The sequence below is a fragment of the Mya arenaria genome, chromosome 6 (assembly GCF_026914265.1).
Source record: "Mya arenaria isolate MELC-2E11 chromosome 6, ASM2691426v1".
Taxonomy (NCBI): domain Eukaryota; kingdom Metazoa; phylum Mollusca; class Bivalvia; order Myida; family Myidae; genus Mya; species Mya arenaria.
This window is the reverse complement of record NC_069127.1, coordinates 68,952,051-69,018,938: the sequence shown is the minus strand read 5'-3', so window position 1 is coordinate 69,018,938 and position 66,888 is coordinate 68,952,051. Positions and strand designations below refer to the sequence as shown.

At 33.8% G+C, this 66,888-nt stretch overlaps 4 protein-coding genes and 1 long non-coding RNA gene across 8 annotated transcripts in view; 2 read left to right on the top strand and 3 right to left on the bottom strand.

Moving 5' to 3' along the window:
- Window positions 1–4,431, bottom strand: part of LOC128236906 (uncharacterized) — a 6,638-nt gene extending 2,207 nt beyond the window's left edge. The window contains exons 1-3 of the mRNA XM_052952038.1: window positions 4,283–4,431; window positions 1,153–1,694; window positions 1–73 (exon numbers count right to left, since the gene is read on the bottom strand). The exon at window positions 1–73 is cut by the window's left edge and continues 86 nt beyond it. Of these exons, the coding sequence (XP_052807998.1) occupies window positions 1–73; window positions 1,153–1,694; window positions 4,283–4,415 (748 nt within the window). The 5' untranslated portion in view covers window positions 4,416–4,431. The remainder of the gene's footprint in view (window positions 74–1,152; window positions 1,695–4,282) is intronic.
- Window positions 4,432–4,509: 78 nt separating this feature from the next.
- Window positions 4,510–10,931, bottom strand: LOC128236907 (uncharacterized). The gene is made up of 2 exons (XM_052952039.1): window positions 10,447–10,931; window positions 4,510–5,671 (listed from the first exon to the last, which is right to left on the bottom strand). Exons 1-2 carry the CDS (start codon window positions 10,688–10,690, stop codon window positions 5,412–5,414), a joined length of 504 nt encoding a protein of 167 aa, XP_052807999.1. The 5' UTR covers window positions 10,691–10,931; the 3' UTR covers window positions 4,510–5,411.
- A 210-nt stretch (window positions 10,932–11,141) lies between these two features.
- Window positions 11,142–22,035, bottom strand: LOC128236822 (uncharacterized). 4 transcript variants are annotated; one of them, XR_008261446.1, is made up of 4 exons: window positions 18,024–22,035; window positions 16,492–16,564; window positions 15,518–15,657; window positions 11,142–11,950 (listed from the first exon to the last, which is right to left on the bottom strand). It is a non-coding gene; the product is annotated as an uncharacterized LOC128236822 (long non-coding RNA). The 4 variants fall into 4 exon arrangements; XR_008261444.1 differs by having other exon boundaries at window positions 15,555–15,657; XR_008261447.1 differs by lacking the exon at window positions 16,492–16,564.
- A 16,252-nt stretch (window positions 22,036–38,287) lies between these two features.
- Window positions 38,288–51,129, top strand: LOC128238002 (uncharacterized). The gene is made up of 7 exons (XM_052953574.1): window positions 38,288–38,372; window positions 44,021–44,140; window positions 45,573–45,692; window positions 45,924–46,154; window positions 46,357–46,398; window positions 48,947–49,036; window positions 50,963–51,129. The coding sequence occupies exons 1-7, from the start codon at window positions 38,297–38,299 to the stop codon at window positions 51,127–51,129; spliced, it is 846 nt and encodes a 281-aa protein (XP_052809534.1). The 5' UTR covers window positions 38,288–38,296.
- Window positions 51,130–55,942: 4,813 nt separating this feature from the next.
- On the top strand, window positions 55,943–58,414 carry LOC128238001 (bile salt-activated lipase-like). The gene is made up of 3 exons (XM_052953573.1): window positions 55,943–56,427; window positions 56,686–57,721; window positions 58,121–58,414. Exons 1-2 carry the CDS (start codon window positions 56,212–56,214, stop codon window positions 57,199–57,201), a joined length of 732 nt encoding a protein of 243 aa, XP_052809533.1. The 5' UTR covers window positions 55,943–56,211; the 3' UTR covers window positions 57,202–57,721; window positions 58,121–58,414.
- Window positions 58,415–66,888: the final 8,474 nt, after the last annotated feature.

Below are 66,888 nucleotides of genomic sequence, written 5' to 3'. Positions count from 1 at the left end.
AGAAGGACGCTAAGTAATCATCTGTCACCATCAGATCTGGGGAATGGCGGATACTACGAACAATATTCCGAGCCTGAAATTGGAATTTACGCGAGTTTAACATTCATGTGGACGTTCTATTTTAGGATATGTTTTTTTTTTTTTTTTCAGCGTGCATTTATTTTTCATTTTTATCACTATAATATACCGATATAGGAGTGCCACTTTAAATTAAGATTTAAAATGTAAGAATCGAATCTTAAATTTACTATGTTTAGGAAAAAAACATTTCAACGTTTTGAAGTCAAAAAATGTTGAATAGTGGGTGTGTTAAACTCAGCCTAAAACAACTACTGAATGCTTAGTCAATCGGAATACACAAACAACTTTGCGGTAAAATGTTGCTCTTCCATCATTTTAATGTTATTTGATATATTTATTTTAAAACATTTACGAAGTGGTCATGTTTGTGCTATGGGACTATAAGATATTTGAAAGTTTTTATTGCCATCATGTCCAAGCAAAAGTGACATATCGATATGATTTCTAAAACATAAGACATATAAAGGAAAATAACTTCGGATAAGGGTCACAAGGTTTTTGTTATTTAAATGGGTAAAAATATATTGCAAATAACTATTTTGAGCCTGTCACTCTATTTTTTTAATATGTTTTATACAAACTACTGGTTTTGCAAGGGAATGTTTTGGTATTTTAATTGTGAACAAGTCCCTATTGCAAATAACATTTTTTTAAATTTATATGACTTTGTTTTCACAAAATTTGATAAGCATTGTTTATAATATCAAAGTATATTTGGTAAACATGGATCAAAACAGTTTGAAAGATTGAGTTAATTGACCTTGTCATCGCGGCAATGTGAACGTTGTTTGTTAAGCTAATTAAAAAACTCTCATCGGAAAGTTTAAAATGCATGTGGTAGAATTAAAAACTTTTTTTTTGATTCCAGGTTGACAAAATACATGGGCGCGTATTATTCTAAGTAATTAGACCAGAACATATGTAAAAATAATTTTTGGTAAACACTTAACAAATTGTAATCACTTGAACGTGCAACGTAAAATGTAATCGAATCGGTTTTAACATAAATCAAATATATCTGTTGTATATATTTGTGTTCATGAAGACTTAGTATATGTGTATGTATATTACCTCCAATAAAGCGTTAGGTTGGTTGGCAATATTGAACGACAGACTACGTTGGCTCTCTGTACAGTTGATCATAAAGTTTATGATCCCATTGAAGTCTGTATCGTCAAACGAGGATACATCCTGGTAGCCGTCCAATGGCATGAAACACTTGGCAACCTGCCAATGGTTTGTACACCACTGATCGGCCTTGGTGTTTTTCCAAGATGGTTTTCCGTATCTGTGAAAAAAGCCTATTTCTTTCCAAAAGGCATCGCATATCTGTGAGGGGCAAGGTCGGAATTGCTTCTGTGCAGAGTTATGGTATTTGCAATTTCGAAAATGTGAGCACAGTCCTTTTGTAGGACAATATAGAAGGTTCTCCGTCAGACAAAGGTTGCATGATGTTCCAGGTGACAGTTTCCGGGCATTGGTTATTGAAGAATAAATCTTTTGATGAACGCGAAACGAATCTCCTTCTACGAGGCTCCGTAGACCGTTCTTGGTTGTCCTAGTGGCGAGGAAACATTTCAGCCAGTTAATGTCCTTCGTCTCAACCAGATTGCCTGAATTTGAAGCATTTTGTGGGCCACACGTAATAACGATACTGAATATCATGAATATAAAATATGAATATAAATATTTTCTGTTCTGACTTGAAGCAATCAGGTGTCGATAATGAAGCATTGCAATTGTTTAGGCATTGAGAATGTGACCAAATTCCGGTCACAAATTGGATAGAGAAGCCCACAGAGCAATCACTGATCCTTTTATAATTATATATTAATTATTCATCAATAACATGGTTTTTAGCATAAACATGCTAAATTCCGCAGTTCAATAACTTGATAAAGACATGCATGTGTGTGTAAAAGATTCGTATTGATCTCCCTTGACATTTCCAATACTAGGATAAAAAACACTCGATTGGAAAAACATCAAACTATTATAACGAACGGAAAAACCAAAGATTTACAAACGAAATTCAACTAGATCACCAAAATAACTGAACTAGGGCGTTTAAATCAAGGGAAATAAGTTGTGTACTATTTGTATGTGTATGTCAAATATGTTTTATAAATTACCATTGTAAACAAACTGCCTTATAAGTGCGAGCAAAACAAGCCATGTTGTTTATACTCAATAAGACAAATTTTCAACTTAAACTAATGTGGTGCATCTTTTTCATAGAAAAAGTTATAAATGTACACCATTCGCATTCTTACATGACACTCAATAGTTACATATATTTCTTCATATGAGACGTGTATTGCAGCTTTGGCTTTAGCATTATGGAGAACACATCAGAATTATTTCATGCATTTTACATAGTTCTAAATACGCAGCATATTTGCGTTATAATGCAAATGAAAGACCATATTAATATATGATACCGTACACAAATATGTCAATCGGCCTTTAAACAGTACAATGTTCAAAATACTGCTTAGCGGGCCAAAATTTACTCGAATTTTTTTATCAATAGTACACCAGTATTTGATAGGAAGGACAGTGACACTAAAACCTTTAGCTGTCAAGTGTTGGGTCGAAATTTAAGGGATTTTTGTTCAGAACTACGTTCGACGTTAAGAATACTTGTGTTATTTTTAATAGCAAAGCTATCGTTCGGTTAAACCGTAGCACTTTTAAAACCTGAAATCCGCTTAGGGTAGCATGTCAGGAATCCTATGCCAGGAAGAAAAGGTTTAGTCAGTTAAAATACAATCATGTTGAAGAATTGTAAACAGAAAAGAAGTAGCCCAATACAAAATTGCTTTCATTGAGAACAAATAACGTCAAATACCTCAGTGAAAATTACTCCAAGATGTTATTATTATAAAACAGGCAAATAATACGAAGCCATTTAAAAAATTAATCTGCATGTATTATTCATTAGATATGCTGCATTATTGTTAGCCGAAAATTAAAATTGTGTTTATGATTCCTGTCGTAATAAACATGATGCAGACAATTGTATAGTTCAACAACAATGTCTGAATGAGCAACAACTTCTTTGATCGGAAATATAAATAAAGTGTAATTGGTAGACATAGGTACCAGAACATGGTGAAGAAGATGTGTTTGCTTATAGCTAATTTAGAGCCGTTTTTTGTAATTTTCGTTTTCTTATTGTAATGTTTTAACTCCTTCGTACATGTTCCATTTTAATACTATTTTTTATTGTTTTTAAGCACTATACTTAGGTTTAACTCTATGCTGATTACATTTAATTGGATAAAACGGTTTGAGGACTTTGTAATAAGCCGGAACTTTATTAAGTGAAAAATATATTAACATTGACTGATATAAAACAACTTCTTGCTGCATTTAATTCAGTTATTAAAAGAGGGATGAAGAATAATATTGTATAAAAATGTGTACCATTATCCAGTACTGTTGCATTTTTGTTAGTTAATAGAGATATTTTACTGATTGAGATTCGAGCCCGCGACATCCCTACCTCTTACCTAAAAGATCATCCCGCTACCTATTACATCTATCTGTTAATCTTGCAAGTTCGATATAAATGTCCATTGAAATTATATGATGTGTCATCGTTCAACAAAGGCTTGTTATTGTAAAACAAATACTTTACAAAATCCACGGCGCATATTTCGTTGTTGGACTATTCTACCTTAATTTTAATCATCAATTTAGTTATTAGATTACTAAAGTTTTGGACACTTCATATATGTAATTATTAATCTAAATATCTTTTCCTTCCAAATTATTTCGTGTATATTTAAGTCGACCAAGATTTAGATGGATTAACAGGTTAAATCGGCATTATGTAATATTAAGCTCTTTAACTTTGAAAAGTATGCCTATCAATGATTATCCACAACTGATTGCTTCAACTCAACTGGGAAGTGTGACATACCATTTACTGCAGTTTACGAACACAAGCATTTGCATGAAATATTACAGACAAAGTGTTTTACCTCGGATAAACAGTGTCGATTATGGTTGAACACAACACAACCCAAAACTTAAGGCTCTTTGTCACAGTTATTTCACGTTATATGAAACAAGCAATTGAATGTGCAGTAGTTAACAGCTTTTAACGATTTATTCCAGCTTAATACAGACGAATTCCAGTCAGACTCTAAATATGTAAATAAATTATAAGTGTAAGAGACATAATGAATATTACCGTTAACTATATATCCTTCCAGTTTGGAAAAAGGATCAGCAACAATACGCTCTAACAAATTGGAAAACTTGTCAAAGGTCAAATGTGTCAACGGCCGTTTTGCTTTGGGCATTCTAGCTTTAACCTGCAACATAAGGTAAAGCAAACGTATTTTATAAACGAAGACAACAACGCTTTCTGTAAGTTTCCAGTTTGGCCAAAAGATCAGCAACAATACACGAAGACAGGCTTTCTGTGAAGTCATCTAGCGAAGCAAACCTGTGTTACACAATAGAAAGCATTAATACATATGTTACTATATATAGTAACACATTTGTACAGGGATTTCGCGATTATTTGCATGACTCAGCGATTAACAGTTTTGCGGCCCGGGCCGATTATCGATTTTCATTTTGCGGTCCGCTGAACGATCGCACGTGAATTCAATGTTCGCTTAAGATGAATTTTGGCGACTGTGAAATAATTTCTTGACTAAATAATCAAAATTGATTGATCTGCTTGAACATATTTATTGTTAAAATCTTAAAGGGAGGCAAACGCGAACGCAGTTTAGGAAGATATGCTAGTGTTTGATAACCAGGGTGGTGTTTTTCATTCTGCGTTGACATTCAAAAAACAAAACAAAGGGAGCGGCAAAATTGGAATTAGTTGAAATATTGCATGATCTATTTTCTTTAAAGGTAGAAAACGGAAACAATTTAACACTTAAGTGATTCATTACTTATTAATTAAATGTTTGTTTTTTTAAACCATATCTAAGAGTAGACTTAAAACCCCACATTAAACATGAACTAATAATAGTTAACAGTACATTTTACACAATCATAGTAAACATTAAGGTATTCTTATGAGAAATTAAGAAACTAAAATATATGACACATTAGTTGGTGACATTTCCAAACTTGCAGGTCTTTGTTTCTTCTGATTATGTTGCTTGAATTCTATGGATGATTGTAGTTGATTCACAGCTTTATTTTAGATGTTTTAACACTTATGACCATTTACACAAACACTTCAACTGGATAACACACACACTCATCAAACTTTGCTTGAACTTTTACACTTTAGTATAATCTTGCGATTTTCACATCACCTTGATTAGCTTTTTCCCTACACCACTAATAAGCATTCAATTATCACTCTCATCTGCTGGCACTGACTGATTCTCGGAAACTTTCTCAAGATTGACACTTGCATCATTTGATTTATTAGCACGAACTACACTAGGATCACTGGGAACATCACGTTGAACATGCTGAAATTCAGCCGCTGTCGGTTTCAGATGCTGTCGATTTCTACGTAGCATCTTGCATACGTGGACATAATTCGTCAGTTTTAGACTGTTTGATGTATTTTCTGAGCAGTAGGTGTAGTCCAGTGCCCCTGTGGCTGGAAATGCAAATAAAGATGAAAAATTGATGATAATAGCATTGCATATTTATGTTGTTTGATATCTGCTGTGTGTGGAATAATAGTATAGAAAAATCCAACGGTGCATATGAGACTTTTGGGAAAAATGTTGAAAAGTGTAAACGAAAATAAAATGTTCTGGTTTTATCAAGTTTAATCAATACAAATACAAGAAAAATTGCATTCAAAAGATATTATACAGCTCTTTAACATACCTAATGTTTAGATACGTTTTATAAAATTCGATTTTTTTGGTTATGTAAAACATAGGTAAACAAAAACATAAATTTCTGGGATTTGTTTCTATCATAATTAGACCTAGCAATAAAAGTATTAGAAAAACTATATTTAAAAGATATCATAAATCACCTATAATTTTTAGACACATTATCTATTGTAAAATAGCATGTTTGGGTAATTTGATGAAAAATGCAAACAAAAGTATGATTTTCAGGGAATTTGTATATATGAAATATATATATATATATATATATATGTATACCGCATCATAACATACCTTATATATAAAAACATCAACTATTGAGAAATCTGCTAAATATCATGATAAATAAGCATTGAAACATCAGATTATCTGTAGCTTATTATCGTGTACATGTACAGCAAATGAATATTGCAATAAAACATTCCTTAAGTACAGAAATGCTGATGACTGGAACATTTCACTGTTAGAGTAACACGTGAGAGAAATTAATAGAAGTAAAAAGTTCTTAAATATGCCATTATTGAAATAAAATCTACAAAATGACATAAACACGTTTTTATTAATATTATTTTTATATCGAAACGCCTTCACCAGGAGATATATAAACACGCATATACAGGAAGTGACGTGAACGTCATACACTATCTTATAACGGCACTTCGTTTAGCAGCAACACCAATATAAATGGTTGATATAAACTGAAATATGATATAGACACAACAAATGGAAGGAAAGGTATTATAGGTGGCACATATACAGTAGCCTATTAAAACATGTGTGATCATGTGTGATAAAACATAACAATACGCAAATGTGTGACAAATATGTGATTCTATTAAATAGGATATAGCAATTTATTATGAACAGTCGAATTAATAAACTTCTATGTTACATTTTATCATGAGTAGTTGAGCAGATGCTAATGAGGAGACTGAATATGTTGGAGGTTTGACAAAGGGCCGGGCTATGAATGAGATTAAAGTTATGTCTGGATTCCGAAGCAATGCAGAGATTACGTAGTGGAATGTATTCTACGAGTGAAACATCACATGGATACCACAATAGCAATAGTTTTATGAAAAACTACAAACAACCCAAATATGAGAAATAAAAGACACAACAATTGTTGCACTGTACTTGCAAAAAAACAGTCAATTCAAATATGAAGCATGTACGAAGAACATAACCAGGGGTATTGCATCATTTGAGAGTTATGCTGATAAAGCAAAACAGTGGTAGTTGAAATTGGTGGCAAAACTGTGTACTCATTCACGTTTAGAAAGAAAGATGCCGTTGTGAATGATGTTGTTAATGACAAGGCTGTGGTTAAAAGCTATGGTTAAGTATTATGTGCTAAATACCACATTTTGCGGGTGTTTTTACAAGTTCAGGATTTGAAAGGACATACTATTTTGAAACCGCTAGAATGGGATTGGGAACTAGTGAGTAACAAACACCATCCAGTTGCAACTAAAAAAGCACAAGCTGATGTTCAAATTATGAAAGTTGTACGATACACTTGTCCAACTGGATGCCATACGTCAGTAACATGCAGCTGCGGGAAAGTTGGATTTGATTGTTTTCGCATGCAAGAGTCAGCTGTGAAAACGCCATCAGCGTTGAAACGTTGTGCATATCTTAAGCTACTCAAAACACAGTTTCATGCATATATTACAAAATATAATATGTTTAAGTCTCTTTTTTTGAAAAAATAGAATGTAAAAATTCAATTTTAGTATAAAGAATGAAATATCAAAACGTGATATATTTGGGGAGTTTTTTTATTATTTTGTGGTTAAATTCCGGAAATCAGCATTTTTGTTTAAACTTTCTGAATTGTTTGCCTGTAAACCAGATTTATTGTTTGATCTGATAATATATTGTTTAAAATGTTATTTTTCACGATATGTAGCTCGTGTCATTTCTGTGACAAAATTGTTTAATTTTTTATTCAGGTAAAGACAAATACTAGATTACGCAAACCCTAATTTTCTTTTTTCTTAATTTCTTTAGTAATATTTTTATTACATTCAGACAAATAAGCTGTTTCTATACTTTTTAAGTAATGTATTTTGCAATATAACATACATTAGAAAAATGATCGTGAAATGGTTTTATGTAAATTGAACAGGAAATTGACTGATTCTAAAACAATCCCATATTTTGTTACGTGTTATCCAAAAACAATTTTCGTTTCATACAATTCAATGCTTCAATACTTTTGGTTATACTGTAATAAAACATATATTAAAAAGTAATTCAGGTAATTGTATTGCAAACATTTGACAATGTTATTGGCAAATCCCAAAAATGTCCATTATATTTTTTTTTTTTTTTTGTTTTCTTCTTTAACAGTTTACATTTCAAAATAACATTTCACACACTTCGTGGTTTCTATACCTTAGGTTTGTTATAATGTAGTAAAATATAGATTAAATACAGTAAATCTGGTAATTTTGTTAATTTGACAAAGTCATATGCAATTTCCAAAAAATCTCATTTTTATCTAATTGTTGATAAGTATTAGCCCCCAAAAATATAATAATAAAAGAATTAAAAAAATAATTAATATAGTAATTTGATTTTAAAATTTGACACAATTATTGGCAAATTCCAGAAAATCTCATTTGTATTTTTTTCTTTTCAACATTTTACCCCCAAAAGCAAATTTTGCACCATGTGATTCTAAACTTTTAGTATATTTATTGTGGTTCCTAATTTTTGTGCATTGTTTCCCTTATTTTTATAATTTCTGGACAATATGCTGAAATACATATTGTGCCCAAAGTCACACAACAGACAGCAATATACTAGTTTTACATATAACCAAGTATGTGCAATACCCGTGTCACTTTATATCCTTCTAGTTCCTTGCGTCGCCTATCATACATTTGACTTTTGCTATTTTGAGAGATATGTCGAAGTTGAAGTTTGTGTGCAGCTGTTTTATAAGGCTTTGATAATAACTGCCTTTTTTAGTTTTGGCATTCATCTGAAGAATTGCAACACCAGGTAATGCAAATAGAATTAATGGTACAAAGGCTATCATTTAAAACATCTTAGAAAATATACCGTTTCAACTATTATACCCTTATACTTCTGTGCGTAACCTATCAATAATCTGACCCTCGTTTATTTGTAGAGATTGGTCGACGTCTAAATCTGTCTGCAGCGTCAAATACCTCAGTGAAAATTACTCCATGATGTTATTATTATAAAACAGGCAAATAATACGAAGCCATTTAAAAAATTGATCTGCATGTATTATTCATTAGATATGCTGCATTATTTTTAGCCGAAAATTAAAATTGTGTTTATGATTCCTGTCGTAATAAACATGATGCAGACAATTGTATAGTTCAACAACAATGTCTGAATGAGCAACAACTTCTTTGATCGGAAATATAAATATAGTGTAATTGGTAGACATAGGTACCAGAACATGGTGAAGAAGATGTGTTTGCTTATAGCTAATTTAGAGCCGTTTTTTGTAATTTTCGTGTTCTTATTGTAATGTTTTAACTCCTTCGTACATGTTCCATTTTAATACTATTTTTTATGTTTTTTTAAGCGCTATACTTAGGTTTAACTCTATGCTGATTACATTTAATTGGATAAAACGGTTTGAGGACTTTGTAATAAGCCGGAACTTTACTAAGTGAAAAATATATTAACATTGACTGATATAAAACAACTTCTTGCTGCATTTAATTCAGTTATTAAAAGAGGGATGAAGAATAATATTGTATAAAAATGTGTACCATTATCCAGTACTGTTGCATTTTTGTTAGTTAATAGAGATATTTTACTGATTGAGATTCGAGCCCGCGACATCCCTACCTCTTACCTAAAAGATCATCCCGCTACCTATTACATCTATCTGTTAATCTTGCAAGTTCGATATAAATGTCCATTGAAATTATATGATGTGTCATCGTTCACCAAAGGCTTGTTATTGTAAAACAAATACTTTACAAAATCCACGGCGCATATTTCGTTGTTGGACTATTCTACCTTAATTTTAATCATCAATTTAGTTATTAGATTACTAAAGTTTTGGACACTTCATATATGTAATTATTAATCTAAATATCTTTTCCTTCCAAATTATTTCGTGTATATTTAAGTCGACCAAGATTTAGATGGATTAACAGGTTAAATCGGCAATATGTAATATTAAGCTCTTTAACTTTGAAAAGTATGCCTATCAATGATTATCCACAACTGATTGCTTCAACTCAACTGGGAAGTGTGACATACCATTTACTGCAGTTTACGAACACAAGCATTTGCATGAAATATTACATACAAAGTGTTTTACCTCGGATAAACAGTGTCGATTATGGTTGAACACAACACAACCCAAAACTTAAGGCTCTTTGTCACAGTTATTTCACGTTATATGAAACAAGCAATTGAATGTGCATGTTAACAACTTTTAACGATTTATTCCAGCTTAATTCAGACGAATTCCAGTCAGACTCTAAATATGTAAATAAATTATAAGTGTAAGAGACATAATGGATATTACCGTTAACTATATATCCTTCCAGTTTGGAAAAAGGATCAGCAACAATACGCTCTAACAAATTGGAAAACTTGTCAAAGGTCAAATGTGTCAACGGCCGTTTTGCTTTGGGCATTCTAGCTTTAACCTGCAACATAAGGTAAAGCAAACGTATTTTATAAACGAAGACAACAACGCTTTCTGTAAGTTTCCAGTTTGGCCAAAAGATCAGCAACAATACACGAAGACAGGCTTTCTGTGAAGTCATCTAGCGAAGCAAAACCTGTGTTACACAATAGAAAGCATTAATACATATGTAACTATATAAAGTAACACATTTGTACAGGGATTTCGCGATTATTTGCATGACTCAGCGATTATCAGTTTTGCGGCCCGGGCCGATTATCGATTATCATTTTGCGGCCCGTAACACGTTCGCACGTGAATTGAATTTTCGCTTAAGATGAATTTTGGCGACTATAAAATAATTTCTTGACTAATTAATCAAAATTGATTGATCAGTGTAGACTTACAAATAAGAAAAACATAAATATGTATTAAAGAGGTTAATACACGGCGTAGCCGGGCCATTGAGTGAAAATTGGCCCTCGTGCTCATAATGTCCCTCGACTACGTCTCGGACCATTATGAGTCACTCGGGCCAATTATCACACAACAGCCCGGCTACGCCGTGTATTAACCTCTAAATATACCCCAGGTTAAATATAATCAAATCTGTGCCATCTCCCTTCTTTAAATGTTCACAGTACTATCTCAAATAAAGTTTAAACATATTGCATGATCTATTTTCTTTAAAGGTAGAAAACAGAAACAATTTAACACTTAAGTAATTCATTACTTATTAATTAAATGTTATTTTTTTTAAAGCATATCTAAGAGTCGACTTAAAACCCCATATTTAACATGAACTAATAATAGTTAACAGTACATTTTACACAATCATAGTAAACATTAAGGTATTCTTATGAGAAATTAAGAAACTAAAATATATGACACATTAGTTGGTGACAGTTCCAAACTTGTAGGTCTTTGTTTCTTCTGATTATGTTGCTTGAATTCTATGGATGATTGTAGTTGATTCACAGCTTTCTTTTAGATATTTTAACACTTATGACCATTTACACAAACACTTCAACTGGATAACACACACACTCATCAAACTTTGCTTGAACTTTTACACTTTAGCATAATCTTGTGATTTTCACATCACCTTGATTAGCTTTTTCCCTACAACACTAATAAGCTTTTAACTTATCACTCTCATCTGCTGGAACTGGCTGATTCTCGGAAACATTCTCAAGATTGACACTTGCATCATTTGATTTATTAGCACTAACTACACTAGGATCACTGGGAACATCATGTTGAACATGCTGAAATTCAGCCGCTGTCGGTTTCAGATGCTGTCGATTTCTACGTAGCATCTTGCATACGTGGACATAATTCGTCAGTTTTAGACTGTTTGATGTATTTTCTGAGCAGTAGGTGTAGTCCAGTGCCCCTGTGGCTGGAAATGCAAATAAAGATGAAAAATTGATGATAATAGCATTGCATATTTATGTTGTTTGATATCTGCTGTGTGTGGAATAATAGTATAGAAAAATCCAACGGTGCATATGAGACTTTTGGGAAAAATGTTGAAAAGTGTAAACGGAAATAAAATGTTCTGGTTTTATCAAGTTTAATCAATACAAATACAAGAAAAATTGCATTCAAAGATATTATACAGCTCTTTAACATACTTAATGTTTAGATACATTTTATAAAATTCGATTTTTTTAGTAATGTAAAACATAGGTAAACAAAAACATAAATTTCTGGGATTTGTTTCTATCATAATTAGACCTAGCAATAAAAGTATTAGAAAAACTATATTTAAAAGATATCATAAATCACCTATAATGTTTAGACACATTATCTATTGTAAAATAGCATGTTTGGGTAATTTGATGAAAAATGCAAACAAAAGTATGATTTTCAGGGAATTTGTATATATGAAATATATATATATATATATATATATATATATATATATATATATATATATGTATACCGCATCATAACATACCTTATGTATAAACACATCAACTATTGAGAAATGTGACGAAGAGGTAATAATATTGAAAGAAAAAATAAACAAATTAATGTGAGATTTTCTGGTGTTTGCCAAAACGTTGACAAGATTTAGCTGAAAAGATACGTAATTAACTTTAATTAACATACTTATACACTAAATGTCTCTCCAACAGACCTAATGGGCAGAATGTAATACTTATAATGAGTATAAAGGGAATTTAGATGAAAGTAAAGATTGTTGGAATCTGCTAAATATCATGATAAATAAGCATTGAAACGTCAGATTATCTGTAGCTTATTATCGTGTACATGTACAGCAAATGAATATTGCAATAAAACATTCCTTAAGTACAGAAATGCTGATGAATGGAACATTTCACTGTTAGAGTAACACGTAAGAGATATTAACAGAAGTAAAAAGTTCTTAAATATGCCTTTATTGAAATAAAATCTACAAAATGACATAAACACGTTTTTATTAGTATTATTTTTATATCGAAACGCCTTCACCAGGAGATAAATAAACACGCATATACAGGAAGTGACGTGAACGTCATACACTATCTTATAACGGCACTTCGTTTAGCAGCAACACCAATATAAATGGTTGATATAAACTGAAATATGATATAGACACAACAAATGGAAGGAAAGGTATTATAGGTGGCACATATACAGTAGCCTATTAAAACATGTGTGATCATGTGTGATAAAACATAACAATACGCAAATGTGTGACAAATATGTGATTCTATTAAATAGGATATAGCAATTTATTATGAACAGTCGAATTAATAAACTTCTATGTTACATTTTATCATGAGTAGTTGAGCAGATGCTAATGAGGAGACTGAATATGTTGGAGGTTTGACAAAGGGCCGGGCTATGAATGAGATTTAAAGTTATGTCTGGATTCTGAAGCAATGCAGAGATTACGTAGTGGAATGTATTCTACGAGTGAAACATCACATGGATACCACAATAGCAATAGTTTTATGAAAAACTACAAACAACCCAAATATGAGAAATAAAAGACACAGCAATTGTTGCACTGTACTTGCAAAAAACAGTCAATTCAAATTTGAAGCATGTACGAAGAACATAACCGGGGTATTGCATCATTTGGGAGTTATGTTGATAAAGCAAAACAGTGGTAGTTAAAATTGTTGGCAAATCTGTGTACTCATTCACGTTTAGAAAGAAAGATGCCGTTGTGAATGATGTTGTTAATGACAAGGCTGTGGTTAAAAGCTATGATTAAGTATTATGTGCTAAATACCACATTTTGCGGGTGTTTTTACAAGTTCAGGATTTGAAAGGACATACTATTTTGAACCCGCTAGAATGAGATTGGGAACTAGTGAGTAACAAACACCATCCAGTTGCAACTAAAAAAGCACCAGCTGATGTTCAAATTATGAAAGTTATACGATGCACTTGCCCAACTGGATGCCATACAGTAACATGCAGCTGCGGGAAAGTTGGATTTGATTGTTTTCGCATGCAAGAGTCAGCTGTGAAAACGCCATCAGCGTTGAAACGTTGTGCATATCTTAAGCTACTCAAAACACAGTTTCATGCATATATTACAAAATATAAAATGTTTAAGTCTCTTTTTTTGAAAACATAGAATGTAAAAATTCAATTTTAGTATAAAGAATGAAATATCAAAACGTGATATATTTGGGGAGTTTTTTTTTTATTATTTTGTGGTTAAATTCCGGAAATCAGCATTTTTGTTTAAACTTTCCGAATTGTTTGCCTGAAAACCAGATTTATTGTTTGATCTGATAATATATTGTTTAAAATGTTATTTTTCACGATATGTAGCCCGTGTCATTTCTGTGACAAAATTGTTTAATTTTTTATCCAGGTAAAGACAAATACTAGATTACGCAAACCCTAATTTTCTTTTTTCTTAATTTCTTTAGTAATATTTTTATTACATTCAGACAAATAAGCTGTTTCTATACTTTTTAAGTAATGTATTTTGCAATATAACATACATTAGAAAAATGATCGTGAAATGGTTTTATGTAAATTGAACAGGAAATTGACTGATTCTAAAACAATCCCATATTTTGTTACGTGTTATCCAAAAACAAATTTCGTTTCATACAATTCAATGCTTCAATACTTTTGGTATGTTATACTGTAATAAAACATATATTAAAAAGTAATTCAGGTAATTGTATTGCAAACATTTGACAATGTTATTGGCAAATCCCAAAAATGTCCATTATATTTTATTGTTTTTGTTTTCTTCTTTAACAGTTTACATTTCAAAATAACATTTCACACACTACGTGGGTTCTATACCTTAGGTTTGTTATAATGTAGTAAAATATAGATAAAATACAGTAAATCTGGTAATTTTGTTAATTTGACAAAGTCATATGCACCAAAAAATCACATTTTTATTTTATTGTTGATAAGTTTTAGCCCCCAAAAATATAATAATAAAAGAATTAAAAAAATAATTAATATAGTAATTTGATTTTAAAATTTGACACAATTATTGGCAAATTCCAGAAAATCTCATTTGTATTTTTTTCTTTTCAACATTTTACCCCAAAAAGCAAATTTTGCACCTTGTGATTCTAAACTTTTAGTATATTTATTGTGGTTCCTAATTTTTGTGCATTGTTTCCCTTATTTTTATAATTTCTGGACAATATGCATATTGTGCCCAAAGTCACACAACAGACAGCAATATACTAGTTTTACATATAACCAAGTATGTGCAATACCCGTGTGACTTTATATACTTCTAGTTCCTTGCGTCGTCTATCATACATTTGACCTTTGCTATTTTCAGAAATATGTCGAAGTTGAAGTTTGTGTGCAGCTGTTTTAATAAAGGCTTTGATAATAACTGCCTTTTTTAGTTTTGGCATTCATCTGAAGAATTGCAACACCAGGTAATGCAAATAGAATTAATGGTACACAGGCTATCATTTAAAACATCTTAGCAAATATACCGTTTCAACTATAATACCCTTATACTTCTGTGCGTAGCCAATCAATCATCTGACCCTCGGTTATTTGTAGAGATTGGTCGACGTCTAAATCTGTCTGCAGCAATTTGTGTAAGGCCTAAGTCATTAAAGTCGGTTCCTTTGCAATCTTTGCTTTGAACTGAAAAATTGACAGGATTAGGTAATGCAAAACTATTTATTTAAAGCGGTCCAAATCCTTAAGTTTATCTTCTACATTAATTCTCTGAAAAAAGTGTATCATAAAGTTTTAATTCATATGAGGCGGATGATCCAAGTGTGCCCATGCTAAAATAAATATTTTGGTCAAATACATCGTCTAGAGTAATTATTATTCTACGTTAAAAACCGCTGGTTGTTTTCTTAATATTTCTACAACAGATATTTCTTAATCTTGTTAATGAAGCCTTCAAGCTTGGTTTGAAATTGAACTTACAGTGTTTTATCTTTTTTTGTAGATGTATTATAATCAAGAATAGCATTAGGTTAACAAAATATATTTGATGTTTTTCGATGAGGTATTGAGTTTTATCAGTGAAATAACAACAGTGAAAATATCAGTTTGATATTTTGAATGAAAACTAAAACACGTCACTTTTGAACCAGAAATTGTTGCTAAACAAAATTATTTAAAATAAAAAGAAGTTTGTTCAATCTAAATATAATAAAAACGGGATAACCACGGTAATTTTTTAACTAGAAAAATGTTTATCCATTTTTTTCTAACGTTTTCTTAAACTCTGAAGCTGAAAGTTCGAACATTTACTTTCATACAAATACAAATAAGACACGAAAACAAATGCTCGAACATAAATAGAATGGTATATCATCGTTCAAATATCGTTTTGACCTGTTTGTGGGTACAATACATAATACGAGCTTCCTGAATCCACACAACAATTAACAGTTTAACTTACGTTTTACGCCACCCACGCCTCAAAATTGTCAACAACCTAGCGTGGTTTTCACTCTTTACCTTGATAACAACCTGTCTTGAAACGAATCAGACTTGCCACTGACAGTGAGGAATGACTGAAAACACATGTATCCTGAAACAAACTCTTAAAGTAATTTTTTTTTATTTCATCCAATAGTAAGCCACAATTGTTTCGCATACACGTTCGACCTCAAAATCTCATTCAATAAATGGCAGCGTAGAAATTTGGTCATGTATTGATGTCCTGTTTAATTTCAACATTAACTGGTATTATATGGAACAAAGACACATTAAAAAAAAATCGTTGATTCATAAAATGTTTGCAGTAAAAAACGAGTGAATTATAAACTATAAAACAAGAGCTGTCACAGTATGTGACGAATGCCCCCGAATGTGACATTGACCTTTGAACAAGGTCAGTACATAAAAAGTTAAAGATCAAACAAATACGTATGGCAAGTTATTTTAAATTGCCTCTGAACATAAAAAAATACTACCCATACTTGACAACCTACATTCTTATGTCCTTATATTCAGCATTCCATTGTGAATAAACACAAAGTGTATCTTTCACCTTAGAGGTAGGGACATGGGTCTTGCACGTGACACGTCGTCTTGGTATGTCAAACACATGTGGCAAGTTATTTTAAAATCTTTCCATACAAGAAAAAGTTACAGCCCGGACACGACAACCTATACTCTATGTCATTATATGCAGCATTCCATTGTGAATAAACACTAAGTATGACCTTGACCTAAGAGGTAGGGACACGAGTCTTGCACGCGACACGTCGTCTTGGTATGCTGAACACATGTGGCAAGTTATTTTAAAATCTGTCCATACAAGGGAAAGTTACAGCCCGGACAAGACAACCTATACTCTATGTCCTTATATGCAGCATTCCATTGGGAATAAACATCTAAGTGTGACCTTGACCTTAGAGGTAGGGACACGGTTCTTGCACGCGACACGTCGTCTTGGTATGCCGAACACATGTGGCAAGTTATTTTAAAATCTGTCCATAATATTCTGAGTTATTGAGTCGGACAGACGGACGGACGGACGGACGGACGGTGCGATTTTAATATGCCCACCTTCGGGGGCATAAAAGATATCAGAGAACTTTTTATCCACGAACCGGAAATATTAAATTGTCAGAAACGTCAAAAGTTATAAGTATGCGTGTGGGGCGTTCAACGTCTGGCGGCGTAGAAAACACACTTTTCAAAAAGGGGGTATTAAGAAAGCTACGTCATTAGTTATTATTATGGGTGAGGGGCGTTCAACAGGTAGCGGCGTAGAAAACACATTTTTTAAAAATGGGTATTTAGTAAAAAAAACAAACTAATAAACTCCAAAAGTAAACACAAAAGAAACAGAATATTTGTTGACTTTAGTGTACGATCGTATTTATTTTTTATCGTGATCATAGAAAACTTTATTTTCTGTGAAATAAAATAGATCTTACACTGAAATCAACATGAAGCCTCTGTGTATTCATAATAATAAAGAAGTAAGAAAAATAAATGGATTGAATAACAATACAGTTTGAATAAGTACAACTTCTAACCTTTGTTACATTTTTAGTGGCTTGCTTTGCGAAGATATCATGTATGAGTTACCGTGGGTCCTCAAGAATGGTAATCATCTTGTCCTCGCAGTCGTTTGTTGTCTGTCTGTCCAGCTCATAGTGGGCGTCATGAAAAATAAAGTTATAATTATGCGTGAGATGCGGGTAGCCGCGCAGAAAACACACTTTTCAAAAAGGGAGTTATTAGAAAGGTACGTCATCAGTTATAACTATTTGTAAAGGGGCGTACGACGGGTAGCGACGTAGTGAAAAGATCTGCGTCATTTTCATCAATTGCTTAGTATTTTCCATGTTTCGGTTGCCAATATTTAAAAAGAGGACATTTTTTCAAACAAAAGATGAAGCTAACAAAGCCTTCACAGAGACAGCGCGCTCGACTATTCCGCCATTTATAAGTTAAAGGATTGTTAAGGTTTTGGATCAATGTTAAATAAGATTATATGCCAATTCTTTATCTGAATTTTTAAGTCGAATAATAAACGGCCTTTATTTTGCATTATCATTAATTGCAGAATAAAGTTTTTTTGCAAGTTACTTGATTACATAAGTATATGGGATAGTTGGAACACCTGTCTTAAGTTTCATTGCAATACATGATTTTTTTTTATAAAAAGAATTTGACTTACATGAGGTAAAGTGCAACCCCTTATCCAAATTTCTAAATCAAATAATAAAGGGCCATTTTCTCCACTATTTTCAAAATAAAGTTTTAAACGGGGTTTATGTTTTAACTTTTGGCTGCTGAGCTTGTTTCTGTAGCTGTTCATATTAATATTATCTAACTTAATTTTTCAAGTACGTTTGACGGTTGCGTACCGTTGTACAAAGTTCAAATGCAATACATAACATAGTTGTTGATATTATAACCAACGAGTGCTTACATGTATTAAAAAACTAAACCAGAATTTCTCAGTAAAATAATAAAGGAACATAATAAACATTTTTGTAAGGCAATGCTATCTTACCCCATACATTTAGTAGATTGGATGGTTGGAAACACATTTAAAAAGTTTCAATGCAATACATGATGTATTTGCTGAGATATATACTGACTTGAAAATCTTAACCAGAATTTCTTAGTCAAATAATAAAGGGCCATAATTTACATCATGTGTAAAATAGAGTTATCTAACTTGGTTATTTAGGTTTTGTACCGCTTGATAAATTCTAAATGCAAAACATCAATCAAATGGTGTGATATTACCTATAACTTGTTAAATGCATAGCTTAACAATATTTCTATGTCGATTCATACAGGGCCATAATTTGCATTTAATGCAAAATATGGTTATCTCAATATTTTGCGTACAAGCAAAACCTTAACTACGGTGTGACGTCGACACCGACCCCGACGCCACTACTGACACTGACGCTAGAGTGAGAAATATGGCTCTCCATATCTTTCCAATAGTCTAGCTAAAAGACAGTGCTTTTTTCTGATGAAATTGGTTTAAAGACTCCGGTACTTAATACAAATTAAAGATAAACATTAAGCATTTGCGGATATTAACACATTGATTTTAGATTCAAGCTTTAACACTTCATGGATTATTTCTTCTGTCAGCTTTTACAAGACATTGTAAATCAACTGACTATATAAATTGCCTTGTTGTTGTTGTAATGGAGAATGGTAAAAGTTATTGAACTCCAGATTTAAACGTTTTGTTATATCAATATCAGAAACAAAATGCACAGGTTTTCATTGCAGTAACTGGAATTATAACAGTTATTGCCCGCTCGGGCCGCATTCCGACCATAAATGATTAGAGAAAAACAGCAATCACTGAGACAAATAACAAAAACAAACAACTCTAGCGAATCACAAAATGTGAATGACATTTGAAAATACAAGGCAGCTACATGCACCACTATTGTAAGGCAAACAATAATGTTCAGGCACTACCCCATTAGTTTGATATACATTTATTGTAAGGCCAGAAACTGTGTGTAGGCACTACCCCATTAGTTTGATATACATTGATTGTAAGGCCAGAAACTGTGTGTAGGCACTACCCCATTAGTTTGATATACCTTGATTGTAAGGCCAGAAACTGTGTGTAGGCACTAGCCCATTAGTTTGATATACCTTGATTGGAAGGCCAGAAACTGTGTGTAGGCACTACCCCATTAGTTTGATATACATTGATTGTAAAGCCAGGAACTGTGTGTAGGCACTACCCCATTAGTTTGATTTACCCCGATTGCAAATAATTGTGTTTAGGCACTACCCCATTAGTTTGTCCGCCTCGAATGTAAAGCCAGCAATATGGTTCAGGCACTACCACATTTGACTTTTTCTAAGCACCACCCAATAACTTTGATCTGCCTCGACTGAAAGGCCAACAATTATATTTAGGCACCACCCAATTAGTTTGTTCTGCCTTAAATGTAAAGCCAGTAACTTTGTTTTTGTTTAGGAACCAATCCATTACTTGTTCTGCCTCGATTGTAAGGCTTACAATTATGTTAAGCCACCTTCCCATTAATTGATCTACCACGAATGTAAGGCCAACAATATTGTTCAGGCAGAACCTCATTAGTGTGTCTGCCTCGATTGTAAGGCCAACAACAATGTTAAGGCACCTCCCAATTAGTTTAATCTGCCTCGATTGTAAGGTCAACAATTATGTTTAGGCAACATTCCATTATTAGTTCTACCTAGATTGTAAGGCCAACAATAATGTTTAGGCACCTCCCCATTTGTTTAATTTACCCCGATTGTAAAGCCAACAATGAAGCTCAGGCAGAGCCCCATTACTTTGTTTGCCACGATTGTAAGACCAAAATTTGTTTTCAACAATTATGTTTAGGCACCAACCCATTATTTGTTCTGCCTCGATTGTAAGGCCAACAATAATGTTTAGGCACAACCCCATTTAAAATTCTGCCTCGATTGTTAGGCCAACAATAATGCTAAGGCAGAACCCCCTTTATTGCTCTGCCTCGATTGTATGGCCAACAATAATGTTCAGGCTAAACCCTATTAGTTGTTCAGCCTCGATGGTAAGGCCAACAATAATATTAAGGCAGAACCCCATTAATTGCTCTGCCTCGATTGTAAAACCTCGATTGTATGGCCTACAATTAGATTCAGGCAGAACCCCATTAGTTTTTCTACCTTGATTGCAAGGCCAGCAATATTGTTCAGGCAGAACCCCATTAATATTGTTCTGCCTCGATTGAAAGACCAACACTAATTTTTAGGCACCAACCCATTAATTGTTCTGCATCCATAGTAATGCCAACAATTATGTAATGGCCGATTCCGATTTGTTTGATCTACCCCGATTGTAAGGACAAAACTGTTTTTAAGGCAGAACCCCATTAGTTTGATCTATCAAAATTGTAAGGACAACGATGATATTAAGGAAGAACCCCATTAGTTTGATCTACCCCGATTGTAAGGACAAAACTGTTATTAAGGCAGAACCCCATCAGTTTGATCTATCCCGATTGTAAGGACAAAACTGTTATTAAGGAAGAACCCCATTAGTTTGATCTACCTTGATTGTAAGGACAAAACTGTTATTAAGGCAGAACCCCATTAGTTTGATCTACCCCGATTGTAAGGACAAAACTGTTATTAAGACAGAACCCTATTAGTTTGATCTACCCCGATTGAAAGGACAAAACCGATATTAAGGAAGAACCCCATTAGTTTGATCTATCCTGATTGTTAGATCAACAATGAGGTTTAGACAGAACCAAGTTAATTTGATCTTTCACGATTGTAAGGCCAACAATTATGGTAAGGCGGAACACCATTTGTTTGATATATTCAGAATGTTAGGACAACAATGATGTTAAAGCAGAACTCCATTAGTTTGATCTATCCCGATAGTAAAGCCAACAATGATGTTAAGGCAGAACCCCTTTAGTTTGATCTATCCCGAAAGTAAGGCCACCTATGATGTTCTACCCCGCCTAATTTGTTTTCAATAATTCAATATTGTTTTCCTGTTCTGAAACAATATATGTTAATCTGTGGTCTGCATATTTTCAAAAGATAATATTTAGATCAATCATATGCATTCATATATGACCTATTACGCAAACGTATGAATTATGTGTAAAAAGAACTTAATGAGTGTCTGTTTACTAATTTCATGGCGTTCGTTTTGAAATATGTCTTCTATTTTTTTGGAAAACAAATCTGTGCATGAGCAGCCGAATATCAATTTACATCAGTAACTTATCACTGAGATACTAAAACAAATTTCAATTATTTAATTTTTCATTTCATGAATCTATGTGTGTACATGTTTCAAATTAAATCGCAAGTTAGCATAATAGTGTAAAATTGCACTGTTAAATAACCTGATAAAGAATGAATGTTCTTGTAAAATACAACATACTGACTGATCGATTTTCACATATCAAAAACTAGAATAGATAAATACATGGTTTAAAATTAATTACAACGACCACAATTAGAGCTATCACTGGTAGAATTTCATACCCCAATACACAACCCACTTTTAATAAGAAATATCATTTAGAATCATGTATGTTTCTTGAATTCCTGATGTCGGTGAGAAAGCATCAATTTAGTTAATAGTTCTATAAACAAGAGCCGTCGTAAGACAGCGCACTCGACTACGCCGCTTTGACTTATACAATAACGATGTAATAATACCAAGTTTGGTCTCTTTATGTCAAACCTAACTAAAATTATTCGATACATAAGGTGACTTTGATGCTGCCCTCCTACCAGCCCGCCCAAACAATGACGCAAGTCATTCAAATAACTTGATTCCCCGTTATGAAAATGTGGTTAAGAATGTACAAATATGCCTTCCAAAGGAAATTGTTTAAAAAAATCAGGGGCCATAATTTGTATTTAGGCTTAAAACGGAGTTATGTTTCTTGTTGTAAGATGGACGTAAATAATTTTGAATTTTATTAAGTGCATTTAATGAACGGTATAGAAGTATTTTTTATTAAAATCCCAACTTGCCCTTAACTTTTACTTGCCTAAAACTTTAACCTAAGTCAATCAGGGGCCATAACTTGTATTAAGGATATGGAGTTATGTTACCTCATTGGGTGCTGGTCCTGAACAATTGTGTGAAGTATTAAGTCAATTGAATAAAGGGTATAGAAGTAATTAAACAATATCCCAACCTGCCCTAAAACTTTAACCTAAGTTCCATAGTCAATCAGGGGCCATAATTTGTATAAAAGATAATATAGAGTTATCTAACCTCATTATGTGATGGCTTTGAACATCTGTGTGAAGTATTAAGTCAATCGAATGAATGGTATTGGAGTTTTAAGTGAAAATCCCAACTTGCCCTAAAACTTTAACCTGCCCTAAAACTTTAACCTAAGTCAATCAGGGGCCATAACTTGTATCTAGGATAATATGGAATCATGTAACCTCATTGTGTGATGGTCCTGAATAACTGTTTGAAGTATTAAGTCAATTGAACAAAGGATATACAAGTTATTAATAAATATTCCAACTTGCCCCAAAACTTTAACCTAAGTTCCATAGTCAATCAGGGGCCATAATCTGTGTAAAGAATAATATGGAGTTATCTAACCTCATCATGTGATGGCCCTGAACAACTATGTGAAGTATTAAGTCAATTGAATGTAGGGTATTGGACTTATAAGTGAAAATCCCAACCTATTCTTCGAATAGTCGAGCTAAAAAGAATTATGGACTATTACATCTGTGGTATAAGACACGCAATTTTATTTTTAATTTCTAAGAGCACTGCACAGTTTTTAACTGACTTGACTGCTAAGTTGACCGATGTTGTATTATTGTTGGGAGAATTAAGGATCATGTATTGACGATTAAATATAGCCTTCAATTATATTTGTTCAATTAGTGTATGAAAAATGAAGGCAAATATAAAGACGAGTGGCAATGTTGTTATATGGAGAGAATAAAACATGTATAAAACGATTCACAGGGCAATAACTATAAAAAATAACACGAAATAATATCTCCCTTGCACAGCAATTCTTCTCAACATAGTCAATATGTTTATGCAGTTTGAGGTCAATACCGGAAAACATATGGAGCTATGGAAAGAAGTAAACATTAGTTTAACAAGAATCAAAGGGCAATCACTCTAAAAGTACAACATTGTTTCTTATGCACAGCAATTCTTCTTAGTACAGTCAATATGTGTCTTTTAAGTTTGAAGTCAAAAATATAAATAAATATATGATGTTATTGCAAAAAGTGTACTTGTCAACAGAAAAGAATAGTATAAAAAATAGAGTTATCAAATAATGTAATTGATATCCCCGCATGCCGAAGTGTCGGCGATGGTGCCTTGATAAAATAATGAAAGAAATGAAGTGGATCAGGTGTCACTGAAGGTTAACGTGCCGCATAATTGTCAGTAATGAACGAACAGATATGAGAAAGAGTGAAAACAGTTGGTACTTTTATAATTCACAAACTTTAACAAGAGATGTTTGTCAAACACTACCCCCCCCCCCCGTGAGCAACATGTTGTCAGGATTATATGGACAATTGAATGAAATATGCATGGACCGAAATGACAGCTGATTTGTCACTGACATTGGATGCCGTTAAGGCAGTTTTAAGATTATGACCATTCAAGTGTGAGGATAGAGTGTGCTATGACCATGATCTCTGACTCTATGACCTCAAAATCCATAGGAGTCATCAGCTGGTCACCAAAAACCTAAATGTCAAGTTTGAGGGCCATGGGTGCAGGCATTGTCAAGTTATCACTCGGACAATCTTTTATCATTCAATGTCACTGTGACCTTGACGTTTGACCCTATGACTCCTAAAATCAAAAAGGGTCATCTACAACTCAGGCCCAACATCCATGTCAAGTTTGATGATTATAGGTTCAGGCAATGTTGAGATATCACTTGGAGAAGACTTTTTTTGTTCAAGGTTACTTTGACCTTGACCTTGGCCCGATGACCCCCCAAAACAATAGGGGTCATCTACTGGTCAGGCCCAACCTCCAAGTCAAGTTTGAGGGCAATGAATGCATGCATTGTTAAGTTATCACCAGGACATCCTTTTATTATTTAAGGTCACTGTGACCTTGACCTTTGGCCCAATGACCCCTAAAATCGATTGGGGCCATCTACTGACGGGGCCTAACCTCCAAGTCAAGTTTGAGGGCCATGGGTGCAGGCATCGTCGAGTTATCACTCGGACAACCTTTTACCATTCCAGGTCACTGTGACCTCGACCTTTGGCCTCAAGACCGCTAAAAACAATAGGGGTCATGTACTGGTCAGGCCCAACCTCCAAGTCAAATATGAGGGCCATGTGTGCAGGCATTGTCGAGTTATAACTTGGACAACCTTTTACCATTCAAGGTCACTGTGACTTTGACCTTTGGCCCAATGACCCCCAAAAACAATAGGAATCATCTCTTGGTCAGGTTCAACTTCAGTATTAAGTTTGAAGACCACATGTCTAGGCATTATTGAGTTATCACTCGGACAAGCTTTAAAATTATTTTACAATTAAAGGTCACTGTGACCTTGACCTTTGACCCGATGAGCCCCAATAGGGGTCATCTGCTGGTCAGGCCCAACCTTCATGTCAAGTTTGATGACCATACGTCAAGACATTGTTAAGTTATCACTCGGACAAGCTTTTGTCTACCGACGGACCGACCGACCGACAGACCTACATGACTGTGCGAAGCAATATAGCCCTCTCCTTCGCAGGGGGGCATAATCAGTTAGACTTATAACGAAACTAAGTGCAAAAGTTTGCTGTGACCTTGACCTCAAAGGTAAGGAAACCGGTCTTAAGGGAACCTCGCCCTTATTATATTGTGGTCACTTCTGTAAAGTATTTTAAAGTGCATAAGAAAGATATGAACATTAAGTTCAGAGAATTGCTGTGGCCTTGATCTTAAAGGTAAGACCACGGGCCTTGTGCGTCAATCATCCTTATGTTACGATGGTCAAATCTGCCAAATAATACAAAAAACACGACTATAAAAACGGGACAGATCAACGGACCACACTATATTCAGAGACTTGATGTGACGTTGAACCTGAAGGTAGGGACATGGGTCTGTGCGTGACACATTCTCATGATATGCTTATCACTTCTGCAAAACCAATTCAATCATGAATCGAATGAGAAGGATGTGGACCGGACAAAAACAGAACCGACCGACGGCCCACTCTATGTTCATATTGTTGCTGTGACTTTGACTTCGATGTTAGACGTCTTATTTGGAACACGTGGTCACTTCTGACAAACAATTTTAAAATCGACATTGTATGACACAGATATGGACCTTGCACGAACTATACTATCAGTAAGGCTCATACATCAAAACATATAAAGATCTTGAAGGTAGGGACACCGGTCTGAATGGCGACGAGCTCTGGTATTATGGTTGTGAGTTCTGCCAAATAATTTTGAAATTCGATATTGAATGAGAAAGCTATTGACCGGACACATATTATTATCAGTAAAAACGGCACTCACCGACAGATCATACTAAGTTCAGAAGGTCGCTGTGACCTTGACCTCGAAGGTAGGGCCATGGAATTATGCGCTACACTTTCACATACCATGATGGTCATTTCTTTGAATTATTTCTTTTTAATCCGACATTATATGACAATGATAATTATGGAACGGACACGAAACATAATCAAAAAGGCTTATTCGGCAATACATATTAAGGTCAGAAGGATGCTGTCACCTTGACCTTTAAGCTAGGGACACTAGTCTTGTTAGAGACACATCCTCATGTTGTTGTGGTCACTTCTGCCAAATGATTTAAAAAAAAATCAACTAATGAATGAGAAAGATATGGACCGTACACGAACATTTGTCATTAAAGTTCATATATCAAAACATACAAAATTAAGAACATTGCTGTGACCTTAACCCTAAAGGTACGGACATGGGTCTTGTGCGCGAAACATCAATATGCTATTGTGGTCACTTCTGCCCTCCAAAATCCGACCATAATTGAAATAGATATGAACCAGACAAATGCTGTAAAAACCTGTAAACAATCTGTAAAAAATAAATAAGTTTAAACTAAAAACGGACCAAGAACACCGCACCATATAGAAAATATTCACAAAAGATTTACAAGGTTTACTTGTAAACAAGATGATCCCACCTTTAAACTAATGTAACAGTTTTACAGCCCTTGATTTGTTGATATATATATTTCCTTAAAATATGACTCAGTTGAAAACATGATTCTATTTTACAAACAGTTACTTGATTAAGTAATTATAAATGAACTGCAACATAATTCAGTTTCAACCGTTTTTCTTTTTTAGTAACAGTGACCTTGATTTTGACCCAAGGGACCCCAAACGCAGAGCGGCAATCTCATTAAAGATATAAACGCTTGCTTTATACCAAGCTTGGTTACTTTATTTCATCCCTAAATAAATATAAATGTACTATGTAAAAATATGGATAAAAATAGGTAAAAAAATTAAAAAAAATAACCATAACAAAAAAATGTTTCTTTTGCACAGCACGTCTTCAAAACACCGTCAATAAGTGTTTTAAGAAGGAACGGACGGACGGAAGGACAGACGGACGAACGGCCGGACGGACGGACGTATGAACGAACAGACGAGACAAGTCAATTTTTATAAAGCCGCTACCACTTAGTGATTCGGATATAAAACTATACATTGAGTCATGGATTGAAATTCTTTCAACAAAACGCCTTATCGTAAGCAGTAAAAAAGGCCTGAAGGTCAGTGGAAATAACCTAAAAACTACTTGTATGTGTATAGGGAAATCGGAAGTTAAATGATACTAAAAACACTGTCTTTAAATTTACTTTTAAGACGATTTATGTCATAACACATTGAGTTGCTATTGTTTGATGACCTACCAATATAAAATTTCAATCTGCCAATATAGTAGTTACAATAAGCAAGTAAATAAAAACGAATTGATTTACCTTAAAGTTGCCATATTTCATTAATGTCCGCCATATCAGGTGAAAGGAAAAGGCTATTTTCAACTAAAACATCCGGTTTTGTGACCGAAATGTATGCAACGGTTAGTTCCTTTTCTATAGACAGTGGACAAGCGATGGAGAAATATTTTATGAAGGCGTTAACATTATAGCCAGGCATGCATCATTTTTGTCTAACATTTTAAATCTCTAATATGATTTGCTTTATGGCTAAGGTTAACATTTTAAAACGCCGACAATATATGGATATTTACCGCGACAAAACATACACACTTTACTTATAGAATACAATAAAAAAGTGTATATACAAGAATCCTGAAATTTACGGTTAGTTAATACAACAGTTTGTGATTTTAGTTGTTATGTTCTATGTCTTTGGCGTTTACCCAGTGGCATTTAACCGGGTTTATGTTTAAACTTTTTGCCACTGAGCTTGTTTCTGTATTTTTCGCATAAATATTGTTCAGAAAATTAGTGTTTTTCACCCATTCTTTCAAAGGGGTCAGGGCCTTTCTGATTTATTTAAATGCGTTTTCGATTAAAGTTTTGAATAATTATCCATTTTATGCAGTAATTAGAACAATACAATCTTGAAAAAAAATGCAGATAAAGAAAGTGCCATGTAACTTAATTTGTTAGTCAAACGTATATTTGTTTTATTTTAGAATGGTTCCGTGCGAGATTCAACGTTAGTAAAACGCGCAAATGTATAAGGGTTTAACGTGTTTTTAAGGCCAAAATAATATTTAGAAACAACCCCATTAATTTCTCGACAATTTAACATATTGTATCACAACTTTACCGTGCGTGTGTGTTATTATGTACCTACCATGTATGTAAAATTGTACGAATCATGTATGTTATAATGTACGTGCCATGGATTTCATAGTGTACCTACCATGTACATAATATTGTACCTACCATGTCTGATATATCATACGTACCATGTATGTCATAGTGTACCTACTACGTATGTCATATTGAACCTACCACGTATGTCATAGTGTACCTACTACGTATGTCATATTGTACCTACCATGTATGCCATAGTGTACCTTCCACGTATGTCATATTGTACCTACCACGTATGTCATATTGTACCTACCATGTATGTCATATTGTACCTACCACGTATGTCATATTCTACCTTACACGTATGTCATATTGTACGTACTATGTATGTCATATTGTACCTTCCACGTATGTCATATTGTACCTACCACGTATGTTATATTGTACCTTCAACGTATGTCATATTGTACCTTCCACGTATATCATATTGTACCTACCATGTATGTCATATTGTACCTACCACGTATGTCATATTGTACCTTCCACGTATGTCATATTGTACGTACTATGTATGTCATAGTGTACCTTCCACGTATGTCATATTGTACCTACCACGTATGTCATATTGTACCTTCCACGTATGTCATATTGTACCTTCCACGTATGTCATATTGTACCTACCACGTATGTCATATTCTACCTACCACGTATGTCATATTGTACCTACCACGTATGTCATATTGTACCTACAACGTATGTCATATTGTACCTACGACGTATGTCATATTGTACCTACTACGTATGTCATATTTTGCCTACTATGTATGTCATATTGTACCTACCATGTATGTCATATTGTATCTACCACGTATGTCATATTCTACCTACCACGTATGTCATATTCTACCTACCACGTATGTCATATTGTACCTTCCACGTATGTCATATTGTACGTACTATGTATGTCATAGTGTACCTTCCACGTATGTCATATTGTACCTACCACGTATGTCATATTGTACCTTCCACGTATGTCATATTGTACCTTCCACGTATGTCATATTGTACCTACCATGTATGTCATATTGTATCTACCACGTATGTCATATTCTACCTACCACGTATGTCATATTGTACCTACCACGTATGTCATATTCTACCTACCACGTTTGTCATATTGTACCTACCACGTATGTCATATTGTACCTTCCACGTATGTCATATTGTACCTACCACGTATGTCATATTCTACCTACCACGTATGTCATATTGTACCTACCACGTATGTCATATTGTACCTACAACGTATGTCATATTGTACCTACGACGTATGTCATATTGTACCTACTACGTATGTCATATTTTGCCTACTATGTATGTCATATTGTACCTACCATGTATGTCATATTCTACCTACCACGTATGTCATATTCTACCTACCACGTATGTCATATTCTACCTACCACGTATGTCATATTGTACCTACCACGTATGTCATATTGTACCTTCCACGTATGTCATACTGTACTTAACACGTATGTCATATTGTACCTTCCACGTATTTCATATTGTACCTACCACGTATGTCATATTGTACCTACCACGTATGTCATATTGTACGTACTATGTATGTCATATTGTACCTACCATGTATGTCATATTGTACCTTCCACGTATGTCATACTGTACTTAACACGTATGTCATATTGTACCTTCCACGTATTTCATATTGTACCTACCACGTATGTCATATTGTACCTACCACGTATGTCATATTGTACCTACCACGTATGTCATATTGTACCTTCCACGTATGTCATACTGTACTTAACACGTATGTCATATTGTACCTTCCACGTATGTCATATTGTACCTACCACGTATGTCATATTGTACCTACCACGTATGTCATATTGTACCTACCACGTATGTCATATTGTACGTACTATGTATGTCATATTGTACCTACCATGTATGTCATATTGTACCTTCCATGTATGTCATATTGTACCTACCACGTATGTCATATTGTACCTACTACGTATGTCATATTGTACCTACTACGTATGTCATATTGTACCTACTACGTATGTCATATTGTACCTACCACGTATGTCATATTGTACCTACCATATGTATGTCATATTGTACCTTCCATGTATGTCATATTGTACCTTCCACGTATGTCATATTGTACCTACCACGTATGTCATATTGTACCTACCACGTATGTCATATTGTACCTACCATGTATGTCATATTGTACCTACCATGTATGTCATATTGTACCTACCACGTATGTCATATTGTACCTACCATGTATGTCATATTGTACCTACCACGTATGTCATATTGTACCTACCACGTATGTCATATTTTACGTACTATGTATGTCATAGTGAACGTACCATGTTTGTCATATTGTAGGTACTTTTGTCATTTTATGCTGTTGTTTGTGTTGTTTTCTATCTTCAGTTTTGAATGTTATCCATTACTATTTCATTGTTTGAAGGCAATAAATAGCAAAGCTTTTTTCGCGAAATTAACATGTGTAAACTTCTTTAATACCTTTGTTAGTGTTTGCGATTCATAATGTCCTTAAACTTCACCCAACGTTTGTCTGTCATACATTTATCCCGCGTTGACGTATCAACTTCCTTTCCCAAGTAGCCAAGACTCATTGTAATATCACGTGTCTAAAATAAATCCTCATCAGTACGCCCATCACAAATGAAAAACATTATGAACATTAATTTTGCTGGGAATGGATTTATGTAATTAGTCAATTTGCATGGTCAATTTATTTGAATATGTTTGTTTTTTTATCATTGAATGTATTTGAATCCTTCATTCTTCTTTCACATTATGTTTTTAATGTATTCGCCCCCTTTTTAATCACTTATGTTGAATGTGTATACAACATTGCCCGGTATTTGGAATCAAATGCGAATATTCCACAACAGTATTGCTAGCCAAATATAAAACGAATGAAAATTACTTTTGCAATGAATGTATCCGAATTTAAAATACCATTGGTTGTTTATTGTGCTTCAGTCTATCTAGATCAGTCATGCAATTTGTTATCAGGTGGGATATGGATAAATTATATAGCTCGTACACCAGGTCAGTCATATGAGGCTTACGTCCTAAGATACGTCTTGTACCCTTAGCCCTAACCCTAAGTTTCCATCGACCGTGTTTAGGCGGTCGCCCCAACATACCCATAACGATAATTATAGGATGTGTTATGCACATGTTTTTTTTGTCTTGTGACGTTGTGTGCGTTAAGTTTTGTGTTTGAGTCTTGATTTAATAAAAGGCTAAACGACCCTATAGTTTCCATTGTTTAAGGAAAATTAAATACACTTTATTCTTTTTAAGGCATATGACTACCAAAACGACTAGTTGCTACATATAAAAGTTAATGTACATGTCATAAAAATAGATACATGACTATTTATGCTAAGGATAACCTTGGACATGAAGAAAATTGATATATATGCTATATACGTCCATAGACTTGAACGCCATTTAGGTGCATATAAGTTTTGGTTAAAAAGTACCATACATAATTATGTTAGATAAATAGGTCTATTGATCTCAATGGACACGCAGACACGCAGACTTTTAACATAAAGGCTATAAAGGACTGTACACATGTTTTAAATACGCTACAAATATCCATGGACATGTTGGGAATATAGGTCCATAGAAATATGTGTATGCTTTCGTAATGCATAATCTACTACCAAGTAATATATTCCTTTAAACTGCTTTCGTTTTCACTATGAATTCGAGGCGTATCCGCCCCCTTTTCAGCCTAGTATTTTAAAAGTGCTTCTAAATAGTTACCACTGTTTAAAATCAAATGCAAATGATCATTATCACCATTGATATGAACATATTAAGTTTTTTAAACCTACTTTTGCACTGAACATCTGAACATATCCGCGTCTACCAAACCTCTGCTTTTCATATTTTTGTATCAATTTAGATAGTTGCAGTTCAGTCACGCGGTTTGATATCAGCTTTGGTATCACGATAAACTATCATTTTAAATAAATACACATTTGGTTTATATACTATATAGCCATTAAATCATTCTTAACAATGCTGAAAGACTGAATGGTAGGTAGGCTGGGATTTATATAGGTTGCGTCTTGATATCATGGGCATACTATAAGTCGTCGCAATTTTGTCTAGGTACATTTACGCGTTATTCCTTTGAAAGGAATGGTGATATAGGTAGAACGTTGTTAAGTAAACGTGCAGTACATGATATAAAAGTTTGGCTGAAATAGTCAATACACACCATCAAATATGTTAGAATTATGTAACTATTATAAAATGTGTGTAAACTTTGACACAAACACGAATTGAAAATCGTAGGCATTGGAAAAATGCTGTAGACAGTAAATGGGGTTTATGTTTAAATTTTTAGCTACTGAGCTTGTTTCTGTAGTGTTTCATATAAATATGACGGAAATGTTACTTGAGGTAGTAAGAACAGATGCTTTGGGCTGATTCTGTTAATTTTAGTTGATTCCTGACCATGAAATCTTGATTATTTTTAAGGTTTTTATAATTATTTGTTCTATATATTATTTTGTTGTATTGCCTTTAAATTAAATTCTGGCCCCGAAGAAGCTTGCAAGTTGATGGGTGTTGAAACATGAAGCTTACAACCTAGTGCCTCTAACAGTGTTCTCGCTCATGTCTTGGCTTCTTGTATCGATCCTTATACAACTCTTTACATATTTCATTCTGTGTTCAAGTATTAAATCATTTATGAAAGTAAAAAAAAACAAGAACGATCCCACTTAGCGGAAAAGCGTTAGCAATGCTACTTGCTTGTTGTCTTCAGTGTATAATGAAACAGTTTGTTTATGCATGTATTTCAATAAAAATATGAATGTCTTGATGTTTTTGGGTTTTTTTTCAAAATGATGCATTTATCCTTGAAAATCGATGGCTTGCACATGTAAATTAATTTCCAGATGACTCAACGCTGTTGCCATATTTCTGATAAAAAGAGACGATCAGCCTTTGTAACAAAAAAAATGAGCTTGTTTTTTACCTTCTTTTAAACCAATCAAATCGCATTCGTATTGACAAAGCCTGCACTGGCATGGCTGTTCAGTATTGGCCCAGCCGGCTTTGGCATGGTTGTTCTGTATTTGCCCAGAATGCTTTGGCATGGTTGTTCAGTATTGGCCCAGCCTGCTTTGGAATGGTTCAGTTCTGGCCCAGCCTGCTTTGGAATGGTTGTTCAGTTCTGGCCCAGCCTTCTTTGGCATGGTTGTTCAGTATTGGCCCAGCCTGCTTTGGAATGGTTGTTCAGTTCTGGCCCAGCCTTCTTTGGCATGGTTGTTCAGTATTGGCCCAGCCTGCTTTGGAATGGTTGTTCAGTTCTGGCCCAGCCTGCTTTGGAATGGTTGTTCAGTTCTGGCCCAGCCTTCTTTTGCATGGTTGTTCAGTATTGGGTCGACCTGACTTCTTCAAATATTTTACGTTTTCAAATCATTTGGAAGGAGAGAATAGCATATACTAGTCGCTTTTATTTTTAATAATGTTTTTCTTTATTTGTTACCAGTTTTAGTACAATGATGCTTTTTATTATGAAACTCCATGATCACACAGTTTTAAACCTTTTAAGGCAGACTGTATGTGAAGCTTTTGGTTTCTAACGATGACTGCATCGTATCTTTGAAAAGTTTTTGCAGTAGGTGCTCTGAATTGTTTCCCTCCGTCTGCAGATAAAGTTGGGGTCTCTAATCATTGAAGTACTTGGGGTTTACCTTTTCGTTTTTATTATTATTTGTTTTATTGATAAGTTAATGCATACTTTGATAAGATTTATCTTTTGCGTTTTATCTTTATTAAGAATTGTTGGGATAAGAGTGAGGTTTGTGCACATAAACTGGTTTAACCCCCCAGTAAATTTACATTTTACTGACCATTCCAAGGCGGTACCTAACAATTCTTGATAAACATACCAATTATTTAATTTAATAATAATATTTATATATATATATATATATATATATATATATATATATAGTATTTATGCACTGTGCTGTTTGTAGAGTTGTGTGCTGTTCTATGTTTCTTATTTGTGAATTTGTGTTCTATGTCTTTGGCGTTGCCCATTGCCACTAAACCGGGTTTATGTTTAAACTTTTTGCTACTGAGCATGTTTCTGTAGCTTTTTGCATATATATTGGCATGGTTGTTAAGTACGGACCCAGCCTGCATTGACATGGTTGTTCAGTATTGGCCCAGACGGCTTTGGCATGGTTGTTCAGTATTGGCCCGGCCTGCATTGGTATGGTTGTTCAGTATTGGCCCATCCTGCATTGGCATGGTTGTTCAGTACTGGCCCAGCCTGCTTTGGCATGATTGTTTAGTATTGGCCCATCCTGCAATGGCATGGTTGCTCAGTATTGGCCCAGTCTGCTTTGGCATGGTTGTTCAGTACTGGCCCAGTCTGCTTTGGCATGGTTGTTCAGTATTGACCCAGCCTGCTTTGGCATGGTTATTCAGTATTGGCCCAGCCTTCATTCGTATGGTTGTTCAGTACTGACCCAGTCTGCATTGACATGGTTGTTTAGTATTGGCCCAGCCTGCATTGGCATGGGTTTTTACTATAGGCCTATCATAAGGGGCATTTGTCAACATGTATTGTAAGCTCTGGTATAGGCACTTTATGAGTGTGATTTGTAATGATCTTTTTTAGCGTTTAATATGAGCAAAAAATCAGGAAAACTTCATGACACCCTATTCATTGGCACAATAACATTCATAAAATCGATCCTAGTGCATAAAGTAGAGCAAATCAAATTCTAAAATTCGTAACGAATCAACCATACGTCAATTTAAAAATACAAATATGTGAATGATTTGCTAAAAACCAAGATACGATAAAACAAAACTTTTAAAATCTAGATATTACGTTTACAACATTAAGCTCCATCAGGTCATGAAAGTACAAAATAGGGTTTAATATAGCATCCTTTCATAACTAAGCTTTCAGTCCTTTGATTTTTACAAAGATTTTGCTTATTCATGTTATCTTTAAAACCGTATTTGGAGAACACGTTTTTGGCTGACTCGGAGTGTTTTGGCATGTGACTTCATTTTCTTCAAATATTTTTATCCCCCGCCTTGAAAAGGCGAGGGGATATAGTAATGGTAGGCGCGATTACGTGTGTGTGTGCGTGCGTGTGTGCGTGCGTGCATGTGTGCGTCCGTCCGTCCCACATTCATTTCTTTGCATCTCCTCTTACATTTCTCATGCGATATCTACCAAACTTTCACAGATTGATGGTCATAAAGTGAAGCAGCGCAAATTGTCGGGCTTTTCCGATTCGACCATTTTTGAAAGAGTTATTGCCCTTTGCTTATTTTACATTTAAAATTGGTTTCTTCGCAACTTCTCTTACGTTTTCCATGCGATTTCTACCAAACGTTCACAGATTGACGACTATATAGTGACTCAGCGCATATTGTCGGGCTTTCGCGATTCGGCCATTTTTGAAAGAGTAATTGCCCTTTTTTTACATTTAAAATTGGTTTCTTTGCAACTTCTCTTACATTTCTCATGCAATTTCTAATAAACTTTCACAGATTGATGACTATATAGTGACGCAGCGCATATTGTCGGGCTTTTGCGATTCGACCATTTTAGGAAGAGTTATTGCCCTTTCTTAATTTTACGCATTTTTATTTTCCTGAGAAACTACCCTTACCATTGATTGGCTTTCGTTACAAAAAAAATGCCCCCATGAGGCGGGGGATATAGCTGTCTGTGACCGCTATTGTACATTTTCAAATCATTTGGAAGGAAAGATTAGCGAATACATGTCGCTTTTATTTTTAAATTTTTTTTCCTTATTTGTTCCCAGTTTTACTACAATGATGCTTTTTATTATGAAACTCTATGATCACACAGTTTTAAACGTTTTATTTTATAAGGCAGACTGTGTGGGATGTTTATAGTTTCTAACAATGACTGCATCGTATCTTTGAAAAGTTTTTGCATTAGGTGCTCTGAATTGTATCACTCCGTCTGCAGATAGAGTTGGGATATCTAATCAATGAAGTACTTGGGGTTTACCTATACGTTTATTATTATTTGTTTTATTGATAAGTTTCCTCAAGTTATTGCATACTTTGATAAGATTTACCTTTTGCGTTTTATCTTTATTAAGGATTGTTGGGATACGAGTGAGGTTTGTGCACAGAAACTGGTTTGAACCCCCAGTAAATTTACATTTTACTGACCGTTCCAAGGCGGTACCTAACAATTTTTGATAAACATACCTAATTTGTATATATATATATATATATATATATATATATATATATATATATATATATATATATATATATATATATATATATATATATATATATATATATATATATATATATATATATATATATATATATAGTATGTATGCACTGTGCTGTTTGTGGGGTTTTGTGCTATTCTTCTATGTTTCTTGTTTGCGATTTTGTGTTCTTTGTTATTGGCGTTTGCCCAGTGCCACTAAACCGGGTATATATTCTGTTGCTGCATGGGAGAGAACGGGTCGTTTACTGCAAACAACTTGTCATAGTTATGTTGATTACTACTTAGTTGCATAAACTATTAATTAGTTAAAGTAACACTCTTATTCAAAATCGATACATACATATGTATAACAAACATAAATTTTGACCTTTAACTTCTGACTAAATAATGAGTTTATGAGAAATATTACTAATTCATAACAAGATGTAACCGTGTACTAAGTATTAAATAGCAGAAAACGCAAAAATATTAAATGATTGGTGAATGGTAAAAGATTTACTGTGGTCTACTTTAGTTTTATAAGGTAGAAATACCTTGTTTTATGCTCATTTAAAGATGTTTTCGCAGGAACGAATTAGAAGTGATCAACGAAATAATATTCACTGAATCATTATAAAAATAACTGGAACGGATTTGAAGTGATCAATGCAATAATATTTACTGAATTATAATACAAATAACTGGCACGGAATTGAAGTGATCAAGGCAATAATATTCACTGAATTATAATACAAATTACTGGCACAGAATTGAAGTGATCAAGGCAATAATATTCACTGAATTATAATACAAATAACTGGCACGGAATTGAAGTGATCAAGGCAATAATATTCACTGAATTATAATACAAATCACTGGCACGTTTGAAGTGATCAAGACGAGATAAAATGTTATCGTCGTCCTGTGAGATGGTTGATTTAAGTAAACCCGTAAGCCCTAATCAGATAGGAAAAATTGAGAATACAAACTAACCGAAATTCGTATGTGTCAATGTGGCATGTATTTAAACGAGATAAGCAAAACTGACCTGTTTAATCGATAACCCGGAAGAACTGTTCAAAGTCCTTAAATATGAATCTTCATTTTATCATTTGTCAGATATGGTTGTTACCGTAGTTGGACTCTACTTATCATGTGTTCAAACTCTATAGCACAAGTTAAATAATATGATGAAGTTTTATATAAAAATTTTGAATTCCGTGTGGATAGTGCTGATACTTAACTTTACAAAAAATGTAAAAGGTAAGGACATACATTTTGGTTATATTGTATTAAACGATAGTTTAAAACAAAGCATTACATTCCCATAAATGTCTAGATGTAAACTACTTTAGTGTATGTTTTCCGTACAGAGTTATGAAACAATGAAATATTTAGTGAACTGGAGTTTTATATATCGGTAGGTTATTCCGTCTGTGTTGACAAATTAGCTCAATTGGTGGCGTGTCTCGGTATTTAAAATGCCGATAGCGGACTCGAGCCAAACACTAAGCTCCATCCTTCTTTGATTATGAGCTTTTGGTGAAAATAGTTTAGAAAGTTCTTTTTTTAATACAGGTTTATTAAGCCAAATAGCCCATGAGAAAAACAAATAAACAAATAAACATATGCAAATAACATAGCAAGTGGAACATCTGAGGATTCTGTTGTTTAGATACGAGCTTTTAGAACAATACATTTTCAATAAAATAAATTTGAAAGGTAAGCGTTCACATTATAGACGTAGAAGGTGTTTATATACGTACACATATATACAGTGCAAACATAGTGCAATCTATGAATCTGAGACAAGTCAACTTTTTACACATTAAACACATTTCAAAGACATATATATCAACCCTTCAATACATACTTACAAATCAATGTTTCGATTTTCCAATACATAATATAACAACAAACTGACAAATAAAAGTGATTTACGAGGAGTTAAATTTAATCATTGGGCTTGGGCCAGTAATATTAAGCAATGCATCTTTTACGAAGTTCAGTATATAAATTACATTATATCACTAAGTGGTATTCATCTAATTCATGTTATACACTTCCTGTCTTCACGAGAGATACAGTTTGGACGATGCCATCTACCAGTGTCAATAGACAGATTATGAAAGGAAAGAAAAACTTAGTCATTGATGAATTTAATTAGTATATAGGTTACATTTTAGACTTTGCTGAAAGCCGAAGGAAACACTAGATGTAAAAAGTGCTGTGTTGAATTTTCAATTTTGACATTCCATTTCTGTACATTTGTGTTACACAAACGTTGTTTAAATTCACAAACAAAACCATGTGCATTACCAACACCATGCGCTAGCTATATCTAATAAAATCTTTATTATGACAATACATGTTGAATTAATATAACCCGCGACAAGCAATGTGGAAGCAGATCCACATAAGTTTTAAAACTTTCGTAAATAATTGTACAATACTTCAAGTTTTCACTACTTGTAATCTTTAACCAGTACTTTACAATTTTGATTTACATTTGTATCTTTTGTAAGCTCATTTTAATCTACTGAGTAACCATAATCAGAATCATTTGAAAACAATGCTTACCAGAAGAATGCGCTTGCAATACTCTGTAAGATAACGTTCAATATTATTTGGTTTATAAACACCCGAAACTTCACTGGAGTAATTAAAAATGGGTAAAATCAGCTTTTCAACAATGTCGAGGCGATGTTTCATGTTAACAATAGGAAACTTGTATAAATATGTTTTTAGTTTAAAAACAACTCTTTGTGCAAGAGTTATTTTACTATTATTAAAAGAACCACCCGAGGAAAAGACAACACCTAAAAAGACAGAGACCTGACTGTCTCAAAACGAGACCTGACTATCTCAAAACGTTCCCCAATGAAGGTGAACTGTAGACTCCTTGGCAAAATACCACCCTTTCTGAGAACAATTATATTAGATTGCTGGACATTTATTTTGAGTTTCAATCTTCGACATTAATAATATAAAATATCTAAACGTATTGCAAGCCAATCATGGTTCAGAAAATACCATAATGTCGTCAACGTATAATAAAACAAACGTGTCATGTATATATCAATATCATTAAATCCTAAGTACTAAATGCTCTTCAATGTCACGGAGAAACATTGTGAAAACAAGGAAGGAGACAACGATTAACCTTGACGAACGCCTGAAAAGCACGAAAACTCGTCGATTAACTTGTTGTTGAACCTAATACTAGATTTAACACTTGATTACACACTTTTAAGAACATCATTTTATAGCGAAAACCAATGTTTAACAGTTTAGAATAAAGACTTTTGCGTCAACACAATCAAAATCTTTGTTAAATCTATGAAGCTTCAATTCAGATTTATACCCCGATTTTTAATATATGTAAATAATACCATGTTAGACGAAGATATTATCAGCAGTGCTCATTCCACTGCGAAAACCGGCTTGAGATTCGATGTAAAATCTAAATATAAAAACATTGCGTGGGACATTGCTTATCAAAAAACAAAGTCTTCTTTTCCCAAATTTTTACTTTTGTAGTATTCCTGTACATCTTTGGAGTTATACTTTCTTTGAAAATATACCAAACATATTTAAAGTAAATTTCAAAAAAAATATGTTCAGAACTTCTTAATTAGCGTAAATAGATGTTTGAAATCATAGTTTATCGGTAAGCCCTAGATCATTATGTATTGTCGTTTTACTTTAAATGGGACTAGTATATTGCAACAAAATAGGTAATTCCAAAAAAATTAATATTACAATACTTGCTGTTGTATTGTTTCTTAATACCTTCTTCATCTTTAATCGTCAATAGTTAAGTGGTTAGACTACGTGATTTCTACAAAAAACTACACGAATCACGATAAATGTTTGGTTTTACTACCATTAGTGTCAACATGCTTTGGCTCTAAATAATTTTCATTTCCTGTGCTTTTATTGATACAAGCTATTTGAGGGTACCAATATATTTCAGTGAATTTGTTTGTATCAAGATATCAAATTGTAGTTGTGTGTTGAATCTACTAAAGACACTATGATACCAATTAATGAAGCTCTATTCAATGCTGTTTTTGACAGTGGAATTATCTATCCCACATTCTTGGCAGAAAGGTATTATTAGACCTATATACAAAAATAAAGGGTCAACCGAGGACCCGGCTAATTATTGACCAATCTGTATCTTGAGCTGCCTCGGCAAAGTATTCTCGTCAGTTTAAAATGAAAGACTGAACAGATATAAAAAAAACCCGGATAATCTCCGTGAAACTCAAGCAGGTTTTAGATAATCAAATTTCAAGACTGATCACATATTCACTCTAAATTTCCTTATTTTCCTACATGAGACTCTAAATATAAGCTATTTATAGCATTTGTAGATTTTTCTCAAGACTTTGACTCAATCTGGCACGATGGTCTCTACCATAAACTCCTATTTAACAAGATTAACGGGATTTTTTCACAGCCATAAAGTGTATATATGAAAACGTCAAAACATGTGTAAAGATAAACAAAAAGTCATGTTATTTCAAAAGTACATGAGGAGTCAAACAAGGCAATAAAATAACCCCAGTGCTTTTAGTCTATACTTAATTGATCTCGAACCATATATACGCTCAAACACAAACACAGGCATGAAGATCGAGAGTGAAACGATGACAAATTTCTTCAACCCTCTAATTCTACTATATGCTGACGATACAGTCCTTTTTGGTCGCAATGAAAAAGACCTCCAAGATACACTTCATTTTTTCAAAAAATATTGCAAACAATGGAAACTAAACATTTACAAAACTAAAAAAAAGATTTTTTGGTGCCAGAAAAACAGATGAATTCCGTTTAAGAATAGATAAGGATATTATTGAAATTGTTAAAAGCTATACATATTTCGGAACTCTTTTCTCTAGTACTGGAAGCTTTAAATCAGCAAGACAACATATAGTTAACCAAGCAAAAAACCAATGCACTTACTATTACTAAGAATACACAATCTTGATATTCGAATAGACTTACAATTAAACTTTTTGACAGCATTATTCTACCAATACTTACACACGGATCGGAAATTTGGGGTTTTTAAAATATTGATGTCATTGAGAAAGGACATAATGACTTTTTTAGGAAAATCACTACAGGAGAAGTACACCAATGTATGTTCTTTACGCAGAACTTGTAAGAATCCACTTAAATATAATTATACGCTTCGAAATTATAAAATTTTGGTAAAAAAACCTCTCCAAAATTGATATCGTCATGTCATCACTATATGCTACATACGCAACTAAAGTCACTAAACGATGTAGGACTACCAAATGTTTGACCCCAACAAGCATCTTTAAACCTTAAGTCGATTGGCAAATTGACCAATTTAAACAGTCCTGGCATGCAAACATATACAAAAAAAGCATTTTTTTTACCTATTCAAAATATACACTGAACAAGCCCCCTGCCCAAAGATCTTGAACATAAATGATGCTCTTTCTTTATTAAGGTTCAGATCTACAAACCACAAACTAGCTGTTGAAACAGGTAGATGGCAAAGCACATCCATTGCCTATAACTAAAGAAAGTGTGATTTCTGCTCATTAGCCATTGGCGATGAATTTCAAACGCTACTAGTCTGTAAAAAAATAAAAAAAACCAAAGAATTAAATACATCTCACTACCGCTATTTTTAACCGTCCTAATATTGTGAAATATAAGCTATTTCTGACAAGAAAAGATAAAGACACTCTCGAAAATGTATGTAGGTGAATTCGAATAATACTTAAATCATGCAAACGAATTTAACAATACCTCGCATCATATCTTAATATCAAAAAATAAAAAAATATACGAATAACACAACACCTAATTGAAAGAAACAGAAAAAACTAACCCTTCATATTAATCCTTAGCTTTCTCATGCGCCGATGGCCAAATTTACAACCAAAATATTTTTTCATTCATCAAATTTTTCCCATTTATGTATTCGCACTTAACACACAGAAGACGAGGAACAAATACTATCTCCACTGGCGGTACGCTTTGTTTACTCATTCGCCGTTTATCATTTATAACTGCAACCTTATTTGCTATGTTTAACTGATTATTAACCCAAATGTCTAGTATTGTTATACTAACACGAACACCCCGATCTCCTCCGGCAATGTCTTGCTAATACAAGTATATATCTATTACACTAATTATTAATTGATACTCACCCTTGAAAGGTATTCGTCTCCATATCGTATTGACTTTCAGTGTCATTATAATATGTATGAATTGCCTATTTCTGTAACAAAATTTATATTACCTAATATATGATTACCTTCACTTGTGTGATATGCAGATTACGATCTGAATACTACTATCACTCTGATTTACATTGTACTTGTATGTTTTCACGAAAAAACCCAAAAGCCAAACAGAGCTCCTGGTTTTTTATTCCGCTGTCTGAATAACATAGTTGACACGGTGTGATAATGTTCTATTTTGTAGACGGGATAAAACAATAGTGGTCCTGCTAAGCTTGTGTACACGTTCATGTATAGCTGTTATTATGTTACGTACTATTAATCAGTTATTTCGAATTCCTACACCCGATTGTCAAACATTTAACTTGCGTTTTAAATATATCCTATTCATTTTGTTGCATACATTGTAACCTGAATAAGTAAATAAAACGAGTTTAGGGTTGAGTTGAGGTACGGCAATGTTTCGGTTAATTATATTCGTAATTCCAATAAAAAGTTTACAACTAATTACAGCGAGTATAATTACTGATTTAATATGTTGTATTGATGTTTATTTTACTATTGTGTAGTCAACGACTAATTATAAGAAACAAATCTATCACAATATTAACGGTTATCTTATTCTTCAATACTTATAAACTATATGTATTAATAGTATTTATACGTTTTATTCAGCCGGTCAGTGCTCGTTTGAAGTGGAGAGATGTGGTTGGGGATATATTCAAACAGTTAATAGCTTCGACTGGAGTGTTGGAGACTGTAACCGTTTGACACACAAGATCACAGACAACAAAGGTATTAGCTGAAGTATATAAATGTATGCTAATTCTGCTCGAACCGAATATAACACAGATTTTTGTAGATTAAGTAAAAGCGTATTTTAATTGTTTGATTTCACGCTTCATTAAATTATTATTACAACTCAATTTCCATTCCTTAAATGAAATGCGTTTGGCAATTGCGAGTTTCATCCGATGAACGCATCATCTTCGGATTGAGTCAGCAGCGCCCTAAGATTATATGAGAGCGATGTCTTTAAATTAAATTGTATATGTTCTTTTTAGGAATGAAGAAAATACAATATTTCTCTGGTCTATTATTCACAATTGATAATAAGTTGGTTGATTTATTCTGAACAACGTAAACGATTGTACGAGATATGCGATAAATCATGGCTCTCTAAATACCTCTACAACAACTTATACACTTAGACATGCCGACTCTTTCATTGCTCGGGTTTATCGATTCCTGTGACTACAAGTAGTATCAACATGATAGTAGCATGACCCCTACTCTGAGAAAACACCTGACAAGTTGGAATCACTCGATTCTTCATTGTTATACGTGTACTATTCGAACAAATCACATTTAAACAAATATTTTGCACGTGCCAACCTTTTAAAAGGAAACTAAATTCATTTTCGTTTTAGTAATTTTGACACTTTCCAAAAACGTACAATAATCTCTGTTCTTCCAACAAGGACGCGTGAAAAACGCATGAAAACGAATGGAGTTTCTGGTACCAACTCTTTGTTAAGGCGTGAAATCCCTTTCGCATGCATATTTTAGTTCCAACATATAAACACTAAACGTTCCAGCGACATAATTATCAAGTTTTGGAAAATGAAACTGTTTACCTTCGCAATCGAGTTAAATCCATTCTGTGAGCACGGTTAAACATATATGTACTCTTCTTTTTGTTCCAACGCACCTGTTAAAATGCCTGCATATCGCGGTAAGCCGCATCGCGTCTACATGTCGCATGCATTTTTTTCGAAAGTTTAACGCGGTAGCAGCAGCTACCGGTATAAATCGCTTGCAGAAAACGCGCATTTGGTCGTGTCTGAACGTAGTTGGGCTGGTTGAAGTACGTGTTCATACCCTGATAATGCCATCGATACCGCAATTCCTTCCTTAACAGGTACAGTATTGAGTCATAAAAACATTTAACTCGGTCTGAATAACTTTTGCTACATGAATTTAAGTAATCGCTTTTGTTTTCGAACGTTTATATGGGTAAGTGTTTGATGTATGAATCTTGGTATATAGCTTGGGGTCAAATTCAATTGTGTTGCGTAAACGACCCTCATAACATAAGACACACATTTGTTATTTAATTGTCTTTAGACTCCAAACTATAGTGTTATACATGCAAATATACATGTCCTGCCTATGATAGTCCTTTGTACTGTGAATACATCTCAAATAGCAGTTACTTATTTTCCAGTAAGTTGTGCGCATATCGGACTTGGACTGGAGGTGGTAGAACGCAGAGCACTGTTGAGGCTTCCTCTGAACCTTACTTCTGCTGTTATCTCATTTCGATTTTTTATTATCACTGGTGCTGGTATGACTCGTAGTATATGACTATATATAGTTAAAATATTAATAATAATAATAATAATAATAATAATAATAATAATAATAATAATAATAATAATAATAATAATAATAGAATGATAATTACGATGATTTGATCAGTCTTGTATTTCTTTTTTGTTTTTATGTACATACCCATCGTGTCCGATAAGAAAACAAACTTTTAATAATGGCACAAATGTTTAAACATGTTTTTCAGGAGGTATTAAGATGTACCTGAATACAGCAAGTTATGAAGAGCAGTACTGGAGTTCTTATGGAAGTGAATATAATAAGTGGATACATCTGTCTCTTTGCTTCTTCGGAATACGTCAACCAGCTTGGTTGATATTTGAAGCCAAAAGAACATTGACCACGGAATATGACCTAAACAAACTCTTGGTAGATGATATTGCTGTTGAACAAGCCTTCGACGTCCATGCTTGTTACCGTGTGTATATCTTCAGCGGTATTCAACAATGCAAAAGAAAGAGGGTCTATAGTCATTTAGTCATTATTTATCTAGTATAACACAGATCTCCATTCATTCATGCATGTAATGGTATCACTTAGGGCTTAGCAAATCTTACGAAAGAAATATTTACTGGATTGTATCATTTATATTTTTTTAATTATGTTCATACCTATTACAGCCTTCCGTACAACTACACCGTTTATGGCACATATCGCTACAGGTAAGACTAAAATTATAAAGGTCCCTTCTCTATTTTTTAATATTTGTCAGTATTATAGATAACACTGGTATAAATCATAGAAATGTACTGTTTTACTCATAGATTCAAATTGTCATGTGATGTTTCTTGTATAAAAAGTATTCATCAGCAAAACATTCGTGGTCACATGATTACTATATGGTCTTCTATTCGTTTATCCTGTGTGATCTCGATCAGTAAACACATGGTTAATAGTAAGATCTGTAGGGTGCAGTGTGTGTATACCACTTGATTAATTGCGTCATAAATGCTACGTCGGAAGGAAATATTTTGCCTCGAATTAAGACTTTAAACAAAGATAACTTTCCTATTTCTTCACCATTTTAAAGGAACTATAGCGCAGTCTATCCCGCTTACAGAGCCCCGCCTTTGGTATTTTACCAGAGTTTGATTGAGAGTGTAGTTTCTTAAAACACCTCGACAATTATTTTTGTTTGCAATACGGCCGTCTGACGGAGCACTGTCAAAACATTATTTTGGAAACAGGTTTGTCGAAGTGTTTGATAAAACTAATCATTATCGAACTCTAGAAATAAATCGAAGGCGTGGCTCTTTACGCGGCTAAGACTGCCCTTTGTTTCATTTAAAATGGTGTACTTAAAGAAAAGTTATCGTTGATTTAAGTCTTCATTTTAAGCAAAATATTGTTTTTTGACGTAGCATATATGACGTAATAAATCACGTGGTATACACACACTGGGGTAAGAACATGGCAGGTCTCGATCCGTATTCATTTCTGTTGACACGTGGTCAATGATAAAGCTGCTAGGCCTATCACCGTGTGCCCTTTATTGACACATGCTTGGTGATCAGGCTGCTAAAACTGAACCCTTAATGCACCGATTCTTGTACCTTTGCAGACAATTGGTAAATGTCATAGACAGCTATTGCTAAATGATCTGTGCACCTTTCGCAGATGCCTGGTTAATAATTATAGTGCTATTCATATTTCGGAAAAGCCTCTATTCATGCGCATTTCATGGAAACGTGTTTAACACTTAAGATGCTAGGATTGTTCCTGGAAGGTCTCGAACTGTGTGCTTTTCGCGGATATGTTGTAAATGCTTATAATGCTATGGCAATTACTGTTAGTCCTCAATCCGTGTGCTTTTCGTTGATAAATGGTTAATGCTTACACTCCTATGCTTATTCGTGATTGACCTCAATCCATGCACATCTCGTGGACAAAATGCCAATGATTAAGCTGCCTGGACTTCTCATAGAAGGTCTCGAACCGTGTGCCTTTTGTGAACACATGATTTATGCATAGGCTACGAAGATGATTCTAGTAGCTCTTACATTACTGATAGTGTAAATTCCCCTCAAATAAGGCTCATTTATTTGAGATTCTTTACTTGGGCTAATGAGGAATAATTTATTGATCACTATGCATAATAATTGCGCAGAAATAAAAACGATCAACCTTATTATGTCTTATCGTGCGGACAGTAAATCATATATAAATCTCATCCTTTTTATTTCACAATAAATATTCGATTCAATTTGCAGCTGATTATTGTTAAACGACTTTAGGCTGAAACAGTTTTATGACCGTATAGCAAGGTTTTTCAAAGGACCTAATACCGACCGTTTATTTCCATGTATCTATATTTCTTTGTTTCTTTTTTAACTAGATTGTATTTAACAGCTATCTTAACAACTACACCATTAACACTAGGACATCTATCGCTACAGGTTAGAACACACCTATAGAGGTCATGTATTATCTTTAATTTATAAAAGTAAAGTGTACTCTTAGCATTGATGAAGGAAATTACTCTTGCGTAGGCAAGTCAAATGTATTGTTTTATTTTTAGATCAAATTTGTCACGTGATGTGCGTGTATTGCCTTGGTCCATGAGCCTTCCGTATAAGCCTAGTTCATGCTAAAGTTGCTATCCATGTACCGTTTGTGGATACTTGGTAAATGATAAGCAAGTCAGCTATACTTGATCCGTTTAGTCCTCGATCCATGCGCCTTTCGTGGACACGTTGTTATTGCAAAACCAGATTTTGTTCAAACGTGCTTAGGCTACTATGCTTGTTCGTGTAGTCCTCGATCCATGCGCCTGTTGTTTACACGTGGTAAATGCTTAGCCAGCCAGCTTAACTTGGTTCTGTTTGTCTCTGAGCATTAGGCCTTACTTGGACTCGTGGTAAATCCTTAGCAAGTCAGCTAAAATTAATTCTGTTTGTCCTCAATCCGTGCGCTTTTTGTGAACTCGTGGTTTATGCTTCTAATTTCGTTCTTGTAGTTGTTACATAACTGATACTGTTATTACCATTCCAAATACATTGACTTGCTTGAGATTCTTAACCTACAAAAAGTTATTAAATTAATTAATTTATTAATTAATAATTATCTGTATCAGACTATATGAGCATTCTTTCAACTAAATAGGAATCGTTCGTATTTGTCTGATCGTGCAGCCAGTGAAGCTTTTTCAATCAATATTACTTTTGATTTCACAATGAATAATTGTATACAATTTGAAACAACTTTTTTCAGATCTATCTGAATCAACAGTTGGCTGGAAATCTACAAATACTTACACACCGAGAATAATATACATTTCAATGACGGCAGTCATTTTCTGCAGTATTATTTGTTCTTTTGCATATTGCCGGCGAAGATGCAAAATATTTCGTAAGTCGTCCACACCACAGCAAACCGGACAAACACTGTTAAATACAGACAGTCATACAACACAACAACTGCAGAGTGATATAACACAGTCCGAACCTGACGGTCCACCTCCAACTTATCCCGAAACATGTGTCTTACCCTCCCATGGTGGACAAACAGTTCAAGTGCCCTACCATACAGTGTCCGAACCTCCACCATACGATGTTGTGATATCAGCCCCTTGGCTTTACAATGTTCATACTTAGAAGATCCATTTGAGTGACCGGGAAATTCGTTGAAACGGTGACATGAAATTTATTAGATCTAATCTTCAAAATGCGACTTTGACGCTACGCAATAATTTTAATAATAAATTGCTATATTTGAATTACAAAAATATCTAATAATTCATCGCGAATATTTACATGTTTAAATATATTAAATATAAATATTATAATATTAGTATATATATTTAAATATATTACTTTATATATAAAAAATCTTTTTTTCTGAAAACTGATGGTTGTTCCATTTTGCGAAGTATGTTATGAATAAAATTACACAAATGATATAATTTATAGCATTTCAGGTACAAGACATTTGTAATTCTATCCTTCCGTGATAAATATCCTCACCTTAGCACATTTCTGTTGAACGATGTACAAAACTACATCATAACTAATAATGATAACAATTTAAAGATGTCCACAAATAAATTGTTTTAAGTATTATAACATTTTTTAAAGCAAAATGTGCAGTTGTATGATAAAGCGCACTTTGCAGGTCATTTCCGTTCATACGTTCTTCCTGTGTCCGTAAAGGGTCCTTTCTTCTTTAGACCCAAAGCGTGATTTACTGTACCAAATGGTTAATTTGGTCTATCAGCATTCATACCGAATCATAGTCATCGAAGTTCGAAATGTATACTCATTAGAATGCATTTTCTAGTATTTCCGCAATACAACTCCTAGTCTAGTAAAACATCAATAAATTACTTGAATTTCTCACATTTCCTAATATCAAATTCCTGCAACATCCCGTACCGGTGAAACGCATGGACATATTTGAAGGCAAAGACATAATTACTTTATTTGCCTCTGTTAAATATCATTTTTCAGTAAAATATTACATTCAGTTACAAAACAGTCTCATAAAACATGTTTAGATCTTGACCACAATATTCTTTAGATAATTCTAGCAAATTACTAGCATTACTATATATCGCGCCTCCAACATAAATAAACACAACGCCATCGGTCCAGGAATGGTTACACGGTGATCCCATATTTTTTTCATATAGGGTCACCAATTTTATATCGTACCATAATGGCGTCTTTTTCCAATTTCGATGAATATTCCGATGTATAAATAAAACATTTAAACATGTAATCAGGTTGCCGACGTGATTTATACGTTACGGGTTAAGTAGGTGACCCGCTTTGGGATATACGTAGGAAACCATATTCGTGTTCGAGCTTCGCTCTCACCTTATATGATTTCCTTTGCCCCGTATATTCCATATCGGGTCACCTACTAATCCCGTAACTTATAATATTCCGAGATATCATACACGTACTTTAGTTGAGTTTCTTCCATTGGCCATATTAGACCGTAACGACCAATCAACATGTAAGACACAGTACATTTGAGCAGCAGAGTCAAACGAATCGTCATTGGTTGTTCATGAACGAAAGCCGAAAAACATCCCGTCAAGTCATGATCATTACATTTACAACAAAAAAATACAAAAATCAAGCGTGCAAAACATTGTAACATAATTATTTTTATATCTATATTAACTTTTTTCCCAAAATGCGTGCGACACAATAGCGCAATATATGGATGACCAAACACATGGATACATCCGTGTGACAAGTTCTGTGAACCTATTATTCACAGTTTCGGGTGTACCACTCCCAGGCGGACGACCCCATATAGTAGGAGGACGGAACTTCCTGTTTCAACCTACATCGTTGCGTGGACGCGCTCCAATTAACGCCAGTACAAGAGGGACTAGCGTTACACTGATTGAAGCAATTCTCCAGGGTCGTTGGGCTTATATCTAGGATAATGATATTCGTCCACATGATCTTGCCTGCTCGCCGGGTATAGGTGTTGCCAAACAAAGAGGGACAAACTAGAAACAAAACAATTTTTTGTTTAAAATTATGTTACTTTGCACAATAATAGTTTACGATTTTTAATCATGACCCAATTTCTTAAGGCTTTATCATTTTTTAAGCTTACGATGACGATAATAAGTGATTTTTTCAGGGGGCACACAATATCTGCTATGTTGTATGCATAAAGGTATGTTATAATTTAATACCAAGTGCCCGGAACTGTTCCAGGATGAGCTCTTTAATTTTTAGGTTAACCCTACGTCAATATACGGTTAACGTCTGAGTAAAGCAAACAAATAACTGATTGTATATTTTAAATTAAGTCCAATACATAATCAGAAGAAAAATTATATGAATATCTTAGAGATTAATATACTTTCTGTTGAAATAAAATTTCGCCAAATTCTGGACTATTGAGAATTTATAAATGGGGTTAAAGTTCAAAGTAAGGGAATTGTTTAAGGAATATCATGACATACTTTTTATTGTTTTAATCAATTGCATTTAACATGAACATGAAGGAATGAATGGTTGTCATAGACGTGAGACGCGAGTAATCGTATTTTGTTCCAGCCCGCAGTTTATGTTTTGTTTTACATTGACATGTATAAGGAAACAAGTATCTTATTACCTTCAGGAAGACAGACATGTACCCAAACTGTCAATAAAACTTGCCACTTGTATTGTTGTTTTTTATTCAAAGGATAATTTGCTATGGAATATCCTGTGTTCGTGCAACGTGCTATAATTAAGATACATGTAGAATGCTTAGCATTTTGACAATTGATTCAATATACTAATTATATGCCGTACGCTGCTCTTAGTACGGCATCTTTGAAATACAGTTTACTAAACCATTCACTTTTGATTTAAATAATTAATTTATAATCTTATTATTCACGATGTCGTTCCTCGAACCGATAAGTTTCTAATTCATAGAGTTCTATTTACCGCCGTCTTTAACAAAGTAACCTTGCCATTGGAACGGGACGAGGGTGAAACACATTAGCGTTATTGGTTTTAAATCAATAAATTATGTACAAACTAAAATAAGCGCGTACAGACGGAGATTTACTGGTTCAGATGCTTCACCTTACGCACTCTGCCCTTGGTCTTGATTTGAAACTAGGCATCTGTGTTCTCAACTGAAGTTGCGCCCAGACTACTCAAAGAATAAATACCAGTTTCTAAAATACGTCTAAAGATACACAGACATTAACCAATATAGCTGTATATCACTCAACGTCCGTTAAAGATGCACTTTAACAAGTATTTGACAACATCTAAGTAAGCGAATAAGGTAAGCATGGAATTCCATTCTGAGATTTCGTTCCAGTTTAGGGATTTATAAATCGCTGCAAGTGATACTTTTCTTGCGTAAATAATACCACAGAAAAGTACTCATAAGCGTTTATTTACATTTGATAAGACCGGGACGTTTTTAGGAATGACGATCCGACCAATAACAAACGTAAACCCTACAAGGTGAAATATAAAGGGTGGCAGGACCTACAGAATGTACGAGAGAGACGGGAGTGAAATGTTAACTCGCCACATTTGTTTCCACGGAAAGTTCTTCATTCGTACATGCCTGAGCATTTGAAGATAATCCATAACGTACCTGTAGTGCAAATGTTCGACCCCGGGTCATATCGAAACCAGTCTGTACACTGGCACGTACCATCGATGCAGTCCGAATTCGTTATAGCTGTACAATCTGTTGAAGACGCACATGATGTAACTTTGGACGTAAATGATGCATCAGCAGTAGAAGTAGTTGTGGAAGTGGTAGTGGTAGTAGTAGTAGTTGTTGTCGTCTTTGCTGAAGCTGTTCAGATATATAATTAAAACGAACTGATATACAGAGAGTGCAATTGGGACTAAATATGTGTGGAAATCAAAGCAACGTTTAATGACAGCGGTTTCAATGAGAACGTCATTTTCGTAAAATTTACATTTATTGACAACCGTTGCAAAATACAACGTAAAATTGTACAGCACCTGGAACGATGTAAATTGAACCTTAATTGCTGACCCATACAAATACGATTGGATACTGGGGCGGTATTCATAAAAGAAATGTAAAAAGTGTTTCTAACATTAAAGTATTTTTTTCAATTAGGTCAAAGAAAATAATGTATTTTGGAAATTCTTTTTATTTTATATGACTAAAAAGATAAAAATAAAAGTTAGGAAATCGACTTAAGCTAGGAAATGAAGTTTTATGAATACCGCCCCTGGTTTCTAAAATAGTAAGTTAATACATTAGGTGCTTTATTGTTACCTTCCAGCTGGTAATAAAATCCATTGCGGCTAGGGCAGCCAATGGCATCACGAAGAGTTTTGTCAAAAATGTAGCAGTCTCGGGAAGCTAAATCATAGAAGAAACTTCTGCAACTGACTAACTGATTGCATTCAGTTGCACAAGACTGCTTATTTCGTTTGCTTACAACGTAAATCGATTGATGTGAACATAAATGTCCATCAAATGCAGGATTCTTTTCAAACCTATTTTCGACAAGGATCGGGTACACTGGTAATATTCCGTGGAATAATTGTAAAATGATCACCAAATTTCGCATTTTTGAACCGTATTTATACTTATTGCTTCAAAGACTCTTTCTCGGATACGCAATTTGCATCAGTACAGATAAATGCAATGCTTTGTAAAGTTGTACCAAATATAAACTGGTGTTAAATAGAATATAATTACATAGGCCACACGTGCTACTGATTTTTTTTTTACATGCGGTAAGTGTTTCAGGAAGCTACATTCATTTGAACAAAGGCTCCTTTCTCTGTTTGATCAATTTAACTTTTAGTAGAATGAACAAAATCTATATGTTACATTACCGTCTGAGAGATTATTTGTTTTGTTGGAAATAGTGTAAATACACTTCCACCAATCGACATTTCTGTCCTCTGATTTGTGACAGGCAATTACGTAAAACAAATTCAATTGAAGGAATATAAACCTAAAATACTAAAATCAAGAATTATCATTGGTAAATGTAGGGATATACGCCTTTGCAGGGACAGCGAATACTATTCAAGAATCAAATGTACATTTTCAAGCTTACAAGTTGATCCAATTTCTTTCGGATTAGTATGCACATCTATATCATTCTACTGTATATGTAAAACAAAACAATATCTGACATAATTTGAAGTCATTTCTGATGAGTACATGAATTGACAATTATTTTGGAAACAAGTTAAATCACACATATTTGACTGTCATTAAATGTAACTATTTCATTTTATATTGCAAAACCAAAAACTATTTGTAAAACAATCTAGTGTATATGTCCTGAAATATTTTTAACGAGAATAGGTCTGTCCCGTGTTAATTGAAATTAGCTTAAAACGAAACATGAGAAACAGACAAGCTATAGAACTCTTATGTTACAAGAGTTTTTCAAATGTCCATGTACATGTCCATATATATGAAAATTGGACATGTGAAAGAGTCTCAGCGGTATAGTTTGATTCATTTATGGTGATGATGTATACAGTAACGTTTGTTCGTCTGAGGTGAACAGTTTTCTCTCATTTTGGAATAGGAAGTTGATAACAACACCATTATTTTGTCTTAAAACAGTATAAACGTTCTGCTGTATTAAAAAAACAAAGAGTTTAACAATTATGTGATACAGTATTTGATAAACCTATATAACATTTTCAAGCTGAAGTGTGTAGTCCACACTAGTACGCAGTGTTCGTTGTTTAATCTAATTTTATTTTTTATGAACTACATGTATGATTTGATGTTGCAAGGCAACGTCATATTGCTAACATCATTCTAAGAAATGATATTCATTAACTTGTTCGTGTGTTCATACTGTATAAACGCAGAAAGGCAGGCTTGCATATCCATAGACACATGTAACAAATGCTATATATTCTTATATTTGCACTGGAAAGCTATCGGCAATATTCACCATGAATGGCTGATAATTGTGACGTCATATACCAATGAATATATGACGTCGAGCTTATTGAATATAAATTATTATGCAAATCAAGACGACACGTCTCCTGTATACACTGAGGTAATCGAATCGTATTAAATAATAATTTAAGTGAAGTCGTATCTCTGTAAATTGTTTACATACTGTTTTAAAATATCGTACCGAAGTCAGTTGATAGCATTTATGTGAATATTTTGATTTCCTATCATTTAATCAATATAATTCGCCAAATGTTTCGAGCTCAAATAGAGAAACAACAATCAATATTGATGTCAAACTGCTGGGTATTCTGTGATTATTGTTTTGACATTAACACAATTTCTAGCTGCAATTGTATATATTTGGTACTGCTGTATACAGTTAATGTAGTATCTAAATGTTTACAATCGAACTGGGCATTCCATATGGCGTTACACTTTTATAAATGTTTTAAATTATGAAAACGAATGTACACTTTTATGATATATACAGTAATAGAGGTGCATCACTGATATGTATTTCATAAGGATTATAGAAGCGGTTGCGAGTGAGTGTCTTAATAATATCAGAATACAAATATCAATCGTTATCACTTAAGCACACATTTGATAAACAGGTTAATGCAATTAAAGATTGAGAAGAGCATGTCTATGTTCCATTTACTGCCCTTTGTGTTTATCACTGTCGCAAATATTTCTCTTTTTTTAAACCCAAACTAGGACAGGTATAATTGTATTTAAGGCATTTTAAGTGGAATATAGATTTGTACACTACTAAACTTATAGGAATGTAATTGGGTGGTTTAACAGTGGCCGGTTTATTAAAGAAGTTTATTCAATACTATTGTATTTGTAGAAACGTCACAAATAGCAACTTGTTGATTTTGTCTATAATCTTCAACCTTATGTATAAGTTCCATTCAATATATAAAGCACAATAACAAACATACCACACTAAATTCATTTAATTGTCGATTAAGATCTGAAAGAGTGAAAACGTACGGGTCATATTCAAGTACAGTTTTAGAAAAGCTATGGTTGAGTGATACAACGAGTTTAACTGCATTATTCAACGGATGGCCAAAGACACACTAACAATGATTTCTGTTTTGATAGTATGTAGCTTGGTTCTTACAATACATTGTGCAGATTTGAATGTATCGACGCCGGTTGGGGTTATTCGCGGTGTTGAAGCGACAATTAACATTGAAGGAATTAAATTTTCATTTAAAAACTACCTTGGTATTCCGTTTGCTAAACCACCAGTCGGAGATTTACGATGGAAACAACCGGTTTAATACGGAAAATCTGGGCGCTACAACATATGAAGCAGTTGCTTACAAGAACATTTGTCCACAAATTCATCTTCCGGGCGAAGAAGAAGTAGGAGTAGAGGACGAAGATTGTTTGTACCATAACATATTGGTTCCGGACAAGACCCCCGCTCCCGACAAGGCACACGCAATCATGGTCTTTATATATGGAGGTGATTTCATTTCAAGCTCTGCAGACACGTATAACGGAGAGGAACTCGTCAATTATGGTATCGTCATCTCGGGCTGCTTGGATTCATGAGCACCATGGATGAGAACTGCCCGGGTAATTTTGGATTCTGGGATCAGCGACTTGCACTAGAATGGGTAAATGATAACATAGGATATTTTGGAGGAGACTCGGGGCAAATCACGATTTTCGGGGAATCTGCAGGGGCTATAGGTGTTGCTCTTCAATCCATGTACCCGAGTAATAGTGGAAAGATATTCCAAAGGGCAATATGTGAGAGCGGGGTTGGGTCTGTGAGTTTCATTAACTATACACAAAATACAAAGTACATGGTGAATGCTATAGCAGAGAGGGTTAATTGTATGGAAAAAAGTTATGCAGAAGTTATAACATGTCTAAGAAAAGTATCGTGGAAGAAACTGATGGAAGTTGTGATGGATCTAAATGAAAACGTAACACGACTTGAATATATCAACTTTGATACTGTTCTTGACAACGATTACATAAAATATGATCCAAAAGAGTTAAAACACTTTCGGCAGACAGAAACATCGAGGAATTAGAATTTTTCCGACGCATTGATTTTATGAACGGCTTTAATCAGTACGAAGGTGGGATATCCAGGCAATACTTCACTGGGGGAGATATGGAAGCCTTCCAACCTACATTTTCCGATTTTGTTGAACTGATTCCTTACGCAACTTTCGTGATTGGTGAGGTTCCGATCGAGGTAATTCCGCTAATTGCTCATGAATACACAGACTGGACGGAACCGATTAATTACGAAAATATACGACGTCAGTACGCACATCTTCACGGCGATATCCAGTTTGGTTTTCCAGCCGTGGAAACTTCGTTACTTCACGCAGGAAGTTTCAGTCAGGACGGAAGATCCTACATGTTCCATTTTCTCCCTTCCCCAACCAACCGGTTTCCGACAACTCCCACCTGGCTGCCGGGAGCTGACCATGGTGATGAGTTGGCCTTCGTTTTTGGGCTGCAGTCTGATCCTTGGATCAAACAGTGGGAATTAGACCTGTCCCGTAAAATGATGAAATACTGGTCAAACTTTGCAAAGACTGGGTAAGACGACCGTGTCTTGTGATAATACGTACATGTGTCATTTTGTGTAGTAAAAATTAGTTGGCATGAAATTAACATATATCTAAACATTTATTTACGTCTGATGGCATAACTGCTCAAAACGAAGTCTGTTTTTTTGTGGATCTTTGGGGGCATTATTTGGCAAAAACTCTCTAACAAGACATTACAATCAACTTGATAATCATAGTTTTATCATTTACAATAATACATTGATTAGAAACAAAATAACTAAGCTAATAATAAATAATAATATATGTCTTTACGACAAATATAATTATATTTAACACATTTTACCCTGACATTTACGAACCTCTGTTTTTCCAGCGACATTAAAAGAAATTATGAAAACAAAGTTAATATTATGATCAACTCTTGCAGAAATCCAAACACCGAAGGCCAGGATCTTCTATTTTGGCCGGAGTACACCCTTTCAAAACAAGAATGCATGTCCATTGACAAGACCATGGACAATGACTCGGTGAAACAACACTTTTATGCAGAGAAGCTGGAGTTCTGGTCAAATGTGTTTCCAACTACCATAAAGGCGCTAGAAGGTGACCGAACTTGTTCTTCCATCGACGGTCCAGTTAACGGTGTTGGAAGGTCTGTGACCAGAACCGGACACGCGATGTTTGCTCTTATCTTGTTGTTTGCTTATGTTCTGTAATAGAATCTAACCTGTCTCTCAGATGCTGTGAAGACGATCGAGTTATATATATATATATATATATATATATATATATATATATATATATATATATATATATATATATATATATATATAAATAATTGGTATGTTTATCAAGAATTGTTAGGTACCGCCTTGGAACGGTCAGTAAAATGTAAATTTACTGGGGGTTTAAACCAGTTTATGTGCACAAATCTAATCTTTTTAATCTCTGAACAACAACAAAACTGGGTCATGCCCAAAAAATGTTGACTCAAATAACTGATATGAGACTCTATAACGCATTTTCTTAAACAATATCCACATTTCTACCATTGCACATGAATTTGAGTGAATAAATATGATATGTTTTAACGTGTGTATATTTTACATATTCAGTAGTTCATTTCACTTTTAAAGTCAATAATATAAACATCATAGTCATAGACCTATGCATTAACGCCAACACAATTTGTAAAAATTCGCGATCCAAGATAAATAAAATAGGAAAATTATTGGGAGCCTTGACTTGGATTGCATTTTACATTTGGTGCTTTTTGACCAGGATCCCCGAGGAATCGTCACTTTCCGAATATGACACAATATCTGTGTATAACAAGAGCATCACTGGAAGCGATGTATACTCCCCATTTTCTATGAAAAGTCATAAATTGTTTTCAAACGCAGCAATGCGACAAAACCAGGTTTTCAATGATTGACGAAATATTTTCAGCATTTGTTGTGAGATTTATAAAGATATTCAGTTTCAAGTGTTTTTCTATTTGATTAACAGTGACATTGAACTTGATCCTAGGGACCCAAAATGCAATCCCATGAAAAGTTTGGTTAAACTCTTCTTACTTACCAAATTTGATCACAGTATTTCAACCTTAAGCAAAGACATTCAGTGTCAACAGTTTTGCTTCTATTTTTAGTCACACTGACAGTGCCATTGGCCCTATGGTTCCCAAAGGCAATCTCATGGAAGATCTCTATAAATAATACGTATATTTCAAATCTGCTCATAATTAACCTAACTTATTTTTTTCATTTTTAAACGTTTTTTTACTATTTGTTATAACATTGGCATTGCCCTTGACCCTTGGGGTTCCAAACGCAATCACATTAAATGTATGTATACCCTCTTTTTATATCCCAAGTTTACATTAACTTAAGTAATTTAGTTTCATAGGTGAGATTAACGGCGAAAACAGCCCGCTCGAGAGATTTTGCCACTTCCTTCACTCCGACCCCCGCACAAACAACGGCGTTCGTCATTCTGATAACCAGGTTTCAATATGTGAATAACGGTTAAAAAGGAATTGAATTTCATAAATAAACAAAATGTCATTGCCATCTATCTATACAATAAGTTTCATTTAAATCCATGAGATCACTCCAAGAATTGAAAAAGAACCCATTATGAAAAAATATCAGTTTCAAGTCAGATAACTTAATAAATATCCTAGGTATGATTATTGTTCTTCAGAAGCGCTCTTTATTTTATTGCTATCTTTATATGGTTCATGTTTTATTTCCATCCCTTTCGAAATTTCCAAGAATTGGCCTAACAATCGACCATTTTTAAAAACAACATCAGGTTTAGAGCTGATAACTAAAATATGATGCAGGGTCAAGATTGATTTCATTCCCATTAATACTTTTTATGAAATGACCATGCAAAATCCAAATTTAAAAATAAATAAATACGTTCAATGGGAGTTAGGAGGAGATTTCTTAAACGTATGCAGGGCAAGATAATGGTCCATTTGTACTACATTTCCTGTCATTGCCATCCATCTATTTACCAAGCTCCGTTTGAACCCGTCGGTACATTTTTAGGCTATGGCCCGGACAAATATATCTAGTGAATGGGACATAACTGAATACATATGCAGGATCAGGTTATGATTCTTGCGTATTGTACTTCCTCTTATTGCCGTCTACATTCCGATTTTCATTTCATTCCCTTTACTTCTTTTGGGGATGTGTCCAGGACAAGCACCCACTATGGAAAAATATCAGGTTAAAAGGAGACAGCAAGATAGGATTATGCTTCGTATGCTTAATAGGCACTTTTTTTTCTCGACTATATATAAGTACTCAATTTTATGTAGATGTATTGCTTATGTTGTAATAAAGTGGCCAGCGATATTCAATAAAATATTCTTGACTTGACTTGGCTATTGCATCCATCTATATTTCAAGTTGTATTTCAATCCCTATAAAACCTTCCGATATATGACCAGGACAAACACCCTTCATCGAAAAACATCAGGTTATGGGGAGGTAAAGGGAACATACCTAAAACAAGATGCAATACATGATTATGGTTCTTGTGCACTGTTCTTCTTATCATTGCCATCTATCTGCATTTCAAATTTATTTCAATACCTTACCTATTATCAAAGATACGACCCGGTGTATCATTGATTCACAAAAACTAACAAGTTTGGGGGGGGGGGGTAAATAAAACAATATGTTTGACAGGATAATGGTTCTTGTGCAACGCATTGCCACTCATCGAAATATATCCATATTATGAATTTAATTAAAATGTTTCCGAGTAGATAACTTAATACATATGGACGCACGAGTCGATGATGGTTAATGTGCACTACCCTTTATCGCAGTGCAGTCTATCTAAATAACAAGTTTTTTTTTCAATTATATAAAAAAAATTAAAAATTATCCTCCAGACAAGGTTGTAACGAACGGACGGAAGGAAAGACGGATGAACAAAACGGCGACAATATACGTATTAATGCTTCGGCAAATATGCCAACTTAAACACAAACTAGATGTCAGATACTGGGCCAAATCATAATTAGGGATGATTGTAATATTTGGCACAATATCGGACATTTTACTCCGGGTTGCCCGTGGTAACATGAGGTTTCTGAGTCAAGTAATAGAACGACAATTTTATAAGTATAAGTTCAAACTTAAATGCATCGGTTTTAACCGAGATGTAATGAAACTTTGTGAAAAAATATGAAATCACGTGTTTGACTACTGAGTCTAAAAAAACTAGGTATCGTGGTTAAATTATTGAAAATAGCGGAGCTTTCTTTTGTGTAAAATAGAATATTCTGAACATGCATTATGATAATGGTCGAGATACCTTTTAAAAAGAAATCAAAATTAACGCAAACGATGGAAAAGATCGTTCTTGAACTAAAATCTGCATTCATTATGATTGCTGTGCTAAAGATGTTTAAAATTTTAAAAACTAATGGATTTCTTTATAAGACGATTCAATTATTTCTTCTCCAGCACTTTAACTACTCCCTATCTTTGTAAAAGGCCTCCTCATTTATCTGTGTTCAAAAATGTTTTTATTTTTAAGACTGCTGATTTGTCTAGTATGTGTATATATTAATTTTGTTAGGCGATTACCGCGAGTGTTTAAAACGGCTAACATTGGTCAATTGAAGCATCGTCGACTTGATTTGGCCGTATGTCTATCAAACTATCTTTGTGGATATTCATTACAAATCTGATGAATCGGTTATTAGACATTGACAAATGACTGCTAGGATCGGTTTAAAATAACCTTTACATCATGTACAAAAACACCTTCTTTATCTTATTGTTTTATCATAAAAGCTCGTATTTTTTATTTTATTCTTGATTGCTGTAATCGGAAATGTATTTTATTATATTGTATGTTGGTAATGTTACCAAACAGCGTCCTTTTTAGTACACATTATTTCAAAAACTGTTCAAAATTATATAAAGTTTTAAAAGCTGTGCGTGTTTTTCGTCGATCAGGACTTAGTTTTATTACGGAACTTGAGAATATACATTAATATATAATTATATTTTTCAAAAATGGAACTTGAATGTTAGTTGTTCGATAGAAGATTCTTAATAAAACAGCTTTGAATATTAAACCCATAACGAAATGTCATTATGTGTATCGACAAAGCAAAGCGGAACATTAAATGCAACCGTTAAACGCCGGCGCTTTACAGATAGATCATACATCATATATACACAGTGTCTTACAAAAGAAAATAATTACGTTCACACAATAGAACGTTTATTTGTTTGTAACAAGGCGCATCTGGTAGCAATTGTTTTCTATAAGTATCACCATGCTTTCGTAATTTTAATATACTACACAATTAATTTAAATTAAATATTTTTAATGTATTTTGATAGCATCCTCTGTGTGTAAGGTATATTATACAACATATCAGATGCGGTACCGCATATATAAATGCAAAACGGTTTTCGCAGCACAGTATCCAAATGGAAAAGATGGCTCTAAGATTAAACTCTGCATTTTTAAAGATAGTTTTACTACTTTGTATCAACATTTCCACAGGAGAACTGACTGGGATATCACCAGAGGTGATGTTATCCATACTGCAAGGTGACGAAGGTCGGTTTGTTTGCCCGGGTACTGACTTTTGTGAGACAAACAGAACTGAATTAGAGCGGCTGAGAATGGAGACGGAAGAAGGAACTTGTTGTGCGGGTCAGCCTGTTTGTATTTTTGTTAATGGTGTAAGTTTTGTGTTTGTTTGTATTTGTGTATGTTATTTTAGTATGTTTCTGTCTATAGTTGGGTATGGGTCCTAGCATAAACAGGGATAAAAAATAAAATAATTTACAACTACTGGTCTTGTCCCTGGAATTTCCATTGTAATATTGTCAGCCGTAACATGTTTGGTATGAATTGAAACTTAGTGTTTCGAGAGTATGTTAGTGTCTTTTTTTAAATAGCAGTTGTTGTTTAGTGTAAAGTTTAATGCTGGATTGTGAATCGTGAAACAATGTACGTCAGTAATAGCATAAAACATTTATTTGATTTACTTTCTTACCGCATTTACTGACATTATCAGACTTGTTTACCTTTTAGAATTTGAATCGTATAAATCAATCATGTTTGACCAAGATGCTGATATTTTGAACTTCAATTTGGACCATCAAACATAATGACAAGCGAAATGATTTTAATTTTAAAATTTCTATTTATCCTTCCATGGACGGACATTACAATAGTTCCTATAGAGTTGTTCGGAAGTAGACGACTTTTCCTCCATGCAAATTTATAACTGCTAAACTGCTAAAGCAAGGAATGTTATATGATCAATTGTGGAAAACCTTTTCTTTATCAAGCATGACCACATACTCTATCATTATAATAACAGTTTTAAATCGCTGATATCGTTAATAGTATTACCCATCCCAATTCATATAGCGATATTCTCAAAACGATACGTTAACTTTAAATGCTTTCACAAAATAGACCTATTTAGCTTATTGACCTTTTAAACACTTAACTGAGGTTTTAACGATATTATTTAACATGATACAATGGAGAAAACAATCATGATAATCTATTTCTCTGCGACAATAATTCATTAACATTAATGCAACTAAAGCATTTATTTTCGACGAATAGTTCTCCTATTGGTTCTCTTTCTAGTGCCCTGAAATGTGGCATTATAACGATTGTGTATGTTGGATACATATATAAAATTTTAAAATATACTGAAAGAAACACAAAACCAAATAGTTGGCATTTATCATTCACAATCATACAATGGAAACTGCAGGACATGCCCAGTGGTAAAAATTAAATAAAGGCCCTATTCAGAAGAATAGAAAGAAAAAAATTGGACCCGGTAGTCGAAAATTCAAAAGTTAACTTTGTTGAGAGTTTTTAGTATGGTAAAATAATGCGATATTCGTTTAGCCCCCAAATACGTTTGTATCAATGTATACTAGAGAGGTCGTCAAAAGCTACCAGAACGAGTACGTGTGTACTACTTTCCATGCAATACGTGCATTACGTTATCAAGGTATGTGTACATTGTACAAGGTAACAACTACATGTACGACAGTGTGAGGGAGTTATGCGATTACAGCAAGCCGACCAGTATACTTTCTAAGTATCATCCTCAACGATTACCTATCAGTGAAGTCATATGTATAAGTTCACGTACACGTCGTGTTTTGCAACCTCCCTATTTATTGAAGATGTTTGAATATTTTGTGTAGTAACGTATCTTTATCTAAATAGTTTATCATCTCCAATGGTAATCGTTCTCAAGCTTAAAACTCCATGATATTGAATATTTTATAAAGACCTTTCAGAAAACCAGTCAGTTATATTTTTATGTTTAGGGGTGCCCATAAACCTCGAGTAAATACTGAACATATATAACAGTGTGTGTATACCACGTGCTTAATTGCGTCATAAATGTTACGTCGGGCGGCAAAACGTTGCTTTATATGAAAACTTTAAACAAAGGAACTTCACTATTGCTTCGCCATTTAAAATGCAACATAGCGCTGTAGGACCTTTTTATTCCCAGATCATATTCTTCACAGGTCTGGGGAAAATAGGATCCTCTTCTTCACAATTTCAAACTGTGACAAATATGATTGACCAAAATTGTGGTAAGAGAGAGCATCATATTTTTTACAGATTTTGTTGATGACATTGCTGTTTGATAAATTTGATATATTAAAACTGTAATAATAAAAAGAAATAAAAAAAATAAAAAAAAATATAATAGCATGTTAAAGGTAATAATAATAATAATAATAATAATAATAATAATAATAATAATAATAATAATAATAATAATAATTATTATTATTATTATAATAATAAGAAGATGAAGAACAACAACAACACATATTCTTAAAACTACGCCTTATACAAAAACAGTAAAACATATTCTTTCAACAACAATAACAACAACAAATTTGCCCGAAATTTAGCCATTGAAAGCCTTGGAAATACTTTTTCCAGTACATCTGTCTATGCCAACACAACTCACGACAACATACACAATGCTATCTACCTTTACTAGGCATACACCAAATATTACGGTGCCAACATGAACCAATACTATTCCTACTTATACCCCCCAATACCCGTACAGAAACAACTTATTTTTTTTTTAAATAAACAACTATCTCTACAGCAACCGCCACTGCGCCTACAACTGCAGCCGACTAACAGCAACAACAACAACAACAAAAACGACAAGAACATTATAATCAACGATTCTGTATGACTAGAATATATACGCATACATGTATATCAACGAAATATATCTGCAATACTGGAAATAGTAGCAATCTGTGACAAATGTGACTCGGTTGTAAAATTTACTTTTTTGGTTAAAATATGATGCAATTTTTGACTTGTGAGGAATGTGATTTAATGGTATATAAAATACCGGCTTCGAACACAAATTTCCCAGGAGCTGTGACATATATGTTCGAAATGTGTGACATTTCAGATCTTATTTTTCCCAGCTGTGAAGAATAGGATCCTATTTTTCCCAGGTGGGGAGAATATGATCTTGGAAAAATAAGGTCTTACGTAGCGCGGTCTACGCCGCTAACAAAGCCCCGCCTTCGATATTTTACCAAAGTTTGATCAAGAGTTTGGTTTCTTAAAAAACTTCGTCAAACCATTTCATAAAACCGGCAGTCGGACGGAATACTGGCTTGCACACACACCTCGATATGTCGTAGATTTGTTCAGCATATATAAATCTTAACATAAAGGCAAAACCCTTAACTTTATTTAAGATGGTATTAGTTGGATATCATCCAGACTGCTCTTGTGATGGTTCATCAACTGCAATGGCAATCGTTCCAATACTTAAGTGAAAAGCCTTAAACTCCATTATACTGAATATTTTATATAAAACCATTTATAATACCACTCAATCTACTCTTGTGCCTAAAAGTGTCCATTAAACTGAAGTCAATAGTTAATATACATATATTATATATATATATATATATATAAGGATTAAGCAAAGGGTTTAACACACCTCGATACGTTTCGTAGATTTTTTTCCGGAACGTATATTTAAAGTGACACTCTTATTCAAAATCAATATATACACATGTATAACAAATGTTTGAGTAAAAAATCTTTAATTTCTTCATAAATAATGCATTTATGGTAAAATTTAACTATTTATAACAAATTTGTGACCGTATATTTAATAGCTTAATACGCAAAATTATTAAATGATTGGTGAATGCTAAAAGATTTTCTGCGATCTACTTTGGTCTCATAGGGTAGAAATACTGTGTTTTCTGTACCTTTCTTTCAAATTGAACCTGCTATCCTTCATGAGAACCGTCGTTTACGACATTTATTAATCCTTTTTGGTTTTAGCAAAAACAATTGTGTTAATTGTGGTTAATCTCATTTGGGAGTAGGAGTGCACCTTTAAATTTTAACATGAAGGCAAATGCCTAAACTTTAATTGAAATTGTATAATTTGAATTTGTTTCCAGACTGCTCTTGTGATGAAGGCTGTGGGCTAAATAACGATTGTTGCTTCAAGGAGAAAAAAGGAAGAGCTGACGAAACATGTGTGCTGACAAAACCTTCTGTGTTTAGATCACCCGCGTATTTGATGGTGTCCTCATGCGAACGGTCCTCAAGTTCTGATTTAACTAAACAATGTTCGGACTTCAACGACAC

Excerpts from the sequence above, each read along its gene's own strand:
- LOC128236907 (XM_052952039.1), bottom strand. The coding sequence starts at position 10,690 with ATGACTTCACAGAAAGCCTGTCTTCGTGTATTGTTGCTGATCTTTTGG. Across the intron at positions 5,672-10,446 it reads GGAAGGATATATAGTTAACG|CCACAGGGGCACTGGACTAC; the intron begins GTAATATCCATT and ends TTGCATTTCCAG.
- LOC128238002 (XM_052953574.1), top strand. The coding sequence starts at position 38,297 with ATGATGAAGTTTTATATAAAAATTTTGAATTCCGTGTGGATAGTGCTG. Across the intron at positions 44,141-45,572 it reads CAAGATCACAGACAACAAAG|TAAGTTGTGCGCATATCGGA; the intron begins GTATTAGCTGAA and ends CTTATTTTCCAG. Across the intron at positions 46,399-48,946 it reads TATGGCACATATCGCTACAG|ATCTATCTGAATCAACAGTT; the intron begins GTAAGACTAAAA and ends AACTTTTTTCAG.
- LOC128238001 (XM_052953573.1), top strand. The coding sequence starts at position 56,212 with ATGGCCAAAGACACACTAACAATGATTTCTGTTTTGATAGTATGTAGC. Across the intron at positions 56,428-56,685 it reads ATTTACGATGGAAACAACCG|CATCTCGGGCTGCTTGGATT; the intron begins GTTTAATACGGA and ends TTATGGTATCGT.